This window comes from Manacus vitellinus, unplaced genomic scaffold (genome assembly GCF_001715985.3).
Source record: "Manacus vitellinus isolate BGI_N305 unplaced genomic scaffold, ASM171598v3 scaffold_13_pilon, whole genome shotgun sequence".
NCBI lineage: Eukaryota > Metazoa > Chordata > Aves > Passeriformes > Pipridae > Manacus > Manacus vitellinus.
This window is the reverse complement of record NW_021938999.1, coordinates 11,996,680-12,068,768: the sequence shown is the minus strand read 5'-3', so window position 1 is coordinate 12,068,768 and position 72,089 is coordinate 11,996,680. Positions and strand designations below refer to the sequence as shown.

Here is a 72,089-nt window from a genome sequence, read left to right as displayed (position 1 = left end):
TGTAACCACAGCCTTCAGATTTCATTTTAAAAAAATCATATAAAAAAATCAGAGATTTTGCAAGCAGTTGTAGAAAAAGGCTTTCACTTTTCATTGATGTACCAGAAGCCTTTGCTTCAAGGCCCAGACCCCCACCTCCAGCAAGACACACTTCAAAGCTTTACAGCACAGCTCTCCCTCCAGCTGCCACCTGCTCCATCACATTCAACATCTGTGTTTTACCCCAAACTCATATATTTTATTGGTAAAAGTTAGTAACTTGGAGCATAAGGACTGCGAAGCAAACTCAGTATTACAGGCAAATCAGTGCGATGGGTTGTGTGCCCTACACTCCGACTTCAGTCTTACCCATTCTCTCAATGTCCCATCAACTAAAGTGCAAATAAATCCTTCAACATTCTCCCTAAAGATACATACAGACAAAATACAGTGGATGGGAAAAAGCATGCAGTATGACTCAGGTCTCGTGTTCAATATACCAATTTTATAATTACTTCTGTGCAAAACCCATCTATAAAAAATTTAAAAGGTTCATAAGAATGTGCAATTAAATGTAATTTCTTCCAGAATAATAATAAAAGAAAGCTTTATAAAACAATTTGTACTTACATATATTTATACCAGCAAAATAAAATATTCATTTTCAGTTCTTTCCTGCATTTTGGCATTCAATAACCCAAGGCATTTAACCTTGCAGAAACACTAAGAATTTCTCCTACTGCATTTTTAGCTATTGCTGTGCTCTGATATAAATAATGTGAAAAACAAGACTGACTGTTTTTTTCTTAAAGAAAAAACACAAATGGGACTGTTTACAAATAAACCTATTAATCATCTTCCATTTTGCAGGACCTCCAGTAACTTTCAGTCACATCAAATTTTTTGTATGAAACTCTCCATTTCTAGAAGGTAACTGTTTACTATGCAAATTTTTTTTAAGTAAGTTTAATTCACTTATAGTTTCTGAATTTTTAGCAATATGCATTGCCAAGAAGCTTTTTTTTTTTTCAAAAACTGAGCTCTTCCACATAACAGACTGAGAGACATAGAGGCAATTAGATAGCTTTATTCTTCAGAGAATACATCTTCAAGTGCAAAAGGGTGACAAAAAACCTTTTCATTCTAGATTCATAACAAAAGCCATCAGCCTCTCTGAAAGTGCCTCATTTCCTTTAGCAGCCTCAGGAACTGCAAAAAAAAATACCCTCTTCAAGAACTGTCTGTCTCCAACACTGGCAAGTTTTATCACGGCTTTCAACAGAACGCCAACACAAGTTTAGGCAGATGAACAGCTTACACCCCTGAGCTTCCTCATACAAGTAACACTTCCACATTCAGCTTAAAGCACCAAAATCAGGCTTATGCACCAATTCTCCCTCAAAAGGCATCAGTCCCTCACTACTGACTTCTATAACTAGTCACTTTTCACCTTGGCCAGCTACTTTAGCTGTCTCAAGTCTCACAGACTGTTACCTCCAGCCCCTCAAAGAAAGTCAGTCACAAACAGATGGTCAGAGCAACATTTTACAACAAGATATAGATCTAATAACTAGGAAAAGGAAATAAAATGCCTTTAGGCACTGTAGTGCCAGTCTCTAGACATACACAAACAAAAAAAGAAAAACCAACCATAAAACCAAAACTGCAAAGCAAAGGGAAGCAGACTCATTCCAAAACTTTGTTCAAAGCCCACGCAGTGAATTCTGAGCTCAGAACAATAGGGCCTGGAGCCTTTGCTACACAGGAAGAAGACACCCTTAGATAGAGTTAATATTTGAGAAGGTCACAGAGACTGATACATACAAGAAGCTGCACCTCAAAGCACTTCTGCCTTTGCTGTCTCTTGCCCAGGATGTAAAACCAGATCAGCTAAACGACTCAGGAAATGTTATATGAATGTCACAGCACATACAAGCATGTCCAGTCAGATTTTGGAGGCCCACAGAAAACACTGACCTGCTGTTCTGAATGGGATACAAACCCAGTGGAGAGAATCTATCTGCTCTCCTGACACATCCCCTTCTTTTCCTGAAACAGGAGTCAATTTTGCAGGATACTGAAAAACCAAACATAGCCTCTAAAAACACTTCCTTCCAACACCTTAAAGAAAACCTAAAACACACTTGACTGGCAACAGGTCAAGTCAAATAGAGTAAGGCATCTAATGCACTTGTAGCAGCGTTCTCCATGAGAACAACCCATCCTGCTACTCGGCAGAGATGTTCTAACACAGTCCCTGGGCATATAAATTTTTACATTACTTTGAAAGTAAAGCACCATTTTTGGCTCAACAGCCCCACTAGGTATCATTTATTAGATCTGTGTAAGAAGACTTCCTGTCTTTGCAGCTTCCACCTGATCTGCTGAACGGCAACAGAAACAGGACCCAGTGTAAAAAAGGCTGTGACTCAAACAAAGCCTGAAGAACCTCACTGTTGAGAGAGTTAAGCTTTGCTCAGTATCTCCAGTATCTCAACCACCAACTTCCTTCCATGCTCAGCAAAGACAAGTCACACCTGTCCCTCTCACAGGAAGTCATCAGTTTACACTCCTGTGTTCAAGGCAATACCTTTAGATCTGATCAAAGCAGGTTTGAAGCTGTCATAGCTAATACAGTTAACTTGTGTGCAGAGTATCATATGTGATGCAGTAATTACCAGGTGCTGTGTCTCTGACATCATAGGAATATTTTGAAGATCAAGTTTTGATTTGAGGGTTTCAGTTTCTGGTTTCTAAATTAAATCCTACAGCAGACAAGGTAACAGAAAAACATATCAGGAATTTGTTCCTAACTTCAAAAGCAGAATCTGAAAATAACATATTAAAAAAAAAAATTGGTCAACTCAAATAAGCAACACCCTCACAAAAAATCTAATGTAGCATGACCTAAGTGAAGACTAAGGTAGTTCAAGAACTGGCTTCACTGGTGTGCTCAAAGGGTTGTGAGCAGCATTACATTTCCAGCAGCATTACATTTCCAGTTGGAAAACAGTCCCTACTGGATTAATCCAGACCTTGATATCTTGTGCCAGTACTGTTCAGCATCTTCATTAATTGTGTCATGGGACAGAGCACACCCTCAGCAAGTTGCAGGTGACACAAAACTGGAAGGAGGGTTTGACACACCACAGGGTTGTGCTGCCTGTGAGAAGGACCTTGAGACAGTGTAGAAATGAGCCAACCTGGGGCACTCATGAAGTCGACAGAGGGATGGGCAAAGCCCTACACCTGAGAGGAATAACCTCATGAACCAGCATAGGCTGATAACCTTCTTCATGAGGTGTTTATACACACTGAGGAGATCCCCCTGGAGCCTCTTCTCCAGCCTTCTAGTCCCAGCTGTCTCTCCTTATAGCAAAGATCATACAACAGACTCATAGAATAGTTTCTGTAGGAATAGACCACTGAAGGCCATCCAGTCCAACCCCCCTGCAATGAGCAGGGACATCTTCAATTAGATCCAGTTATTCAAAGCCCCATCCAATCTGACCTTGAATATTTCTAAGGATGGGACATCTACCACCCCTCTGGGCAACCTGTTCCAGTCTCTCACCACCATCATCATAAAAAAATCTTCCTTATATCTAGACTGAATCTAATTGTCCAGAGAGACTGTGTTGCCTCCACCCTCGGAGACAGTCTGATAGTCCTGGGCAACCTGCTCTAATTGACCCTACTTGGAGCAGTGTCAGACTAGGCCCCTTCCAGCCTCAACTACTGTACAATTCTAACAATCAGTGGACGCACAAGTCATGTGAAAACATTTTCTTAACGACATTCCTTTACAGAAAACAAAGTTGAAGAAATTAGCCAAAATTAAGGCTGCATGTTGCATGTAACATTTTAGTATTTGACAAAGTTTCTGAATTACAACTCCTTAGTTACTCAGTTTTGTAGACATAAAATGTAACACATTCATTTTTCTTCTCCACAATAAATAAAATGATAACCTGCATCTTCTCTGCAGTTATTGAACAAGGTATCACCAATATTATTCCTTGAAGTACTGGTCTTTCCTAATACTACTAATGTATATGCAACACCATGGTGACAGTTTTATCTTTCATCTCCAGCACCTAATACATTTGACAAAAAAAGTAACATCTACAGTTAGGTTTTAACTTGCAACCCTCATACCAACTAACTAGAGAAAATGGCATAAGCTAAATGAAAAACACAGTATTGAAACCCAGTATCTAAACACAAATATTTTAAAAACTTAGAATGAAAAAACACTACATTGTTTGAACATACCTTTCTGCAATAATTTGATCTCTCCGTTTTCTTTCTTGATTTCATTCATTATTTTATGCTTCTTCTTCTCTTTTTGCTTCTTTTCCCTTTCTTTAACTTTGTCTTTGATTTGAGCTGAAATGTAAATATTTCACAATTAAGTAGGAACAGTAAATTAATTGTCACATACATGTTTCACATTACTCTTATGTAAGCTCTATTAAGAGGATAAAAGGAGGAGTTACAAGAAAATCCCAGTACTTATAATATGAAAAGCTAATATTTATCTGTTGTATAATCCAACATAAGCTTCTTTAACTCAGACAAGTTTTGTTTCTGTTATGTTAGAACTGTACACAACAACCCAGCAAATTAACTGTAAACAAGTTAAAAATTTTTGCTTACTGCTATACCTTCTGCTCTCATTTTGCATCTGAAGTCAGCTCATTCCTTGAAATTCAAATTACATGCATTTCATAAGAATTGAGGGGAAAAAAATACTATAATTTGCATTTTCCTGGGTGCACATCTACACTGGAAACCTCGTAACTATCTACACATACTCTGAACTTAAAGGCTTTTGCAAGTATCTTGGAATGAGACATCATTTGTCAGCTAAAAATGTTTTACATTATGTTCACAGGCTGCACTAATGCAGTGACATGTAATTAATCAAAACACATGAAATGTACTGTATTTGCACAGTCAGTGTAATTCTCTTGTGCTTCCCCTGCTTACCTACAATCAGCAACAGCTCACCTGAGTAGTCTCATTATTCATTTACTTTCTTGTCAAGTCACTCCATGTTTTTAAATCCCTGACACACAAAAGCAGAGCCTTTAGGCATGCTCTCTGCATGTAATATACCAGACCCGTAGGAATTCATCATTTCGAAAGTAATCTTTTCAAGCCGAGTTTAGATTCACTTATGAGGCCAAGTATTTAGAGAAGTCAGATTTTACTAGGCTTATATGCACTGCAGCCAGCACTTCATGCCTCCTGTCTTGGCCTGAAGCCAGTACCTGCTCCAAGAGTATACTGAGCTTTTTAACCTCCGCAGGGAAAGAGGAAATCTGATTTCAAGCTTCTACATAATGTTATGCTTCAGAACGCTTTCTCAGTAATATAGCTGAGGCAATCCTGATGTTTTATTCATGGTACTTGCATTATAAACCCCAAGTGGAAGCAAAGAGAAATCCAATTACTCTTCCTTAAGCATCAATATAAAATAGAAGCAGCAGGTATCTTCACTACTAACATATCAGAAATATTCCTCAGTTCCAGAAGGCTGTACAGAGTGGCCCCCAACCAAACTACTCATGAAACATGTTAATAAAGGTGCAAGGAGTTGACAGTAATGCACATAAATGAATGCTTTAACAATGACTACACAGCATTCATACCTTTCCTTTTAGGAGTCTTGTAGTAAGGATACAGAAGTCAAACCCTCGCAGTTGTCAGGGTGAAGGGAAGAATGTATTTAAGGGAGAGTCTAAGAAAGTAAATAAAACCCATAAGAGATGGCAGTTGAGACATGCCTGTTGTCTACCCACAGATCAAGATAAGCAACGTGAAGAGAAGAGAAACTATGCTGGCACAAAAATAAGGAATCAGGTAGCTGTGCTTAAAGCTGTCTGAATATCTTTGTTCTAAGTGACTGAAACAGTCAAGGCCAAGAAAAACCTTCTAGCAGCTCAGTGAGAAGGGATGGATGACAAAGCAGATTTGTGTATAGCAGACCAAGGAAACTCAACAAGTTTTCCTAAGCAACACAAACCTTTCTAGGAATAGGTTAAGCAGGCATAGACCTTCCTCTCCAGCTTGTCTCTACCCAAAAAGGAATCCCTAAGTTGTAAATCCCCAGCAACTCAAGAGAATGAAGTCAGAGATAAATTGTACAACAGGAGTTTAAGTAACACTCTGAAAGCAGACACTCAGCAAGTAAGCAGTAACACCAGGCTTGACTTATAACCTGCGCTGAATGCATGACTCATCCAGGATTACAATTATCATGGGAAGACCTAGATTTTATCTCCACATTTTGGTATGGTTAAGAGGCACACTTGACTTTTGCTATCATTTACAAACGAAAGAAAGACTGAAGAGTATATACAAATGCTGAGCCTTGCTGAGAGAGGACAAAAGACTGAAAGAATCCTTTACTGCCAGCTCATGAATAGCATCACAGGCCAATGAATCTTCCAGCTTTGTCAGAAGCAAAACATAAGGACTGAGAACAAGCCAAAACCTTTTCAAGAGCCTCTAGTTTATTTTCACATCTAGAAAGCAATTAGCAGAGTCAATGGCGAAACCTTCCAGACAAGAGAAACAATGGAAGCATCCTGTGACCTCCTCTAGCAACAGCCACAATCATATCACACCTCAAGCCATTGCAAATGCAATGTAAATGAAGCTGAGGAAGGTTTGAAGTAGAGTTTACTTAACTGTTTCCCTTCTAGAAATTACAGTACTGTAACAAAACCAGTCAACAGTCTGAGGCAAGTAAAGAACAGTTGAGAATCCCAATTTAAATGTACAAATTTTCAGATTTCCTCTCTCAAAGCTCACAGAACAGATTAGCGATAGTAGTTCTTAAAAAAAAAAAACATAAATATTGAAATAAAGAAAAAATTTCATACACTAAAAAAAATCTCTGTCAAAATCAGTCATTCCATGGATTAACACTTGAGCTTAATTCTCAGGCCAAATGTCTTCAGTTTACAAGTATTAATATGTATTTTCTAATCTGCCTTGCAGAACTCAAACACGACTCTCAAAATTCTGCAGATTATTCTCCTCGGGGATAGATATTCCATTTCAGAGCATCCTTGGAATGCAGGGATAAAAAATCAACCAAATTATTTCATTATTTCATTATTAACACAAGATCTACTGCAGCTCTACAAGCTCTCTATGCCCACTCTACAAATCAATAAATTTAGAAGCATCCAACAGTCATTATAGTCAATAAACATGATGGTAACATGCCTACAGCACAGACACCTTACAAGGAAGGGCAAGTGCAATTCTCCAAGCACAGTCTCCAAAACTGCAGCCATCACACAATGCTGCCCAATAAAGCCAATGCAGCTCAATACAGGCCTAGAACTCTGAGACTTTCCAAAATGCCACAGACCAGTATCTCACTGAGTATCTTCACTAAGGCAAGGTAACAATTCCCTTCAGCCACACATAATTTCAGGCCAAATATCGCTTTTTCAACCAAGAAACATGAAAATTCTTCACAAAAATCCTGCTTTAAAATGAGTATTCCAACATTAAGCAATGTACAACCTACATGTCAGGGAATAAACAACTAACAAGTGAGGTTGGTAAGAGAAAACAAGAAAAACTTGTTCCATTGAAGTTATGAAAACCTGGAATGCTCTTGTACAGCTTTTTTGACGTTTACCAGTAGGAGCTACAACTGGTCTCCATTTCATTTGCAGGGCAACAGGATCACAAAGTAGTAAAAAGTGACAGATGTTTATGCTAAGCTTTCCATGTACACACAATATTCTGCAGTCAGCCTTCACCAATACTACTCCTAACAAATAAAAAATAAAAAAAGCTTCTTGAGCTGGTGAGGGAACAGGACGAAATGAGTCCTCAGGGAAATCATGTATCCCAAATACACAGACTTCCTATGCCTTTACATACCTCTAAAGACACTAAAACTAAAAGCCAACAGCTTGAAATAATCTGTACCCCAGGGAAAAAAGGAAAGAAATCTTCAGGAATTTTTGCCCCTATCAAAACAAACTTTTACTTTGCATAATTTTGACAGAGAGTTACACTGCTCAGGAAATAACTGGTAACAGACTAAACAGAGTTTGTAAATAGCCCTTACCAGGGTTAAAAAAAAAAAAAAAAGAGAGAAATTCCAAGTACAGTAGGAATCAGCTATGCAAGTCCAGTAAGAGCTGGGCTCAATCCTTAGTTTTCAAGTTCTACTGCCTGGCTGGAGGGAGAAGTCTTTATTACTACAGAAGTATTTATAATTCTTCTGGCAAATTGACCCTGGCTGGACACCAGGTGCCCACCAAAGCCACGCTATGACCTCCCTCCTCAGCTGGACGTAGGAGAGAAAATATAACAAAAGGCTCATGGGTCAAGTTAAGGGCAGAGAGATCATACATAATACCAGTTACCATCATGGGCAAAACAGACTCAACTTGGGAGAAAAAAATTAATTTATTAGCAATCAAAAGTAGAGTGGGGTAATGAGAAATAAAAATTAAATGTAAAAACCACCTTCCCCCCCACCCCTCTCTTCTTTCCAGGCTTAACTTCATTCCCAGTTTTCTCTAATTCTTCTCCCACAATGACACAAGGGGACAGGGGATGGGGGTTGTGGTCAGTTCTTCACACATTGCCTCTGTTGCTCATTTCTTCTCCTCTCACTCTACCTCTGCTCCACTGTGGGGTCCCTCCAACAAGAGACAGTACTACACAAACTTCTCCAATGTGAGTCCCTCCCAAGGGCTACAGTTCTTCACAAACTGCCTCACTGATTAAGAGATTTCCAGATGCCTCATTCAAGTTCACAATATGAGTGTCACCACAAAGTCCATGTTCTTTGTTTTTGATGTCACAGAAACAGTACACCCACCCATGAAAGAAATGCAGCAACAGTAGTATATTAAAATAAAAAGAGTGCTACATACAGATAGGAAGAGTTCTATTATGAAGAAGTGTTCTGCCTCATCTCCTAAAATGGCATCCGAAAAATGCTTTCGCTTTGCAATGACTCCACACAATTAACTGAATTAATTAAGAATTATATACATACTTCCTTCTCAAATCCAAAAGCTTTTATTTTTTCTGGATGTTGGGCTAAGTAAAAGAAATTGATGTATTCTGTATTTATACGTTAAACAGCCATTTACAGCTAAAGGCTATAGTCAAAGTCCTCTGTTTCCTAACTCCAGAGATGCCTTTTCATAATGACTGCAGTGATTTCCTGCAGTAGTAAATAAAGGAATCCAAATTCACAGAACACACCAATCTGACTTCAGATATTTAATCAGATCTTTGCCTCTATGGTAAGCTTTCTACAGACAAAAAGGTAAACCCAGTACATGCTCTGTAGTGGATGGATTACATGCAACGTGGTCACTGTCAGATTGGAAAATTCACACCTTGAAGCCGATGCAGGAGCTCAAGCAAGTCCATTTCAGCACTGAAAGAGGTGAGATGTTCAACCCTGTCAGATGCCAAAAGCTGCAGCTGCTTTGCATCAGTTTTCCAGATGGTAATCCACATTAGTAGTCAGTCATAGATTATGTTCAAAGTATTCTGCCTCTCTCCTCTGTTTGATTTAAGGGCTGTCACTGCATATGAGGCAAAATATTTACAGACTACTGCTAAGAGACATCATCAATATGGATAACACCAACAGCAGTGTAACTGAAAGGAAAGGGGGATAAGAAGGGGAGTACAAGAACATCAGTCACCATTCCTTCCATCAGCACTCTGTCCTCACTTTAAACAAACACCCATAGAAATAAAACCTCAAGAAGCCATGCTTAACTGGTTATGCAGATACATGAAGCACATTTAACACCACTATGTTAACAGCTTTGACACCTGCACTTTTATTAGGTCCTACAAGGTACACTGCAGAGCAGGTTTCCTGACTTAATGAACATGAAAAAACCCGTATTTCCAAGACCAAAAAAAAAAAACCACCCCCAAAAATGATAACTTTCATGTTCCAATAACCAGGAATATCTGGCTGACACCCCTTACAGTAATTTACGTTTAAAATCCAAGATAAGACTAAAGAAATATTCTTATCAGGTGAGAACATTTCCCCAAGCTCTTCAGTGCATGGAAAGGAAGTCAGACCCCTTTCTGAGTGAAAATACTTCCAAGAAACTGAATTCCAATCTTTACAGTTCCCAGTTCCTCCAAGCTTCACGCTTCTAAGGAGACTTTCGACATGCGGAACTGAACGAGCCAAGTTTAAGCTCCAGCACTGGGGAGTTGCATCAGAAATCAGTAACAGAGAACGTGACAGCTGCAAACAAGGCCTTCACAAGAGGTTTCAGATCAGATGGTTCAGCCTCCTGATCCTGTGTCAACTAAGAAAAATTATTTCATATTCTAAAATCAGAGCAAGCTTCTGCTGTGGAAATTACACATAAAGCTGGATTCTGGGGTAGAGGAGGGACTTTGTTCTCCAGCTTAGAAGGTGAAAGATTTTGTTCTGCCTAGCAAAGCTTCCGGTTATCTCACTGAAAAAGGGTCAGGGTCCCTCAGGAGAAAGATACACTGCTCCAAATTTATCTCAACAGCGGACACTTACAGTTAATGTCACTACCAGCTCTGAAAACTAAACTGCATATACATCTCAAACATCTAAAGAAATCTGAGAAGTCCCTCTTCCTGTTGAATACCACACTCAAAACCCTAAACACTTGCTAGATATTGCTGCTTACAGTGTGGTATCTAAATAGAAATATATCAAAGAATTCATAAGAGAGTGATCAAGAGGCCTCACAAGCATGAAAACAACTGGTGAATTTAAGGAGTTCAGCAGAGGGAAGAGGGAAGTGAATTAAGCCACATAGTACCAAAAAAAAAAAAAAGCAAAGGAAATGGAAGCTAACAGAAGGAGGAAACATTTAGCACAAGAAAAAAAGACAACAAAAGCAGCAAGCTTCATGGCCCCAGTTCTAAAGAAGGGAAAAAGAAGAAGATCCAAAGCTTTCTCCAACCTACTTTAGTAACACAGACTATGAAATGAGCATTCCACTGGATGCAAACCAAATTTAACCAGACCGAAAAGTGCAACTTCTTAAAAGCCAAAAACCCAGAAGTGTCATGCAAGAGTTATTAGAAGAATCAGTGGGAAATGCTCACCTGAAATGTAATCTAATTTATCCTTCAAAGACAGCAAGAGAAAGAACTGGGGGAGGGGGGCAAAGGGAAAAACAAACTAATAGGAAAAACAAGAGTTACAGCACCATATTCAGCTTTCCTGCTCATGGGGGAATCCCCATCTGCACGTTAAAGATACCAGCCTCGTTTTGCAACTGCTTGTACACTGAGGTAATCAGCAAATGGATCACTGAAGAAAAAAAGGAATTCTGTACACAGAAAGGGCAAGAAAAGCAGAACTGATGGGTCATGCAACTGGATTACTACATCTTACTGCAAGCCTGCAGACCAAAACAAAAACTCTGGGCAGGTGTCCTCTGATGAAGTGGGGAGCGGCTGAGCTGAGCTTTGCACTGTTATGAAAACAATTTCAACTATGAACTGCTAGAGCAGACTATCAGTTAAATGACTAACTGAATCAGCACAGTCATAACCTGAAACAGCAATCACTTTTGTCAGATTCACACCATGTTTTAAAACAAAAATATTGCACAACTTCTAGTTCCACTATCAGAATGTACTTGACAAGTGAAATTTAAGCTTATTTTAAACAGCCTAAGCCTTGTATACAGAGGATAAATCGTACATCTTGCAAAAGGTTCTTTCAGGTTCTGTGCATGCTAGATCATCATCTCAGAAGGGTTCACTGAACTCCATTCATTTGATGGAATCACAAGTTGTAAGGCTTGGTTATGACTCTGCAACTCAAAGGTCTTTGCAATAAATTAAAAGACCAGAGAATTCTTTAAATGAAGACTTGTTCAAGGAAGAAAATATAACCATTTTGAAGAGCTTTAAACACATCATCCATCTTGGCTATTAGCAGGTTTAACATCTTCCTATCACTTAGGAAAGAAAGGTGCCTCAAAACTAGGCTCTTTTATCTAGCAATCATTGTTGCCAGCAAAGGACTAACATCAGCTCCTCTCATCAGCACTTTTGAATGCTAGGTGAAAAATCTTCTCACAATGTCCTCCTCAATATCCCTTATCATCATCACAGTAGATAAACTAGAATTAGGAAAATGCAATTGTTACTACTCCAAGTCTTATGATGATGATTTTGCAAGGCCAGATCTCTCACTCCACAGCACTGCACACCCTGATTCCCTGCATTACCTTGTCTACACTACAGACTCAGCAACCTCATGAGACAAATGTTGCCATTCTTCCCCTGATCCCCCTAGCTCTGCTCCTCATTGTCTCTAATACTGAGATCTGTGCAGGCCTTCACCAAGGTAAAGCTTTTTCTCCTGGCATCTCAACTGCCCTATGGAGCAGAGCAGGCACACAGCACCCTCCTCCCCAGTCACAGGTACTGACACTCTTATCGGAGCAAAGCCAATTGTGAATTCCACTCCATCCCGTGTGCCCACCTGCAAGGCACCTCCCCTTTGGCTGCAAAGAGGAGGATGGATTTTTTCCACCTTCAAAGTCTCAAAACAACCACGGAACTCCTACTCGTTCCACCTGCTTATCTCTTGGTATTTCTGCCTCTACACCTCTAGTGTCTGCACTGGCACTGTCTCCTTTCTGACAGGTGCAACACTGATACTTGTATCAGTTCTGAAAGCTATGAGAGAAAAACAATCAATACTCTTAATTCCATGTTGCTGCTCATTTTCCACTGCACCAAGACAAAAAAGGTTATTCAACTGCAGACTCCAGGAAGAACAGACTGCACTTGCCTGCATTAGGTCAATTTTTAGAGTGCGTTTCAAGCTGCAGGGTGACAGCTTCTATGAACTCATCTCAGTACACCTTAAGGGGCATATTTTTTCCTACTCCCCACCCCTCACATTTTCTGTGTGTGCAAACCTCTCAGCTACTTTAATTACACAAAATCCTCTAAACTCATCCTGAAGTTGTAACTGTAGATTGACTAAAATTTTCCTTCTTCTTCCATCCTACCCTTTGCTAACCCTCCTTGCCTTTTCTACAGCACCAAAGTATAATATTTTTTGCCCCAAAACAAGATCAGAATCACTTTCCTCTTACACAGCTTTTGCTTTTCCTCCCTCTTTCACGTCAGTTTCTCAAATTCACTCATTATATGCTGCAACCACAGTCCCTATGGTATCTCCTTCCAGTCTATGCCACAGTTTCAGTACTCCTAAGCACAAGCCCTGCATATTTTACCCTCCCACCGTAATATGTCATTCCTAGTTTTCCTCTGTGCTTAGGATTCTACATGCCTGCCCCCCAGCCATTCTTTTCTCCCTGCATCACAACTGCATTTCTCCCTTCCTCTCCGAAAAGTAAATTATTCACAGGATTAACAGCACAAACCTGTTCTTTAATCTACAGTCAAATACTGAACCACCTTTAAAAGGCTGGCTGCTCTCAGCAGAAGACACAGTGGATCCTTCACTTCCTTACAGCCTTCTCTGCAAAAATATAGTCTAATGAACATAAAGTTCTTAATTTATATGAGAAATTATGCCACAAAATTTTAGGTATAGAAACTACTTCCTTTAAGCAGAAATCTGGAGACTCAGATGCCAAACACTTGCTGTGGAAAATTTATGTGTTGCATTAGGTAGGTTTTCACAAAATAAACGAGAGGTAAAAAGATCTGCTCTGAGCAATCAGCAAGTAAAAAGTCGAGAACCTGTGTCTGTCAGCATTTAAGTTCGAAGAAAATATCCTTTCCAGATACAAGGTGCAGAATCTCCTCTTTAAAGAAAAATCACAACAATTATTCAGTTGACACCATCAGTGTCAATTTCTTTTACCAATGTGAAAAAACACTTCATTATTATACATTGTTACATATTGTTATTGTAATATGGTTCCCAGAGATTTATTAACATGACTGTGTAACAGTGGTAGGACACTGTGGCAATCTTATTGAATATGGTTATTAATTACACAGCTTTACTAGAAGGATATTGGGTCAGCTTCTTAGCAGCTATCCTTGAAGACAAGAAGGCTTCACCAACATAATTTCTGAGCATCATTTCTTAAGACTTTTTCCAAGTCGCCTTTTAACAGGAACAAGGAAAAATGCACTAAAATGGAATACTTGAAAGCACTGAAATGAGATACTTAAAAACCACTTGTATACCACCAATCCAAATACTCTAAAAAAACCCAAAAACTAAAAGGTAAGTAAATCATACACCAAGATGCTCATGGAAATTAGTGGAAAATGCAGTAAGGTACCCAGACAATATAATCAATAGACAAAAAGGCATATTTGCTATTAATGAGATTTCTCTACATGCTTGTCTGATCCTACAAACACAGGCCACAATCAAAATAATCTAAGTCTACACAACAGCTACAATTTATCTTTCCTTTGAAAGAAAGGAAACTTGCTTAAACTAGGTAATGGAGCACACGTTTCAAATTCTTCATATTTCAATGTAAATGCAAAAGCATCAACATCTGGTTTAAGGTCACTGGAGACTGGGAAAGGACACACTGGAAATAAAAGCATGTATTCTTGCACTGTCTTCATATATTCATGCATTGTCTTTTACTTCCCAAGATTTATTGTTGATCACAGTCAGCAGGAATCCAAGCAAGAATCTGGCCCAACATCTTGTCCTACCTCATATGGCCATTTTTGTCCAGCACTACTAATGAACTAACCCAACACTCCTCCCCTTCTCCTGAAGGCCTCGAGCATTTCTTGGAAGATGTGATCTTCAGGAAATAAAGTAAACCCGAAACAGCAACTAAATGAGAATTCAAAAGTCCAAGTATCTGAATTTTAAGAGCATGTTCTCTAGTACTCAACGACTTACCCTGTAAAAATTAACAGACTAATAAACGAGATCATTCAGGGTTTAATTTTAAATGGGGGGGAGGGGGGTTTGAAACGTGTTCTCCGTTTTTCCCTCAATTCAGTTTTGTTCGCAGATCTCTAATAAATTACTCGGCACCCTTATTTCCCTAATAGGTAAGAAAACCTAAGGCCTCTGGCAGCTTCTGGCTGACGCCATCGCTAATTCCACACCCCCTTTTTTTGACAGGATTGACGGCACTATGAGCCGCCGCTGCCTTCCCACGAACTTACACAACGCCGGCGGTGTGTGACCGGGTCCTGCACTGCCCGCAGCCCCCAGCCCGGCACCACAGCCCCCTCCTGCTCCCGCCGGACACCTCCGCCGAGCCCCCCCCCCGCTCTTCCTGCCCCTTCCAGCGCTGCCTCCCCGCCCCGGGCCGCCCGCGCGGCCCCGCGCTCACCTTTCGGGAACAGCAGCTTCACATCCCCGTTCTCCTCCCGGCTCAGGCCCCCGCGCCATCTCCCGCCGCTGCCGCCACCACGGGCAGCGCCCCGTGCTTCCTCCTCTCCTTGTCCCGCTTTTCCTTGGGCCTCTTGGGCTTGGCGCTCCGCCGCTCCCGCCGCCCCCCGGCTCTGCCGCCAGCGCCAGGCGGTGCGGGGTGGCGGTGCTGGTGCTGCGGGTGGGACGAGGAGGGGGAGGCGGACGGCGGCAGCAGCACCGCGGGCGGCAGCAGCTTCCGGGGCAGCGGGGCAGGAAGGCGAAGCCCCCCGCGCCGCCGAGGGGCCCGAGGGCAGCGCGGCGAAGCCCCAGGGCGCGGGGCCGCCGTAGCTCGGCACGACCGCGGGCAGCGGCTGCTTGGCGCTCCGCCGCCACTGCCGCCCCCTTCGCCGTTGACGCGCTTCGCGCCCTTCAGGCTCCGCTCCTCGGCTCCCTTCACCTTCTTGGCGGCCGGCTGGGACCGCGGGAACCCTTCGGTCCGGGGCCGCCCTGGCGCCGAGCGGCTCCTGCTCGGGGGCGCCGCGCCACGACCGGGACTTGGCGGCTCCGCCATCTTGGGCTCCGGCGTCTATTTACTCTCGGCTCGCCCCAACCGACAGCGCCGGGGGGCGGGGCGGCTGCCCAGCCTCGACCAATGGGCAGGGAAGGCGCCGGAGTGACAGTGGGAATGACCAATCGCAGGGCGGAGAGGGGGCGGGTCCTGAGGGGATTGGGGGCGGCGGGCTCGGCTGAGTGCGCAGGGAGCGGCGAGGGGGGCTGACGGGGCGGGAGGGAGAGGGGTGAGGGGACGGGGACGCGGAGGGGACGGCAGGGCGGGGGAGGCGCCCCCGAGAAAGCCGTTTGTTTGGGAATAAGGAAGGTTTGAATTAATGCCCACCCCGGGCGTTTCGTTAATACCTCAGGTTTTGGGCTTCCCCTGCTGTGGGGACCGCTGACTGGGATGCCGGCAGCCCCCCGGGTTGCTCCTGAGAAAGGCACTTGTTTGGGATGTAAGGAAGGTTTGGACTAGCGGTGTTCCCGGCGGATGCATGGTAGCGTCCCGGGAGGCGGTGCAGCTGGTCCCCCGGGATGTCCCGGAGCCGGGAGGGTTGTTCCATCCAGCGCTGAGTCCCAGCGGCGTTCCTGGCTGAGCCCGAGCTGTCCGCGCTCTCCTGCATCCCCGGAGGAGGCAAATAAAGCCTGGAAGCCCTCGAGGGCCCGATGGGAGGAAGGCAGTTGCTGCCGAGGTCAGCGGCTGTGCGGGATGCCGTGGCCATCCCGCCGGGATAGGCGGGATGTATCACCGGCGGGGTCACCGGCCGCAGGGCCTCGGGAAAGGGATGGAGCTTATTGTCCCAAACTGGAGCCCCCGAGCCGTGCCTTTGGCACCCACAGCTGCCACAGCCGCGGTTCGGGTGCGGACCGAGATGCCCCCGAGTCCTCGTGTCAGTAGGAAGCGCCACGGAAATAAGCAGAAGGTTCCTGGAGCGCTGGCGTTGCCGGGCTCCTGCTCTGGTCAGTCACTCCCGAGGGGCTCCTCGCTGCGGTGGGAAGAACAGCGGCGCTGCCACATTGGGCTGTACCTGGCAGACTGCAGCCGGATCAAATTGCTCTGTGCAGTTGTGTACGTGATGTATCAGCAGACAAACAAGCTTTCAAGATTGGATTTTTTTTTCTTCACAATCCATTTTCATTTGAGCTGACACTGATCAGCCTCAGAATAAGCTCCTAGTGCTTGGTCTATCCCCTCCTGTGTTTCATTTTCTTTGGAAATTGTAAACCAGATTGAGTGCTGTTCAATGTTCATCTCAGCAGCAGTGAGGAATAAATTTTCTATATCCAAACAGCTCTGCTTTTTCCTCAGATGATTCAAGTTTCACTACTATGAGAGTGTTACTTGAAACTGTATTTCTGGGCATGATGGGGAAAATGGCATCTGTGTCAAAGCACAGGAAGAACATTTCACTGCACATATTCAAGCAGGAGTAAACTCACATCCAATCCCAGACTGAAATCCAGGTGCAAATCTGTCCCTACCTATGTAGACCGGTAAAATATGATAGGCCTATGAGTATGAAGGTCAGCTTCCTCAGAAATGTTTTATTTGTATCAGTAGGTGAGAAAAACCTGTGCATTTTTAATAGATGTGTCCCTTTTCCATGTTAAGTAAAGGTGACCCATCCACCTTAGTCAAAATCAGTGATTTTGTCTCAGTTGATGTTACAGCTGCCATGTCATGCATACAAGCCTGTGGTATCCCTATATACCAGTCCCTCATGGACACTGGATTGTGGTGACTCTAGAGTGAAAATTTGAGGCACCTCATGGCACTGTCTCAGCTTCACTTGAACAACCATGTTCGTCTTTCTTCTATGCTGGTATTGATCTCAAATCAACAGTATACTAAGTTCACTCAATAAACTTCAGATAAGCCAGAACTATATATTAACCTCTCACTTTCAGGGGCTTTGAAAAACAGAAGAGCAGCATTTCTTTTATTTTTAACTAGATTAAATCCATACGCTTGCTTTCAGTTCAAGGAACTTAATCATAACCTCTATGAAATGCCAAGAGAACAACCTAAGAGAACAACACCAGTTTTCTCCATGCAGCAGGCTCAGCAAGATTTAATAGGCTAATGAGGCTAGATAGCTGTATAAATAGTTGAATATCTTGATATGTGCACTTATATCAATGTTAATAATGAAGATAAATCTTCATATTTCTGAACTTCTTAGTCAGACTGCTGGATGTATAAAAATTGCATTGAATTATAAAGCAACACATAAATATGAAAATAAATACGAAGACAAAACTGGTGGGAGGAGAAGTCATAACCCTACACTAGATGTAAAAACTGACAAGTAACCTAATAAATGTGCAGCAAACTTTAACAGCTGACAATATGCTACTAAACTTAGGTCAAGCTGAAGTTTTCCTTTGCTTTTTGAAGTGGTATAGTGTGCTTGTAAGCATAAGCCAAGTTTTTATTAGCGAATTCTTTATAAAATTCAGCTGGAGCAAGATGACAGAGTACCTATTACATGTAATTGCTGCTTGTTGGAAAGCAGTGTGACTAATGTTTGGAGGTGTTGCTGCTGCTATCTCATACCCATTTGTCACCAGGAGAAGTTACAGGGTGTTTGAAATCCAGGAGCCCTCTCTGTGTGTGCAGCAGCAGGACTGCTGCACACAGGCAGCCTGGAGGGCATGCTGGAGGAGAGAGGAGTGGGTGTTGTCCCTGTCACTTGTTTTGTCACCAATCACTCAGATGCCTTAAAGTGCTCCACCACACCTGTGGTGTGCACACATTCCAAAATATTAAAATTAAATTTCAGGGCGTCTTCCGTACCACTTCTTTTTACTTTAATTAAACCTCTGCCCGCTGGCGCATATACTACAGGGAGACACTTCTGAATGACACCCAGACAAGATGAGAAACACCAATACTGTTTCAGAGTAGAGTGTCTTTGAAAAATAGGGGTAAATACAAGCAGTATACCTTGTGTAAAATACAGGTTAGAGTCACAGATTTGTTCTGTTAACTTAGTTTAACAGTGTTTGTTCACTCTGTGAAAAGAGTGGAACCTATATGCTTAAAATGAAATTATACAATTCTGAGAAACACTGTCAAAACATTGCTCCCTCAAAAGAAACTACTACAGAGAAATACAGTAGTGTCTCATGTCACAGCTCCAGTGCCTTTCAGTCACTGCAGGGAGATGTGTGAACTGGCAGAGCCTCCGTGGGGATCTGTCCTTGGTGGAGTGATGGCATCACAGTGCAGAGTCCCCAAACACAGAGACCAGGGAGCTTATCTATTTTTGCAGAAGCCTTAAAACTGACTATGGAAACGATATCATTGTGCTTTTGTCTATAATTTTACATGCACTTAGGGAAATCCATGAAGATTTTCTAGACATGAAAACCTAAACTAGGCAAAACTGTAAAAACACCAGGCACAAGGCAGTCCAATATCCAACATACATTAAAGATAAGCTTCCCAGATTATTAGCCTGCTTATTGCAAATGTGTTGTCATTTTTTAGAATAATTATGAAATACTGATATAAATGGTTATTAATCAAAACATTTATTTGAATACCTATCTTGTTTCAGTAACTAAGGAAGCTAAACAAGTTAGTGTGTATGCTCACCTAAACCCAGTCTCATTTCAGACATCTATAAAATAAAAAGCTGAGTGTAAGTGCTGTACAGAGGCTGAGTTACAGTGTTTTGTCTTTATGCTCAGCTGCCTACCAAAGTGATGCTCTGTAACCTTACTCAGGTCTTCAAATAGAAAAACCGTTTTCAGAAATGTTATTTAATCTCTTTGTAGTTCCAAGACTTTGCTCTCTATGTGCTTACTTCCTTGGTTTGGCATCTGCTCAGTTCCCAAGTAAAGCATGGAAATAATTGTGCCAAGTGTAAATTGAAAACATTTGATAACACTTAAGACATCCTTATGCTGGTTTTTGTCTGCAAAATTAGCTAAACGTAATTCTTAATGCTATTCATATTTTCTTGCAACTCATTAAAAGTCAGTTAGTTCACCTTTGGAAATGGAGGTGAAAACTAGTCTTATGTGCACAGAAATGTACCAACAAAGGCGGTTTCATCATACGAAAGTGTGATTTATTTTTTAAAAGAGCCTCATTTTCCATAGTCAAAGTTTTCATAACAAATAATGACATATCCAAATACTTCTGCAATTACCACTCAAACAATTGAACTAAATGAGGGAGTGGGGACTAACTTGGCTCATAACTGGGAGCTGCTGACAGTGTGACAAGCCTTGCTGCAGGGGGGTAGAATTGCTTCCTCCTGCTGTTGTCCTTCACAAGGGACAATATCCCCTCGCCTAAGGAATGGGAATGGGAACGTGCAGCCTGGCATCTTTTAATTAAAGAGGTGACAAAGGTGGCATTTATCCTAAAAAGCCTTTTTTTTTTTCCTCAGAAACAGTGGATGTCTCTGCACTGACTGCTGAGGGGTAGTGGGTTAGACATTTGGCAGAGGGGCAGAGCAGACAACTGGGGACAGTCATGTTTTTTATTATGCTGTTCATCTGCCAACACTTTATAGAATCCATAAAAACCACAAAAGGGAGTTTGCACTTCAGGGAGGATCTACAGTACTTATTTCTTGTTTAATGTTTTTTTTCAAACAGCTACATATTACTGCTCTAACAGCTCTTCAGATTTTACAACTATTTTTCTCACTTATGTTTAACATATGAAACACCCCAGCTTCTGTATTTCTTTTTTTTTTGAAGTGTGATATCAATCACAGCAATAGAGCAAACTTGGAAGGTCTTGATATATACACTTCAAGTGATATCTTCTTGCAGTTGAAAAGATAATTTGCTTTGCTGTTGTCTTCATAGCGTCCAAGAAAATTTAGACTATTTGAAAGGTCTTTTGGATTTTTCAATACAAAAGGAACATAATGACTAAAACAAGTACGGAAGCAAAACTATATTTCTTTGCACAAGGAGGGGAGAAGGAGAAGGATAAAAGTCTTAACCATTTCCTTATTTCAGTAACTATTAATTAAGGTATTAATTTTCTTCAAATGAAGCAGCTGGTTTGTGAGACTGGATTCTTTACAGATTAACAACCTCCTCACTGCAATTTGAGATACCTGAATTCCCTGCTGTGCTGCACAGCTCTACACAGATACTTATACAAGTAATAATTTTTTCATTTCCCTTAGAATCCACTACCGTTAGAGCCACCTTCACCTAAATTCCTTCAGAGTCTGTCCACTCTCATATTCATTCTGTATATCCTGGCTGAATTTTAAAAATACAATACAGAGCCTAAACCTTGCAATGTAAATACCACTAGAACAGGGCTGCTGCTGGCCCTGTCCTGGGTGAACAGGAGACTGTGGGAAAAGGGCTCTTTCTGTGGGTTGTGCCTGGAAATCACCATCTTTTCCACTTCTTGATGCTCCAGCTGCAGGCCACTCCAAACATCACAGATAGAAGGACCTGCAAGTCATCCCCTTGCTTCAGCAGGCACAGGGATCAATAGCTATTTGCTATAACAAGGAGTTACAGCAGCTGCATTTCCAGGAACAACTACATTTAGCTGTACCTTCCTGGGCAGAAAAAAGCCCCAAAGCTAATCCTTTTTTTTCATATTGGCTTGGAAATTCTATGGGAGCCTTCCAAAAGGAAACTCTGAGGACTTCTCAGGTGATTGTGGATCTGGTTTAGTTTTGATTAAGGGTTTTTTTTCATTTAAATTTTGGCATAGCCTCAGTTATATATATTTAAGATACCTTCCCACCTAAACCATTTTGTGGTTCTATGAAAGAAAAGCCACAGACTCTCCCAAAGTAAACTTCAAAATACTTATTCCTTAACAAGTACTTCTGGGAGGTATGCATACCCCTTATTGTTACCACAGTTCAAGTCAATGAACTGAAATCTTATGGATTTACAGGTGGTTTTTGTTCCCCTATCCCTAGAGGCTTATAGAATGACTAACAGATCATAGAATGGCCACAGAATGGTTTGGGTTGGACGGGACCTTTAAGATCATCTAGTTCCAAGCCCCCTATAATGGGCAGGGACATCTTCCACTAGACCAGGTACCACTAGACTCAGAGCTCCATCCAACCTGGCCTTCCTTTGGAGTACATTTAGTTCTAGGAAATTCAGGTCTTGTTTTTAGAGACTAGCATTCATTTGTAGAGTAGCAGTTTACATTTTTAAGTGCATATATAAAAAAAATAAGCAGTTACTTATAGGTAGCAGCTAATCTTTCACTGCTCACCTCACATAAATATCTTGTTCACATAAATATCATCTACATGGAAAAATCCACAATAAAGAGCTTTCAGTCTATTCACAAATTTTATTCTACAGCAGAGGCAGCAGCTTTTCAGATCAGTGGCCTTGCTGATTTCTGGAAACAGTTAGTTGAAGACAAACTGTTGCAAGTAAAAACGCATTTGCCATGTTGTCCTTGAATTTTCTCAGATGCATCAATGTACCTGGAAGATAATTGTACCTGAAGTTTCTAGACCATGGAATTAGGAAAGGATCTCACAGTGATCTCAACCCTAGATTCCCTACTGCAGGCAAGGTTGAAGTGGAAGATACTGTACTTCTCATTAAAACATATTTACATTAAATAAAGTCACCCAAAAAACTTCACATATATGTACTGGATGGCAGTTAGGGGCTTTAGGATCCACTCAGGATGGAACAAATAACAGCGTAAATCTAACACAACACCATCAGCCTCAGATCATGGTCTTGAAATGGGAGATAACCTGGCTCCTCCCAGCCTGTTTACATGAAAACCCAGTTGTACCCTACCTTGTTACTTGTACAGTCTTGCCCTGGCTTAGAGGCAGGAATGCTGAGCCTACATGATGGATAGCCCCATTTCCAGTAAATGTGCAGGACACATTTGTCATCTCATCACAGACTCTAGCCCAGAGGCTGCTCCCAGTGAGCTCCCTCATGCTGGTCCCCTCTGATGCTTGGAGTTAGTGAGGAGGGAGAGAGAAAAGCAGATGGAAAAAATGCTTCACATGTAAAATGGATCTTAATTACTGAAAAAAGAGACACTGAAAAATGCTTGTTTGATACGCCTACATAACACCATTGAGATAAAAGTTGCAATAAAAACTCCAGCCAGCCTTCTGAAACGTATAACTGAAGTGTGCAGCAAGTGTAAAAGAAGTGACTTACCCTGGTGCCCTCTCTCTGGATCTTCCTATTACATATACTTTGGTATCTAGCAAAATGAGGATTTGTTCCATGGTTTTAAATATGAATTTAGATAGGTGCTTGATGTAGCACTATAAGAGTACCTTTAATGAGTTATGAGGAAGTCCTTAGAGCACACCATATGTTCCAGAAGTGGTGAGGAGAGGAGCCCTGAACTCCAAAACACAAAGCATTCAGTTTAGTGGCAAACACTGCTCCCTTCCAAAATACTTACCCTGTGATCCGGGGACTGTGGACAGGCCCAAAAGAGGAGCTGCCTCTCTAGGAGCCAAACCCCTCCTTGAGGCAGGATTGAGCTCAGTCTTGTAGACTTATGTGGAAGATCTACGAGAGACTTTTGGCTCACGTAGCCATTCTGAATTATCACTCAGAGAAGGTTGGCAGGTACCCGAGGTCTAAAAGAGGCCTGATATCTTTTCTTATTTTAATTACAAGACTAGACATCCCCTTTCTTATGAATCAAGGAGTCTGAGACCATCCTCCCTATCGTGGAGTAGCTGCCTGAGTGAGGATTCAGTTTTTCTAAATAGAACATGTGACAGGCAGAAGTGGCAGATAAGTAAATTCACAGCAGCTTTGACCACCATACTGTGTCCAAGCTATAAAGAACTAATTTATCTGTAGAAATATTTTTGCAGGGTCTGAAAACTTATTTCCAAAAAGAGTGAATTTAGGTGAAAAAAGGCCACTTGAGTAGTGTTCTTCCCAGCATCACTGAATTTGTATTGATTTGCTGTCTGAGGACATAAAAGGGGAAAGAGCTGCTCAGCAACACTTTTCAGAGCTGTTAGGTGTCTAGTTAGGAGCTGTTAGGTGTCTTGCTAGTCATAAAGTATAATAAAGGTTGATTTACATTATAAAAAGAATTACTTGCATTGTGTCCTTCTTATCAGTGATTTACATGTCAGCAGGCAGATAAAGATGCATTCATTATATGGCAATGGTATCATAAAGCTCCCCCATTCAGGTGTCACTTTGAGGTCTCAAAATCTATGTGACAACAGATGGCTTTCTGAACTTACAATTCTTCATCTCTCCCACCCAGTGCAGGACATTTCAAGAGTCAGTTTATCCTTATTAAATCCCACCACCAATTTTTCTCCTACCCTAAGGAGAAATCTTTCCCTGGGCCTGATCAGGCAAACCCAAGAGGCTGGTATTCAATTGCACATTTTGCAGAAACTCAAACCCATCAATTTGTTTAAAGAAGAGTTTCCTTGTGCTGCATTCCTGTTACCCAACCACACCTTTCTGCCCTTCTGAGGAGCTCACAAAACTGGGAACCTGCTCAACAAGTTCACTTCAACCTTTTATTACCCACAGGCAAAGGCAGTTTCCTCCCTGTACTTGCTACAGTTCAGCTCTTCCTGCTTCTCTCCTCCAGGGCTACTGTGCTCCTTATTCTTCCCAACCCTGCCACACTCACTTCTTACTGCACACCAAGCAGAGACCATGACATTTTATGAGCATGTTTTGGATCACTTTGTCTATCCAGGCAACTTGCTTCAGTTTTGAAGTTCTCACAAATTACTTCCCACAGATCTCATAACCTGAGCTATGAGTCATTTTTTAATTAACTGTTATAAAAATCAACATACAAGTGCTTTTTCAGAAAAGCTTGACGGTATGGGCTGTTCACATTAATGGGAAATGCAACCCTAGATTCCCTACTGCAGTTTACAAGGATGGTTATTTTAGCTTTTAATTATCTCAAGTGAAACAGATCAGAAGCTACATTACTGTTTTTTCAAAAAATTGCCAGCCTTTCACTGGTGGGTTCAACTGTGTCCAGATACCAGAGTAACACATGGAATTAAGACTGTATCAGACCCAATCCTTCACTTGCAGCAGAATAATGGTGTTCAGTGCATTCAGGAGTGAAATCCTAAAATGAGAAGTGAATTGGGCAGTGCTGATAAATTGTGTAAGCAATATTGCAAAGTTAAATATTCACCATAAAGCATATCCATATTGGAGATACAGCAAATAAAAGAACAGCTAAAGCAAATGGACACCTGGCATGTTTCCTCAAAAGATTTGTGTCTTCATCCTGCCAGCTTCTCTAGGCTCATTTCAACAATGAATATACTGTTTAATGTGAAAACAGCAAGAAAGAAAATACAAATTTGAACAAACATAGCAAATATTTGGAAAAACTCAGATTATTAACCTGACTTTTTTTTGTCCTTTTAAGATTAGGCCAGAGATGTAGCAAGTAGATTATATACTGGGATGGAACCACACACCAGGCATCTTCTGGTGAGGAGTGAGCAGAGTCAAGTACACAGAAAAGCTCCTCACAGTCTTTGATACTCCATGTTTGAACAATGGGATCCTCTTTGATCCAAGTCCAGCTCTTCCTTCGACTTGACAGTCAAGCTCTCCATGGGATTTTGGCACTACCTGCCCAAAATATCAATTTCCTTACCTGCCTGTGATCTTTTACATGAAGGACAGTAACTCTGCAGATCAAAGTGGGAACTGTAGATGTGAAAGACAACTTCCAGCTCACTAGCTGAAATCCATGGAGCTCAGCCATGCTGCCAAAGACAGAGCTAACCACTCTCCTTATGAGTGTCCCAGAACTGCAAACACTGACACACACACTAAACCCTGCAGATGAATGGCTGCATTGAGTTCCCTATGGCTGTTTACACACACAAGGTAAGTAACTTTATGGGATTTAAGCTGAAATGCAAAACTAATTTCTTACCTTGGCCTCACTACAGTAAGTTTTTCATGCAGATACAGTGTAATTTCAGAGGCAACAGTCAAGTTGTTAAAGAAATCGACTGTTACAGCAACAGTGACCAAATAGGTCAAACCAGAAAATGTTTTCAGCTAAGTCTCTTCAAGGAAAGACCATTTACCCTAGCAGTTCAGATTGTGAGATTTGAGCACACAGGCAAACAACATTTTGTTTACTCACTGTTTTAAGACTGCAAATACTAACCTTTTGCCGCGTAGTCTTAGAAGTGATGAAATGAAGCATTTGATACAGATCTCAAGGACACCACAGCATTGAAGCCAAGAAAACAGTATTTTCTACCTCTGTTCAGCCCAACATTTGACAAACCTGTGTTTTAATAAGTGCATGCACTGAAACGGTTAGAAAAAGTCACATCAGAGAGAGACTGCCTATTACTGGATGCTACTAAGCCTATTATAACCACTTTGCAGACTTTCTGTCTCAACAGGCTCAAAATACACTGAGGGTTCCAGGGGGGCAGTCAGTGCGTTGCACTGGCTTGTCCCAGCTATGCCCTGTCCTAGTTTCATGTGTTCCATGCATTCAGCTTTGCATTTTAGCCCACACAGGATAACCTTTCCTAGAAGCTGTTTCAACTCCTCAGAGTTGAAGAGCATTTTGAGATTATGAGAAAGACCCTTCTTTGGCGAAGGGCTGCAGTAACTGCAACTTGTTCGTTCATACTGTGGAGATGCTACTCCTCCCTCAAGCGTTGAAAAAATTCACAAAGTAGTTGGGTGCAATTGTATCTGCTTGAGTATTTGCTCAGTTACATTGTCCAAAATCCTTAACTCCTTGTTCCTCCTCAAACTCCCCTTGTGATATTCATTACTAGTCTTTCCCTAGTCCAATCCTGGCTTGCTGGGTTCTGTGCCAGGGTTATGCTGCAGGCAAGAGCTTCATAAGTGGGTGCTTCCCAACAGTGTGATCTACAGCTACAACAACTACTCTGGGAGCAGCGTGGGGTGATGGCACTGCCCAGTCACTGTGTCACACTTAATCTCGTTCTTTCTTTTAGAGATCTGTCTCCAAAGAAACCCAACCCAGTAATTTCAATGCACAAACCCCCAGAGATAATTCTTTGAGTTTTTAATTTTTCTGCCCAGCTCCCAAGTTAGAAACTTCTTTAAGGCAATTTATATCTAAACACAGCAGGCTCTCCTAACAGAAAAGAAATAAAAATGCTGACATAATGCTCTAATTACTTACCAAAATAGAACTCCACCTGCCAAATCAATGCAAAACCTAAAATATGCTGTGTAATAGAGATAAGCGATGATATTAGTAGAGGTCAGCTTTATTCTGAGACTTGAGAATCCACATTTCTAAAACACGGAGAACTCATCCTTCTTTTGATGTGATAACTTACGGCATTATTTGTTCAATATTAATACATTTAGAAAAAACAAGAAATGGAATATTAGAAAAATACTGAAGGAACAAACAAGCTAATGCAGTGGTTATGAATAAGAACAGCTGGGTTGAGTAGCATTACTTTGCTACAGTGATCAAGTCAATTGTATGCCTGAAAAGCTGCACTTCAGAGATTAAAGCTGAAGACTGCTTTCAGAAAAATTAACATGGAAAACTGGAGCTAAACAGGTTTGATTTCAATACATGTACGAAATTACTTGATCTAGATCTGTATTCAGTGATAATTTGCAAAGGATACTCTAAACTCCTTTTGATTCCATTTCAAATAAACCACAAGGAAGGGTCTTGGTTTTGTTTTTGGGTTTTTTTTGATGGAGTTGTTAAGATTGGATAATATTTCCAAGTTATGATGTGAAATTCCCCAGCATACAGCACCCAGCCCTGCAGTTATCTCCGTACCACCCACAAGAGTGAATACAGAAAGTAATGACATTGAGCAGGTTTCACCTTGCACTTAAAATTGTCAGCTTATCTGAAATACAATAGGCGAAAATATAAAACTCAGATGAATGTAAGCAGGCAACAGTGAGTTGTAAAACAGCTCTGTCAAAGGGCACAGAAATTCATACAGGACAATTGCTGCTAAAGCAAAGAAAGGCTGCAAAATTTCTGTGACAAACTCAGTCTGGAATATGATCCAAATCCATGCAAATCTAAGGGAAAAAAAGATGAACCCGCATGTTCTTTAATTAAACATTGCCAGATGGCCTGTATATAGTGCAAGGATTTGGGTCAGCCTTTGCTCTAAGTGAAATTCATATGTGAAAAGCAGAAAATCTACTACCTGCACAGTTCTGTATTTGCATGGTAGAAAAATATGGAAATGATCCTTGAAAAGCACAGCCAAAACATATTTGGAAATTTTCTTATTTAAGTTCTTTTTTCCCCAAAAGTTACAACAATTTTGCCTGTCCAGGGGTGATGACAGCCCGCTTTGCATTACAAAACTGCAGCTCTGTAAGAGTGAAAGTCTAAGCTAATCATCTGCAACACGAGGGAAGGGAAACAAAGTTCAGGCCAACTTTATTCTGCCAACTGCTGGATAGTCCAGATTTCTGAACTGTTTACAAATCAGGAATACATAGGTTGATATAGGTTATCCCAGATGGCATATATTATTGAAATATTTATTTTTAAACGAATAATTGCAAAACTCCATCCATGGGAAGCATTTATAGCGCACACAGTTCTTTGAAAGTGCTCCCCAGCTTGACAGTCTGTCACGTGTACCAAGCACATGGTGATTAATCCACAGTCAGAGACAGTAATTGCAAGTTATGCACCTTTTGGAAGTTACTACAGGGCTGCTATCTGGGCAGCTAATGCTGTCTTTTATCAGAGAGGCCCTAAAGGTACAAGTAGTAAATTAGACATAATGTTTCCATGGCTGAAGTCCAGATTAATAGTTTCACTACCTAAAATGAACATTTTTCCTCAAAACACCCTTGTCTGCTTCTCTGGCATTATTGCTGGCCAGAACTTTGAAAGCAGTTACTAAAACTAAGGTCCTGAGTGTCAGTATTTTGTTCAAGTACAAGATCTACAAGCAAAGCCAGACTGCCACACTTCACTCTGTTTCACTTCGCTTCCGAACACAGTTTTCTTTCCTAAGAGTAAAAACACCCATAATGAGATTTTTACTTTCTTTAATTTAAAGATTGTATTACAGAAAAGTTTAATAAAGGAATCCTTATAAGGATTAACTCTTGACGTAATATATTGCCAAGATACAGTGTAGCTGCAAGGGCTCCAGGTGAACCTTCATATAAGTTGCTTTCTTACATACACAGTCGTTGAACAACAAAAATGGTATTCCCCATCTGTAAGAGAAGACAGTGGTATTGAAACAGTCCTTTTACCAGTATGTTCTGGTTTTCCCAAATCAGAAACACGCCATATTAAACCTGTAAAATCCTACTATACAGAAAGGTGATAGAGATGAATTTTCTAAAGATTGCAACTGATGAAACACTAAAATGAAAACTAAGGAGTGTTGATTATGCAAAATGGTTTCTCTTTTACTCTCAGCTCAAATATACTAAGAAACGTACAAATATTTTTGATAATCTAGTTCCAGATGAACTCAAAACACTGAAGTAACATATACAGGCTAAGAGAATTCAATACTGTTCCAAGGCACTTACTGAATCTCCATGACTAGATGAAAACCAGAACAAATTAGGTCTGACAATTAAACAGTATATAATATAAAAATAACCTTTTGCTTACAATTTACAAAATGTATTACAATCTTTATCTCTGCTAACCTGCAATTCTGGCTGTGTGTGTCCAGCAATTTTTGTAAAAAACCCCAGAAACTATTTTCTAAAACTTCAGGGCAAATAATTTACAAATAAGGTACACAAAAATTTAGATCATGCAGAGATTTCTTACATCTTCTGTTAATATTTTATGATTGCAACTTTATCAAATTATATACTTACTTGCCCTGTACATATACAAAATAATGCATACATGGTACTCAAACGTTAGCAAAAAGTAGTCCATAAACACAATCTGTCAAAAGTATTACTATATTAACATATGTCTACAAGCAGCGTGTAACAGGGTTAAAAGACATTAAGGCAATAATACTTGAAGTTACAAAATAAATCGTATTAATACTTTCTCCTAAGTGTAGTAAGGCAGGTAGATGGCCCCAGCAAAAAGTTAAGTTGTAATACTGGAATCCACTGTTGTGAACCATGTGTCAGGTTTTGCGTGGGATGTACTGCAAAGAGTGTACCATGGATAGTTAGATCTACACTGCTCTGTGTTAGTTGCCCCCCAGAAAAGTGGAATACTATTTTTCTAGTTCTCAGTGGCACTTGAGTTTTCCAGTAGAACTTAATGATAGTATGTCCATTCGTTCTTGGATCATGTCCATTCTGAGGGTGGCTCTCTTGGTCCTCTGGGCTTTGCACAGCGGTTACCAAAACCTAAGGAAAGAAATGTGTTTAATATTCTGTCCACTCAGACAACACAGGCTCACAAATGCTGGCAGCAGTCAGAAGGACCACTAAGACTTGCTCCTGCTCTTACAGAACAGGTTTATTCTCAGGGCTAGAAAACAACTTTGTAGTATGAGGCGTTCTAAAGGCACTATGGTCACAGGAAATAGAAATACAAGGAATTTGTATATCATTATAGTTCACTATTTAAACCTCACTGGAAAGTATTTATCAGTAAATACAGTATTATAGCCCTTGTTATCTCTCTTTTCTCCTTCTATGCACACCAAAGCAGTTATCAGGTATTATTTCCAAAAGTTTTCAGTGCTCTAGAGACATTACACCCCATTTGACATATTCTATATTTTACACACTCTGAAAAAAATGAAGTGAGGAATTACTCAGTCGTTGATTCTGGGAAAAATTCCTTCAGCAATGCTGAAGAGACAAGGCAGGCTTATTTGTCTGCATCTCACTGAGCTGGAGGGAGACGGTAGTAGCATTAATCCAAATTAGTACCGTTAATGAATCCTCTGTTTAATTCATCTAGTGATTATGTTTTGAATGAATTGTAATTACCAATATCTGTTACTTCTGCAGGAAATTCTGAAATTTGACCTCTTGTATCAGTGGAACCGGAAAAAGAAATCTGAGGTAAAATGTCAGTTGGTGTTTTGTTGCTTCTTTCAGGATGATCTGGAAAACACACAGACCACAATCACTTGGTCACCACTGTGGCAATGCCACTTGTAATTGAAGTCCAGAAAACAACTGGTATCAAATATAATTTACAAAAATAAAGCTTTAAAAGCCGATTTCCCATTTCTTAAAAATGATACTTCAAAACTGTTTATGAAGCAAATGTTCAATGACGGTGACACATTCCTGCTTGCCAAATCTGGATTACTGTTTTGTCTTACAGTTTGCATGGATATTTGAAATCCCACATAGCATCTATTTATAGCAAAAACCCACAAGATGCCATTTAATGCATCAACAAAAATGCATCTGTTCATGTTCTTTCTAAGCTAAAGGTGCTTAGACATGATAGGTAAGTATGTGTTGCATTACTTGTATAACCACTCTAGTAGCAAATCTGTAATATTTCCTAAACTAATTTATTTTAAAATAAACTGCCAGGTATTTATCAGGCAGCTCCAAGTGGACAGTACAAGCCCATTCAAGCAGATACAGAAGAAACATGCAGACAATCAGGTTACAGCTGAAGCAGGTTGCTGCAAAGTTAAACATCAGCTGGTAGACCACACTTCCTATCGAAGCCTTTTCAGAAGAACAAAACTAAAGACTTGGATAAATATGCAACATACATATAGATACAGTTTAAAAATAGAAGGCCTTTTCAGAAAAGCCAGTGTTTTGACAATCTACTTAGATATCTTCAGAGCAAAAGCAAATTTTTGTTCAGTAGGAAAAACATATTTTGGAAAAAAAAAATTAGAAAAGCTTTTCCACTACTTACCAGGTAGTAGAGGTGAAGTTGTTTTCAAACTCTGTTAATGAGAGATATATAAAATAATTATATAAACCACTTGCAAAACACTAAAAGAAAATAAAAGATTTAAGATTATGAAAACACCTCCAAAAACGTACATTTGTGGAAATACCTATTTTCCTTCACATTTTTGGCTTGCTTCAATGCTGACAAAAATGCTACAGTAGTTAATAAGAAAATTTACTATTAGAACCTTACTTAGCATTTAATAAAAATTTGAAAATATGACACTACAAATCACTTGCACAATTAGGTAGGTTAGTTCTCATACTATGTTTATAGCCCCTGAAAACTCACATCTATGTTTTTTGTTATTTTGAAGTGAGGTATTGGAGTTGCATTAAAAAAAGGCACAAATGTAAAAAAGATTCACATGCTTTTGAAGTTTTGCCAGCTGTTCATGCTGGATGACTTCAAGCTAGATGACTGAAAAGTGAAATCTGATGGGCAAAAAATGGTTTGTTTAAAATAAATACAGACATTAGGGAAAACCTTTATCAGGCTGTGAAATGGGTGATATCAAGTGTCTGTCTCTGGAGGTTTTTAAGACCTAACTGGATAAAGCCCTGGTCAGCCTGGGCTTAGGCCCTGCTTCATGCAGCAGGTTAGACAAGAGACTGCAGATCTCTTTCAGTTTAAATTGACTTAAGATTGATTAAGGGCAGACAGAAAGCTCTATAAAAGCAGCACATTTACACTCTGAAGGCCATAATTTAAGGTATATTAAGGATGACTTCTCTTAAAAGTATTGCTGAACTTAGAAAACCGGATAATTTCCTTGGAAAGAAAACACACTTAATACATCAGTTCAGCAGCTCAAGCGGAGGAAAAACCGGCCAGTTGGAGACGACCAACAGCTGCACCTTCTCACAAGTGTGTATTTTGCTTTTTGTTGTGTCTCCCCATCGAACTAGAAATGACTGATTAGTATAGACTTGTCTCCTACACTTACTGTGGAGGCTGCTTGCTCAGGGAGATGTTGATCATGCAATATGCTCCACTCGGACTGCGCAATCACAACTGGCTTCAGCAAGGGTGTGCCTAGGAAAAATTAAATCAAACTCAGCATACTCGAGCTCTCCCCATGATCAGGCATTAGTACACAGCATTAGAAATGTGCTCCAAAGCAACTTTTTTTAGATTAAATGCTTGTAAAAGCATGAAAATCTCTTTATGTGAAAAGTGTTCAAGATAAGGCAAAATGCCACAATGTAATTCAAAATACACAACTGCAGTGCTTGCAGCGTGGATGTTCATTGCCTTCCTTTGAGGGTTCCTAACCAACAGGGGAATTGGCTTCCTTTTTAAGGATGTTTCAGAAATTTTGTTACATCAGCTGTGCAGTAACAGTATGTGTTTTTCAGATCTCCTAAGTTCACACACAAGTCAGGACAGCCATACCTGTCCTTTACAGACATCATGTAAAAACACAAACAAAATGCAAGTGTTTTTAGTTATTCCAGTCCCAGAAAGATTTTTTTTTTAAAGGAAATAGCTTTGTTTCTTGTGTTGTCACAGAAAAGGAGCAAGTCCATAATATTCAGAGGATGACTTTGACTCTGAACTACCTATGCTTATGATGCTCAAGGGACACATTTACAAAACTTCAATGTTTTTATGCTGAAAGCATCTAGATTAACTACTTGGGCCAAAAATTTTTGAGTTTCACAATGACACTAAGCAAAAGCCTCAGTAAATAACTGCATCATATTAGGTTTTCTGGAAGATACCAAGCATCAGCCTAATTTATCACTTAATTTCAATTAATCTGTCTCGTATTCTGCCATTATTAGCTTGATGAATGAACTATGACAATAGAAGCACATCACTTGTGTCAGCTTTTTCTTTCAGTTACCCTTTTGATACAGGCAAAGAGTGAACTGCATTCAACTTGGAACAAACTGGGCTTGTTCACTACAAGCAGTGCAGTATGATGCATCATCATCTTTCCTTTCCCCAAGAAAGGGGAATCAGATAAGCACTGTTCATGTGCATTCCCATTCCCTACCTGGGAGCAGCAGGAAACCAAAATAGCTGGGAAATTCCCTAACTGTACTGCATTTCCCCAGTGTATCTCATTTCCATACCCTTCAGAATGAAAACCAGGTCCATTAATATCAAAGTCTCCAATTACTTAAATATCATATAACAGCATGTTTAGTCAGAAGATGAAAAACAATTTCACTGTGTTCAAGAGCTTGTGAAAATTAAACCTCAAAATAAGCTAGTATACATGCTAGATTTCATTCCATTTTATAATTTGCTCCAACAGATTAACCAAAAGCAGAGAGTATTTGTATTGTACTCAAATACAATGCTGAAATGCTTTTCACATTTTATCTCCAGTTATCACAAAACATCAAAAACTCACTCTGTTCACTTGCTAATACAAATGATTCTGGTGTTCTTTCTGGGAGCGGGGGAGAGGATTCTTCACTAGCATCAGCATCTAAATCAAATATGATATTTAAATAAGTTAAAAAACACACTTAGATTTTCCTCCTAAACTTCTAGAAGTTGATCTTTTGATACATGAGATAATCCTAAACTTGGTATAAAAACTTATAGCAAAAGAACAGTTTGCTCTAAATATTATAAAACATTTTGGTTTACCAAACTAATGCCCTGGAGCAACTTCATACTAACAACACTAAGTTGACATTAAGAGAGTAGGATCAGTTTGTGGGTTATGCAACAAAGAAAAGGAAAACACATTTCCAGACTAAATATTTTGGAGGAAAAAGACCTCAACAACTCTGATGAATACTTTTTCTTCATTATTTCAGGTCCCAGTTTTGCTTCTCAAGTCCATCAGCTTCCACACCACTGATATAACCTAGTTAAACAGTCTAGTGCAAGGTTTATTAACCAGAAGGGTAAATAGGAGCCAGAGGAGATGGCTACTGTTGGTGCCAGTACCACATCCTGTCCCCAGTCTGTTCCCTCTCACCTCTCAGGAGTGTACTAACACAAGCTCTTCTGGCAGCAAAAGCCCCACTCTGACCTGCTAGAAAATCTGAAGTAGTAATTAAAGGTTTAAAACAATTTTAAGTAGCTGCTGCCATAAGAAATCTCATCTGACAACTGTACTCTGCACAGGATTCAAAAATATGAAGACACATTTCAGCTAATGAAGCCATGGAGCTTGACCTGCCAGCATGCCCTGCTGCTGCAGGGACAGAACTCCAACAAGTTGCACAAGCCACTGTGTTCCAAGTGACTTCTGAGACCTGCTCCAACTCAAGTTTACTATACAGCCTAAGAAAACCTTCATTAATGGAAATGACCTCTATAAAACCAGAAAATAAAGCCATATACACAGATATGCACTAACAGAAAGTGAGTTTTTAGGGTTTTGTTTAGGGTGTTGTTGCTGCTCTGGAGTTGTTGCTGTTTTATTGTTCTGTCTGTTTGTTTTTTTTCTTTTTAGCTCAGGGTACAACTACTTTTCACTTCATTTGAATTAAAAAGAGGATTTAACCATGCGGTAAGATCATGCACACCAGCAGTTATGGTTAAGCAATTAGGCTGCTGGTAAGTTCACAGGCAAGTTTCCCCAATGATTGCACCCATATTCCCAGCTTCAGACAGAAGACTCCTATGCAAGTATAAAATTGAGAAAGTCACTGTAAAACAAGGCTTAGAATCACTGGTGTAAAGCCATATAAACCTATATTCTTGAGTTCCAGAGGGATTACAAGACCTCCAACCAGAATATAAAATGGGAAGTGTTCACTATCATACAAAAAGGGATCAGATACACCCTAAATAAAAAGAGATAAATGATATAAAATTAATGTCAAAATTTTAATCCATTCCTGTGAAATCATCAACATACCAGCAGCACAAGGGCTGTACTGTTATTTCAGGACATTTCTGACACACCGTTACATGAAACAAACTCTAGAGTGACATTCCTCCCATTCTTTATCATTTATGGCATATCACTTATTTTATTTGCACATTCTTACAGCATCTACATAATGAGATGCATGGAGAGGTAATGATTTCCAAACAGTGATAAACAATTATTGCCCTGGGAAAGACGAAAAAAATCCTGGCTAAAAGGAGTATTGGAAAAATACTATAGCCTGTAAATCTAAAAACAAATCCAAGCAAGACTACTTAATAAAGTTGAAATAACAATGACAAAGGGCTTCGTAAGCTCTGCAGAGCATTTTTGATGTGTCACAATCTAAAAAACATACATGTATGTGCAAGTATTGTTCTGTCTGTATACATAATGTAACAAAAATCTATAGAAATAGATTGTTTTTAAGGCTGCAAAACAGTTCACATTACTGAATACATGACTTTTGGTGAAAGCTTAGTTCACCAAAGCTTAGTTTTGGTGAAAGCTTTAATTCAGCTGGTTCTGCACCTCACATCATACACTGAGCCCCATTTCACCTCACAGTCATGAAGTCTGCACAGACTCCTGAGGCGAGGCCATCACTGTAAGCAGCTCCAAGCACAAGAACTGAGTTGAATCCAGAAGCTCATGTTCTCCTTTCAGCTCCACAGCCTTTGCACAAGCAGTTATCGAGGCCTAATCTGTTCTTCCCAGCTCTGTCCTCCATCTGATCTAAGTGTGCCAGCCTGACTGAAATCTGCATCTGCATGTTTTGGGACCCTTTTGCCTTTGACAAACAGTGTTGTAGCTTGCAAACTTCCCTTTCACAAAAAAAAATTTAAAAAAGTTGTAAAAGATTAAAAGCCACTAAATAATTTTCAAAACACTAAGAAAGCATAACTTGGATTTTTAGATGAACGGCAATATTAGCTTGTCTACCCCGGCCACGTACAGAAAAAGAGGAAAGCACAGTTAAATATTTACAATGCTATTAAAATGCAAGATCCAAATCATGAGCAAGTTCAAAGACCAGCACGGTGAATGAGGTTACATCTACATTTTTAGGAACAGCACATCAACCAGTAAGCATGAATTTGTTCTGTATTTGGACAAGTCCGTTGAAAATACTTTGACTAGTCAAACCTCCATTATTATAGACACTTTCATGAAACTAGGAGTTGAGAAAAAAAATGTGCCAACCAATAACACAGAAACCTACAAATAAGAACACATTATAAATAAAGCATCAAATAAGTGCTCACAATAAAGCTTTTGAAGCAGCTAATCAAGGTCTGTAGTACTTTATAACAAAAATAGTTCACATGCAAACTGAAAGCTGGTAGGAAAAGTGTTGTGCCCTCTCTGAAGCTGCCACACTGCACTGATTCAATTCACATTTAGAAAATTGCACTGAAAAGCAATTTATTTTGTCCATCTCTACAGATGCAGGTAGGTTAAAACGTAGCAATTCTGAACCTCAATGAAACCTACCTTTGCCATCTTCAGAAAACGTTACAGCTGTTAAGTCTTGCCTAGCAATAGACATTGGCAATACTTTCCTGGCAGAAATGTTTTCAGTACTAGTGGCAGCAGAGACTGTGGCACTTGCGGTTGACACGTTAGATGCGCTTTTGCTCACGGCTCCATCAAAGTTCACCTCCGTGTCAGAATCATCTGAATGGAGAGGATTAGTAAAACAGAGGGGTGCTCGGACAGAAATAGGGGTATGATCAACATTATCACTGGAAGGATGTTCAACTGTGGTGTTTGATGCTAGAGAGAGAGTTTTAACACCGTGACACAAGGTGTCTGAAGATGTGTCTCCAGATGCTGACGTACACAGTGCACTTTCAGGCCCATGTAGTGACCACGTGGCATGTCCCTTTTCTGTCAGAGGCAGACGGTCTGGTCTTGGTGGTGTATCAGACACCTGCTGACTTTCTGGTGAAGGTATTAAGGCTGTATTAGACTGTGGCACATTGTATTCCACACGTGAGTTTTGAGAAGCATCTACAAATGAATCCCCTGAAATCTGTTCCTGTGGCTTAAAGCTCTTATCAATTACAGAGGATGACACAGGCTTAATTTTAACTGCATGTCCCCTGTTCAACAGGGAGTTCCCATCAAAGCTTCGTGGTCCCTCCTGAAGAGGTACCTTCTTGATCTCAAAACTTAAGTTGCGCTCCAGCCTTTTCTCTGCATGTTCGCTGGGTTCGTTCTTCCCTGAATGTTCTGTTGACTTATTATAATTCTCGTTGAGGTCTGTTGAATGCTCTGATGAAACCATGTGCAAAACTGGCTTTGGATGGTATCTATCATTGTCCTGCCACACCGTAGTGACTGTTGGATAAGCTGATGGGGGAGATGGTGTTAAGATTGGTGGTACTGGCAGAGGCTCTGGAGGCTGCAAGATTTCTTCTTTAGCATCTCCTTCTACAAGGCAACTGCAAAACAAACAAAACACAATTGTCTAAGTTTTCTGTATTTTGACAAGACTTTAGGTAGCTATCTCCCTCTGCAGCAGTAATGCTTTCATACCAATATCAAACTCCACACAGAGCTTCCAGTGCATACAGACAATGGTTATAGAATATGACTAATGGGGTAGGCAAGAACTAAGTCAACACACTCAAAACATCTTTCAGAACATCACAAAGACATGCATTCAGGCCACAGCTAATCCTCACTGATAGTTCAAAGATTGCTCACATCCTTTCCCAGAAGCATTTTTTCAAAGATGCTGTAAGACAGGCCCTCTTGTGGCAGCATTTCACTACTTTTTTCCTTCTGAAGTAGCTCAGAGAAACTTGACATATGGAATTTAAATTTCAGTAAAGCCAAGAAAAATTTCTTTCAAAAAAAAAAAAAAGATCCTTACAGCCCACTTGATACTGAATATCTTCCTTCATTTTTATTTTTCTGTATATACCCAGGAGGATTTTATTTTTATATTGCTGTATTCGATAGTCTGTGAATAGTTGTAAGGCTAATGATGCAGACCAAGGTTAGTTGACATGAGGTGCATACAGTATAAAGACCACTCACAGTAGAATATATATGATCTAAATATATACAGTGCATATCAGTGAGACCACAGCACTTACAATTGCAGTTCATCTCAAGCTACTTAAAAGGAGAAGCTCTTCAAGCATATGGTCATTCTACTTTCAGATTAGATGCAGGGTAATTGACTATAAGCATTTAGCATAACTGACAAAAGTTTTGTCTACACACAGGAAATTAGGCATTTTTATAATTTTCATTCAGAGCTTTTAAAAAAACAAAAGGACCTGGACACACTCAAGAAGTGGGGCCAGGGGAACCTCACAAGGTTCAACAAGGCCAAGTGCAAGGTGCTGCACCTGGGCCAGAGCAAACCCCTGGTATCAACACAGGCTGGGGGCTGAAGGGATTGAGAGCATCCTGTGGAGAAGGACTTGGGGGTGCTGGTGGGTGAGAGGCTGGACATGAGCTGGAAATGTGCCCAGAGAGCCGATTGTATCCTGGGCTGCATCCCCAGCAGCGTGGGCAGCAGGTTGAGGGAGGTGATTCTACCCCTCGACCATGAGACCCCACTTGGAGTATCCCATCTAGCTTTGGGCACTCCAGCATATGAAGGACCACACAATGGCACAAGAATTTCTGCCTGTCTACAAGAGAAAGGCATCAGACAGGCTCTCATTACTTGTCTGCATGTCACATTACAAAGTCAAAGTGATACAAACTGATTTGCTCCCCTACTTCCAAACCAGGCCTAAAATGGATTCACCAAGTGCAAATTCTTGAGACCACCATGACCTTCAGAAAAACAAAACAAAATAACCCCAGGGGACTGCCTCACACTTGAGTCTTGTACAGAACTAAAAGCATATCTGACCTGGGACAGGTGACAGGTGACCTGGGACAGGTTTCATCCCTGTGACTTCACTAGCACCAAGCTACAGCAGTATGGGTTGAAGAACTAAAATCCTTAGAAAGGATTCCATACTAAAGAGAACTGTTTAGATTCTCAGCTTACGAAAATCCCAAGCCCTAGAAGTACTGCAAGCTTCACAGCTTCCAAATTATCTTCTAAAAGTTACTGTATCTTTGCATCTGAAAAATCCCAAATCCCTTTGCAGTTCTCCCGAGTGACCTCTTTCATTGTCTGCTTGATTCCTGTCACAAAGAGTTGGGCCTCAAATTTCTTCTCCTTCTCTCCTCCCTGTGCTTGTATATCACTATTTTTCTTTACATTAAAACAGGAGGAATACAAAGCACATCAAAGCAATTTAACAGAAGTAACTGGGAACTTTTGCCTCTAGATGTTGTTGAAAAATGAATAAGCTTGAGACTAAGTTGTTTGCTTGAATTAGTAAAGAAAAGACAAGGAAAGGGGGGATGCAAATTGTGCTCCAATTTAGTACACTCTAAGGACAGGAGAATTCTCTCCTCTTGGATTTCTCTCCTCAGTTCTGAATGGGGGAGGGGGACATGGAGAGGGGGAGAGAGAGAGTGCACTTGCACAAATGTTTACATGCCCCCTTTAGCAGCAGTGATGCTCATCAGTAATCTCTACTAAATCCTCCTACTGAAAATAATGGTTTTCCCTTATTGACCTCATTTTCCTGACCCAGAGTTATACATGCAATCACCAAAACTAATTTCTTATCTGCTACAGACATAACATTAAGCATTACAATTAGCTAAAGGAGCAAATTAGCATTAAAGTAGATATGACAAGGCTACAGGTCCACAATACCAGTCAAAATTCATTAAGTTCTTCACCAATTACTGTTCAATGAAATCACTCTACTCCCTTTGATTCATTAGTAAACAGAGACCCACATGCATACAAACTGTTCCCTCACATGTATCCATAGAGCTGATGACACGGGAAATGCTGCATAAATCAGCAACCTAAAAGTTGATTAAACAGCTTCCCTGTACACAGCTCAACAGAACTACTACAATGTTCTCCATTATATTTAAAGTTAGATGTCATTCCTTCACTCTTAAATAGGAGCTTACAGCAATCAAATGAGAAATTATTTGCCAAAATCATTCTTTCCCTTATTAATATTGAAGGATATCTGTCCTCAGAAATCAAGATGCCCAAATAGCATCCTAATGTAGTTTTTCTCTTTAAATAAGGAAACAGATGCCAACAGGTAAAAATTTTTCCATTTTACTGACATTTTAATATTATTATTTCACATGTTCTGCATTGCAAATAATGCTTTTGTTTGTTTCCACACAGCAGAAGTATTAGAATATGTACACATTCAGAAGGTCTCTTTGGCAGTAGCTTTTTCTAAAACTCTTGCCAGACAATCTTGGGCATTTTGTGCTGCTGCATAATGCATTCTTTGGGCATGTCCTTCAACAGCTGTGCTCCACAGACACTTCTCCCCCTGAGGCAGAAAATTATCTGAAGATGAACTACTAATACTGTTACAAACAACAGGAGACAGTAAAACCAGCTTGACTTAAAATACCACGAAACTAATAGAAAGTTCATGAAAGAGGATACTGAGATAGAAAAGAGCCAGTGAATCAAAGAAAGCCTGGTCAGTCAAGAAAGAGAATTAAGCTCTCCTGTATTAGACCTTTAAATAAATCCTGTATTGCTTTTATATATTGCAAAAGCAAGCATTTCACACGTACATTTGTAAAACCCCACTGTGAACTAAAGAGATAGAAAGCTTTGTCATGACACAGCCTTGAAGTGTCTCTTCACTGCTACTAACCATCTTGGAATGAGACTACCTTCACACTTCCTCATACACAACTGGATATGGAATTTCCTGAGGTGATCAAGGCAGCTTTTTTGTACCCTTTTATTGCCACACAACCTGAGCAGCTGATGCAGTGCCCTGGTGCCAAAGGCTTCTGAGGTGTCAGGTAAACCATGATTTACGTGATAATGACTTTTTAAAATTATTTGTCATAATAACAGTTTGTCAAAAGTACAGCAATTTGTTTAAAATAAAAAAAAAGAAAAGCCCTCCCACAGCTTTCCACCAAAAACATACACATGAAAAAAGGCAAAACTAAAATGAAGTGATAGCAACATTATTTTTGCTTTTTTAGAATGTTTTAAAATTCCATTAGGAAAAGAGCTATATTATTAAAACTGGGCACCATGGATTCAGATTTAAATGAAACTTGGCTAGTGTTCAAAAGAAAAAAAAGCCTTAAGTAATCCACAGTTATTCTATGCAGCATACCATGGGGTGTTTCAAATAAAAGAGAGTGATGCCAAGGTCATGGAATGCAGCTGCTATGATCAACCAAAAATAGATACCAAGCTCTACACCCTCCCTCATAATTAAAATAGGAAAATTAATCTAAACATAAGCAGGTTGAAGCTAGACAACCACATTATTCTACTTTAGCATTAAATCACTGCCATCCATGCGAAAGAAAAGCTGCAGCTCAGTGAGCGAAGCTGTCGCAAACTGTACTACAAATAATTTGTATGTTAAAAAAATTATATGAAAGTATAACAAATGAATAAAAATAACCAACTGGTGAATTTATCTAGTAAAATTTACTTACCAAGGCTTTTTGGTTTTTTAATTGTGGCACACAAATTACAGACAGCTAACTAAGATGGAACACCAATCAATCTTAGCTTTGCAGAAGATGCAGAGACAGTTTGCAGGGCTTGATATGAAACAGAATCACACTTAACCCTGGAAATATGTTTACTGTCATTAGACTGAAGTCCAGCTAATCTGATGAGAAGTTAAACTGCTACATATTTCACCTTTTCTCCTTCAGACAGTAGCATGTAGCTCTTCATTACACTGCATACAAAAAAAGCTGTTACCTCATCTTTGCTTTCTGTGAGTTTATGTCTGAGTTTCTGCTTTTATTTCAAACTGCATTTGAACTTGAAAATAAACTTTGAAAATAAAGAACTTTTTGTAACCAAGCCTGATTAAAATAAACCACCTCTTTTTCCAAATACTTCAGAATTAACTACTAAATACACAAATATTTCAAGGACTAATATTTAAAGATATTAAGATACTCTTCCTGCCTTCATCTGAAAATAGTTAAATATGTCTAACAAAGAACACTTTGCATCCCCTCAAGTCCTCCAAAGAAATTGGAGTCACCAGTTCAAGGTGACTTTCACTAGAAGTGATCATCAACTGCAAAGCCAAGCAATTTCTAGAATAAGGTGCTGATGTGTGCACTCATGAGTTGCTCTTGTTTACCTCTGTAATAATCAAGGGATAATATTAGAATTTTTTTATGTTGACATCAAATGGAGAGAGACATTAGGCTAAACGACTAAGCTTATATATTGTACAGCAAATATTAATTACATGGAACTATTACAAGGTGATAATAGATTGGAAGGCAATACAATTCCAAAACCCCTGCAAAACAAATATAGCTAGATGCTTCATGGTGAGCTAAGTAAATAAAATATCAATTTAATATGGATTTACTATCAGTAGCCTAAAGATACTCATAACTTCCAAGAAGAGGCAGACATAAAAGCAGCCTAGAAGTTATACTTTGTAGCACTCCTTCCCCAACACACGGCCAGGCCAACAGAAGTACTAAAAGGATTAATTATCCCTCTCTGAGTAAGCTTCCTATCTTACATGGTAAAAGTCTTTAGTGACATCTCATCCTTGCTTAGCACAAACACTTTAAGAGGAAGAGATCTACAAGTTTAAAGTGGATACAGAGACAACGTCACAATAATGTCACAATAATGTCACAAATCAGAGAAGAGACAGGTGAGAAAGTCACCTTCACAGAAAAATTCTACCCCCTACTGAGAGGTTGGCCAGAGAAAAGGGCTGTAGAGATGTCACCCTCTCATCCAGCAAAGAGTCTTCGGGCTGTCAGAAAACAACTGATAGGCATCATAAGCTTTACTGTGTAAGCAAACATGGCTTGGTCTGGTAGCACTATGGCAGACAAGCACCCTGAGGTCAGGAGACATAAACCAACTCTCCTCCTGCTCAGTCAGGATCATCTCGGGCAGGTTCACCTGGAACCAAGCCGGCCCACAGTACTCTGCACTACTAGTCACTGCAGCCCTTTTTGCTTTAGAAAACAAAGCAACTGCTAAGCCTTCCCTTAAAAAAATGCAAGTTGCTTTACTAATTACACACTCTAGAGCCAATTACAACACAGAATATAAAGAATTTAAAAGCCTTATTTCTTTTCAAAAGTAGTAGCTTTAGCAACTTGCTTGTAACCTCTTTAGAGACAGCACACACACAGCTCGAGCACGCATTTGGCTGGCAACCTAAAAATGTTCCCTTCTCCATACGGGGATTACATTAGAATCTTTCATGGATTCTTCTCTCCCATCCTCCCCAGGAAAAGGAGGTCAACCTATGCCAGAACATCCACAATACACAAAACCTGGCTCTATGTCCTGACTGAATCAGGCTGCAGATTTGTAAAGTTACCTCCCTCATCAAGAAAAAAACCATTCTATTAGTGGGTATTCTGAGCAGATGTGACTAATAGTAAATGAAGTCTTTCCTCAGAAGCATCTTCCATGAGGGGTATAATTAATTGTTTTTCAAAAATAATCTCCATTTTAGAAAGACAACAGCTTTGCTAAAAGCTTCCATTTATTCACCTCTAAGGAACCAATCTGCCTGCCAGTGCTGGCAGATGGAAAAGTATGAATTTATGGAAACAGGTCCAAAAAAGACCAGGATTTTAAGGAGAGATTAAAAGATTTTAACTTAATGCAGCAAGTAAAGAACAATGCAATACAGATAAGACAGATGTGTGCTAAAACATGAATTATGCATATATTATTATTACATGAATATATAAAATTATAAAAAGCAATGTGCACCTAAGATTATTTCAAGAAACATTAATAAGGAAATTACCTATTGAACAGGAATCATAATTCTAATTTCAGTGACTAAGTTTCAAAAAGAGCTTGGAACTCATCATGAACACAGCTCATCTGTCACCATCTTAATCTACATAACTGAATACAATCACATTACCATCAATCTAAATAACGTAAAAAATATATTACCTACACAGCACAAACTGTGTCATTTGGTTGTAAAAAGCCCCAACTCATTTCCATGTCTCTTTCTTTTTTTATTTTATAGCAATAAAACTTTCCTTATGACTAATTATTAAGTAAGAATATTAACTGGTTGGTGATTCCTTATGTCATTCTACAACTTTAGGAAACCCAAGTGCTTATTTATGTCTATGTAATGACAGGCCATGTAGCACAGGCAAGACCACCTGCCAAGGTCCTATATAGCCTTCCACAAGCTAGCTAGGGGACTTGGACACTTAGTTCAGGAGAGTTGCTTATTTAGTTCTCTTAACACTCAGGTTGGGTACCCATTTTAGGCTGATGAATCTGTTGATTCAGACTTACTTTTGGCTTTTTTAAAGTTAAGTCTATGCATTTTAAGAGCTAGAAAGGATTTTCTTTTTCCTCTGTTGTATGAAAAGACTGGTAAGATCAATTTTTCTTCTCAAGAAGAACAGCATTCTGCTGGCATACTCTAGTCAAAAGCAGTAGTTATCTACTCATAGATAGTCATTGCAAGATTGAGATATTCAAACACAGACTTCTCAAAGTAATTAAAGGTTCTATTTAGAGTTAATTACAAGATTTCTATCTGCATTATGTACATTTCTATTCATAAATAGAAAAAAATGTATTTTCTTAAATCTTTTTAGTATCAGTAGCTTTATTCTATTTTATATTAATGAAACGTCAATCTTTCAGTCTTTCAGCTTAAAACAGTCTATTAACATAGTTAACTACCTGCGGGTCCGTGGAGGCTTTGGTGGAGGAGAATCCTGTTTCTCAGCATCTGAAGAACTGACAGCATTCTCTGTATTGTTTTCATCCTGATTAAGAGAAAAAGGGGTTTTTTTTTACTCATGGCTGTAAAGCTGATACACACAATATTTGAACTGTGAAGTTCAGAGATTCATAATAATACTTGACAATAATATATAACAACACAACCTATTTTTGTCTATCATATAGAGATCACTTTCAAAACTCTACTAAGTGTAAAATATTATTCTGTATCTTGTGTATCCAACTTCAGATTTTTCTGACTAAAGATTTTGTTCTGCTTGTAATTGAATAATCCACTGCAGAAAATTCTCAAAAGCTGATCTTTCAGGTTAGTAGTGAGCAAGCTTTGTTACACTCTCCCAATTATTCATACTGAAAGCATTTATTTTCCAGTCTAATTAGTTTTGCTTTTACAATCACTCCATTGGAGATAAGGCTCATCTACACTGTACTACGAAAATGAGAATTTCAGCTACTGTAAAGTGACAAGTGGGTAAGATCTAATGCATTGATCTAAAACACTTTGAAATCATCTCTCGTTTGTGTACAATGAAGTTTAATTTACTCAGCAAAGCATGAAGATTTTAATTTTGCTTTAGGAGGACCATAAATATAAGATATATTTTATATACGTATTTATTTATAAATATATGTATCCATACACACTTCTATGTATATACACATAAAATATTGTTGTGGGTTAGCTCTGGTAGGCAGCTAAGCCCCACAAAGCCACTCACACACTCATTTCTCCACCCCACCCTGGACATACATGTGCCACAGCCAAAGACCCAACAAAACCAAAGAAGACCTTAGTGTTATCTTAATTTAATGCCTATTTTACCTAAAGGCTTTTCTTGCAGGAATTCTCTTTCAAAAAGTAATTTTAAAAAAGAACAACAAACATCCCAAATCAGTGCAATACATTGCAAAGCAGAATACCAGGTTCATGCAATAGGGTCTGCCATCTGCCAGGCTACCTGCTCAGACTGGTGACAGACTGACCTTCTTCAATCTTACAAAACAAGAGGGAATTCCCTGTTAATTTCTGCTTCAAATGTGATAGTTGCATTTCAATTCAGTGAGCAATTTCTGCTTTGGAAGACAAACTACAAGTAAGTTATCTCAACAGCTAACTAATCTCACTTAAATTTAGATTAATTATTTTTAAGTTTTTAATTTCTATTGCTAGTCTTAAAAGTTACCATACCACTGTTGGCTACTGTGAAGAGTCTATTATCAAATTCTATTCCTCAATGTACTAAGTGGAGCTTTACCTGCAAAGAAAAAAATTAAATCTTTTGATCTTTCTTACTGTTTTTCACCAACCTCCCCCCTTAACTTGCTGTCAAATACAATATTGCACAAGTACTCCAGCAGAAATACCCTATTGTTCCTTAATAAATGGATTGTGTTAGCCCTTTCAGAGAAATTGCACAGGGAGTTCATTGTCCTGCTGACCAATAGCTGTAACTATCGAGGTTTTTTTGGAGTAAGATTCAATTAGCAGATAAAAGCCACTCACTCACATTTAAATGAACACAACTGGAGCTCCCACTACTGTCAATCAAGGTTGGTTGGTTTTCACAGAATCATAGGAGTTTGGTTTGTGTTGGGAGGGACCTTTAAAGGCCATGTAATCCAACCCCCCCTGCAATGAGTAGGGACGTCTTCAATGAGATCAAGTTGCTCAGAGCCCTCTACAACCTGACCCTGATTGTTGCCAGGGCTGAGGCATCTACAGCCTCCCTGGGCAACCTGTTCCAGTGTTTCATCACACTCATCACAAAACATTTCTTCCTTCCATATAGCCTTGCTTCAGCTCCACAGCAATCAAAGTTTCATAAGGCAGAAAGATAATAGAAAGAGTGAGACTTCACAAGAGTTCCTCCCCTTGACCATCAACTTCTCCATCCTACATCCGATCAGAAAAGTCTCCCACTTCAGTTCCACCAGCACAGATTTCTTATTTATGCACTCAGTTTTCTAAAGGGTATTGGCAAGGGAAAGGGTGTGCCTGTTGGCTGTGGTGCAGACTAACTTGTCCAGAAAACAAACCAGCAGCTGCATCCCTGTCCTCCTGTGTTTGTAAAGTGAAGTGTTTGTGAACAGAATGTTTCCTGAGATATGCTTTTCTCACAGGCGGAAGAAAAAGCTTATTAAGGAAGCTAACATATGTCAAAGCTTTTTAAAACTCCATGTATACAGTAAGAAGCTGTTTCTAGTTGAGATAGCAAGAAGCAGCTGAAGAGGCATTGCCATTTTTGCCTCTGGTAATAAAAGGTATAGATACACCTTACAGAAATGTGTATGAACTCAAATATCCAAGGCACATACACAACCACGGAGTTTACAAAAACAATTACTTGGAAAAAAAACAATTTAAACCCCCAAACAAACCAAAAACAACAGAAAATCCACACACAAAATGGTACTTTAAAATTTAACCCCAGAAAAGTCAGTGGTTACTGCAACTTTGTACACTGGGAAAGCTTCAGGCAGATAGGTGTTCAGAAGTTAAACTCCATACCCATTCACTGTTTTAGTCACATTAAATGAGGAGCAAGAATGTTATAGGAATTACTGTCACCAAAAAAAGAGGTACTTCACTACTCTTGTCTTAATTAGCTCAACGGATTGATGACTTTGTTTACTTTTAGATAAGCAGATGAAAGATTTTTACTTCAAAGGTTGAAGATGATAAAACTTTAAAGCAGTAGCCAAATGCACTAACACACACAGGAAAGAAGAGAGTACTCATATATCAGTGCTGCTGTTACTACTGGCTCTCTTCTTGTTTTTGTCCAAAGAAACGCTGCTGGCTGAACTCTTAATGCAAGGCTCTTACTTGTTTCCAGTTCCATGCCACAAGAAATAGGGAATAACTGGTATTTTGGGCACCCTTGAGTGATACCAACTCACAGATTTCTCTGTTGTATATCAAAAGAAGTGAAAAGGCAAACAGGCAGAAAAACTAGCACAGAGCAGAAAAGAGGAAGATCAACCCTAAAAGTGAATATAGGGTATCTCATTGGAATGACCACATCTGTTGAGAAGAGCAGATGGCAGTATTAAGAAAAAGCCTTCCACAGCCTTCCTAATCACAGCTTATCGACATCAGTCAACACCCTCCTGCTTCTCTAGACAGATGTTGCACTCTCGGGCAGAATACAGTTTTTAGAAGTATCAGCTTAGACAAACCAGGACAACATACGTAGTTCACATATAATTTTTTTAAAAATGGATTAACAAATGTGCAATTCAGTGAAATAAGTGCTCAGTGCAGCACTCTGCTTTCTTACAGAAGATACTTATCCTACCCTGGCAGACTTCTCACTACAACAGAAGCATCAACAATAGCTGGGTAAACAAAAGAAAAAGACCTTTCCCCAACCTCTGTGCATATATGCATCAAATACTCAACAGTGCAAGAGTTTGAATGTCCTCGCTGAGGGAGCAGCTACTCAGATCAATGTTCAGAGTTAAGAATTTATAGGTATTCTATTAAATCACACATATATAGAAATGTGTGCATAACTACATATGAAAGACTACATTAACAGAGCAACTCATGTTCCTGTAGTAATGCAGAGAAACAAGGAATTCTCATGGCAGATGCAGTGTCTGAATTCAATTTGCTGAAGTGACCTAAACTGTTATCATCTCCCAAGGGTGGGTCTTTCTCACTATGGCTGAATCACCAAAGACAGTTGTCACTAACTTCAAGCAAATAGAGGATCACAGTCTTAGACTGAGATTTCACACACACTGCCTACAATGCAAAACCTTTTGCCCAGGAATTCTAACGTATAATTTTTTTTTTGGAACTCACAGTGGAAATATTTAATGTCATTCAGAAGCTTTCTGTACTGATAAAATACTGGCAAATTTACTGCAAAGACTCCTCCAGAAGTAATCCCTTAAAAGGAATTGAGGCATTCCTTTTGCTCTTATAATAAAGCATCATGGGAATCACTTAGAATCAGTAGATAAAATGAGAAATATTTCAGACTGAAACGATACACTCCAGTGACTCAGATTAAATAAAACATTCTAAGCACAAGCAACAAGATAAATGTCACTGAAGACATATATGATTTTTTAGAATGCCATGATGGAAAAAGTATCTTTGCAAGCTGCAAAACAGCAAAGAGAATATGATCAGCAAGGTCTTTTGACTTACAGTTTCAAAACCACTAATGTTTCAAATCTCAACATTGTTCTTATAGCAGCTGATTCCTCCATGACTTCTAAAAGTGCAATCAACCACAGCAACAGAACTCTGTCTCTTTTACAGCAAGAAATGCAAGAGACACTGGAGAGTATCAGCAATGCCAGATTTTGGAGAAAGTGTTTATTAACACAAGCTTCTACTTGTGGATAAGGGTAAAACAAGGACTTGCAGTACTGTAACATGCTTGTTACTGTCAAGAGACAAAATTTAATAATAAGTATTTTTGAAGTGATAGTGAACTTGGTTGTTTGTTTTTTAATCAATTTTCCTTTTCCTACATCCAATCAGAACATCCAACTTGATGGAATTCCGTCTGATTCAGATTTTCCAAGACAGCTATGGCTCGCTTCAGATCATGAAGAAGCTTCTCAAAAAACTTGTAAGATATTTTACTGACACAAATCTGACTGATATCTTATCAGATGATCAAGACTAATCAACTCACATATGTTTCAAAGCTTCCAAACACAACACCAAGTGTTATATTTTCACAGCAGTACTAACAAAACCAATGATGGCAAAAAGCACAGTTATTGACTTCAAATACATGACAATATGATCAAAAATTCCAGTGTGAAAGGGGCTGAGTCCAAGACTGTTCCAGTTTAATTTTTTGCAAATTTAAGAGTACTACTAAGGGGGTGTGTGTTTAGTTCTAATTATCAAATTTAGCATCTGAATTATTTTCTTATCAGAGAAAAATTGCTCCTGAGTAGCAATTTTTCACTCTGAAATTTGACTACTGGGGGGACTGTTGAAAGTACTGGTATCTGAGCAGAGCTTTTCTCATTTCATTTAATTTCCATACTTAGTATTATTTTAAGTACATCTGTAGTTCTATACATTACAATATGTATAACTCTATGGTAAGAGTATACAATTACTATAGTATATCATATATGCATTCTCTACATGGTTTCGAATCTTTCTATCAAATCCTAACAGAAATTCTAACCCTGTAAGTCTCTTTTCAAACACTGCATGTCTTGTTGTTGACTTTTTACGTTATTGTTTCCAGCAGGGCAAAGCTGGCAAGTTCACAGGAACACACATTCAGGATTGTGTCTGAGCTACTTCCCTATGAATACTGTGCTTGCTGCCAATCAGATTAACTTTTTACTGTGATGTTACTGGCAAGCCCTGCTTACAAAGGCCTCGGTAACTCAATTCATTCCAAACACTGCTTGAAATGAGAACAGCAATTGGACAACAAAACCATGAAACCAAACCCTACAGAGCACTCCAGCTCTTCAGAGTATTATCAAAATAGAATAAATGAAACACTTCCCATTCAGCCCCGTAGTATCTCCTATTTAACTAACAGTAATATATCCAAAGTAAGCACATTATTTTATTTGGAATTGTTTCCACTGGACATAATTAAAATCCTTCACATGTTCAAGATTCCACAGTTACTGTAGCATCTGCAGGCAGAGTAAGATCTGTGAAGGAACCTTAGAATATTACATTGTATTTAATAAAGTTATTTGAAAAATTCCTGCATCGGAATCAGCTTTTAAACTAAGATACATTCCAGAACGCTTGTTTCGTTTTTAAGAGAAAGCAAACTAAAAACTTTCCAGGGAAAATCAGACCTTATATACAACAGATACTACATAACACCCTTGGAGAGAAGAAAAGGGAGCTTTTTCAGAATAGCAAAAACACTGTCTCAAGTAAGTCTCAGAGTTTTAAGAATCAGGTTAAAGCTACCAAGAAAACATTAAACGGCATATGTGAGGTAAAAGACTTTCCTAAACCAGTTAATTCCCTGAAGGCAAATTTCCTAACAAATGGACAATAGCAAATTAAAGTACCAAATTTTTAGATACAAAAAATTTTTACCTATGAGACCTTTTTCCCATCAAGCTTTCTGCAGAAATACTCAAAGCATCAAAGAACAACCTTTGATGTTTGTCCAGGTTTTTAATGTTTGAATTCTGTAATATACTTTTGAGATAAGCAGACTTGACCCGCAGACAGTATTCCAGTTGCAAGGTACCCACACAATGACATTACGTTCCATGCTCTTATTAGTTTCCAAATAGCTGCTAAAACTCTACTTCCTTTTCAACTTACTGATTACAAACCAAGATTATATCCAAGAAAACTCAGAACTCGAACTCCATCACTGCCATTCAGAGTTGGTATTTCTCCCTGTCTCACCTCCATGCACATTACCTATCCATCATCTATTTGCTCTTGTTTTATTACTCAGCCAGCAAATCTCTCAAGCTCTGCTACAGAAAGCACTTGCCTTTGTTACAGAAACAGTATCAGTTTGTTGTGCCACTGCCTTACTCATGTTCTGGAATACATAAATAAGTAATAGAGTATATATAGTAATAGGCAAATAAAAGACCTTTTGTGATTCTATATAAGAGCACAGACACAGGTCAAATGAAAGTCAAATAATCAGAAGATACAGTAGACTGATCTACCTATTATTTTATGACCAAAACTCAAGTAACTAGAAATCCCTTATGTACAAAGCTAATAAATCTGCACATTCCAAACCCTGTCATACTCATTCCTCAGGAAAAAAAAAAATTCACATATCAGCTTAATCAAACTTGTAACTAATAAAAGCAGCATGCACTATTGATATTTCATTTAGTCCACAGGCTTCTCATCATGACTTAAGATTCCAGAAGTGTTGCATTAACTGATATAAATTCTTAGGAGTTAAGAGAAGGATGTATGCCTTTTTTCCAAGAATGAAAAACATTACAGACTTCCTAGAAAGCACAGTATAGAGCAGCTAAACCCCTAAAATTAAAGCAATGCTTGTTAATAAAAGCAGATTTAAAATTGCTTCCAGACATTTCACAGGGTCCTGAAGTTACTACTCATACTCCCTTCAGAGACCTGAGGAATCTACAACAATTAGGTACTGAAGGGACAGATAGAATCACTGAAGACACAAAACACAGTCAGGGATGAAGGATGATACAGAGTTCTGGACTGTGGGAGAGAAAGAACATATCGATTCAAAAAAGCCACTTTTCATATAGTGCCCAGTAGCAGACAAGAAGACATACCTAAACATAAAATAGGGAAAAAAACTAAAGGGGACGTGAAATTTAAAGCTGAAGTACAGAAAGACAGAAAAAATCCTCAAATACTGTGATTACCAATGAAAAACACTATTTTTTCCACTTCTTTTCTCCTTTCTTAAAAGGATAGAGCACGAAGTTTCCTGAAAAAGGCATTTTAAACTTATTTTTCTTTCCCCCAGTATATTCCAGTGCAAACAGTACTTCAACACGACATCAGAACTCAGTAAGATCATTCACTGCTATTCCTGCTCAACTATGTCAAGACTGTTGGGCCAAGTCAAGGCAGAAGCAATGTCATTCAATACCCAAGTCTCAGGTGAAGAATCCGATTAACACCTATTTCCTGCTTTAAAATTGGGCCCAACACCACACTGGGGGGAAGGAAGAAAAAACTTCAGTAAAGGTTTTCCCCTTTAGGGAGTTTAACCTAAACATAGATCAGACAGAATTCACCGATATACACACTGTATGTGTTAATTTATTTTTATTTGTATGCATACATGGATACACATATTCGTATACAAATATATGTATATGTAGGTTGGAGTTTTACTTTTCACTTGCTCTTCATCACACTGCTTAAAAACCAATTTGCAGAAGGTCAGCCTTTCCACAAAATTTCATTTGCTGTCAATATATCAGAATTGGGCTAAATACTGACAATTCAAGCAACAGATCACCTGACAACTACTGTCACCTCACCAAGGTAAGGGCACATTTCACAATTCAATATTAAGAGTCCTCCATTTCATCCAGACTATAATTCTTTCCATTTCTTCCCCCACTGCAAATGCATTTGGTGTGTATTGTAAGTGTTCCTATAATAACCTGACTCAACTTTTACAACCAAGTCCTCAGTGTAAATTGAGTATAGACCAGCTGTCCCTGCTCAGCAAAAACCATTTGCAGTTCAAACAAGTTCTCTATGTGCCTTAACACCACTGAACACTTATCTTTAAGAACTAGACTTCACAGAAAAATCTTGATCAGAAGGTAACAGCTACAGTTGATTGAAATTCATATGGGAAAGACACATACCACTCCATCTGCAATCTTCCAGTCTGCACAACTTTCATATTTTTGCAGTTGCTTTTCAAATAGTTGTGCTATGGCTCGATGGACAAGTTCATACTGCTCCTACAATAGATTACCAGAAAAAAATTAGTGCACAAGACCTTAACAAAGAATAATGATGTATTATCACATTCATTTTAAAACAAACTATACCTTTGTCTGCACTGCAGAATGCCTTTGCGTCCTCATTTCCTGTATTAAATTAAATACATTGAATTCTTCAGGTATTTTCTGAAATACAGAAGCAAGTCAATTAGATTAACATAGCTGATTGCCAGAAAAACAATACAAAAGCTGTTAGACATCCAAAACCAAGTCTAATTTCGTAGTTAAAGCTGATCTATTCTCTCCACACTGCAACTATTAATTTTTTTTTAAAAGCAACTCCAAATTGACATTTGATTTAGACCAGAGGAGAGCATTTCAAGTATTTTCAAAATGAGACTTTCAAAGTCATTAATATGATGCTTCATTATCTAAAAATCCCAGAATGAAGTTATCCCTTCATATTTGAAATATCAGTCTTTAGGAGCTGCAACATTAATCAGAGAGACTAAGAAAGTTGAATTTGAAAAATCACTTTATATTGAAATATAGTTTTTAAAAATTGGAATTTTATAGTGACCTTTTTAGATAAAAACTCATTGTTAAAGGAAAGTAAGTTCATACTAAAGCATGAATGCAATGAAACTAAACATCCAACCTGTCAAGGGAGTTCCAGAATGTCATAAACATTTCACTATTTTAGAACACTTGGAAACTCAATCAATCACAGTTATGCAATTACAGAATGCCACAAAACTTTTAAGATTCCTTACCCCAGCTTTAAGTAAATTCCATGTATAATCTATGGCACAGATGGCTCCCGTTCTTCCACACCCTGCACTATGAACATAAACAGTTATGTGTTAGAAATTATTTTAGTTTGTTAAAAACACACTCTAAGCTTTATATTTCCAGAGTCCACATTAAAAAAAAATTATCCAAATCCCTCAACTATCATTTTAAGCTCACTCAACCTGACACTATGGTGTGTCTCAAAAACAAACAAACAAAAAAATCAGCAGCGCAAAATGGAGCATTGAAGTTTTTAATGCAAGTTTTTCATAACCATTTGGAACAGTGCTCACAAAAGATGCTTCAGTGCTGACGATTTTATTGCTCTCTCTTTCATCACACTATTACCAGTTACCACAGTAATACCATGGTAGTTAGCTTCAACGGTAGGGATCTTGTCCAAGTTTAATGACAGACACGTTAAATGGCAGAACAGAATATATTTAAAGACTTCTTGCATTTTTCTGATTTAGTATTACATCTATATTTTCTGCTTTTTAACTAAAAAACATAAATATCAAAGTTATAAAAATGGCAATCAACTATCACGTTTATTTTTCCTAATAGCATGAATTCCCCCATTTTACACATGAAGTTATAATTCATGCATATCTACTACATTATAATTACACTGTTGTAAAGCGCCAACATTTACAACTATATTGACATTCAAGAGAAACAGGACAAAGTGAAATAGATTTCAGTGCTAAGTAAGTTTTTTATGGGTTTAGTTCTCAATTACTTAAGAGTGACAAGTTTAAAAAGAATGCAGCTAAAGTCAGTACACTTCTATGCATTTTAGGAGAATAACTAAACTCTAAAGAGTTTATAAGCCCCAACAACTGACATTTCCTGGCTTATAAATCTGAATTCATTATTTTCCTGACATAATACATGAACTTTTGTTGCTTTAAAAAGCATCAAGTATCATAGGCAAAAATTTTCCAGATAAATTATCAGAAACTGTGAATTCACCAAAATATCTTCACAGCAGTTCAGTTTCAAGTCCTTCTGTCAGGCAAATTTCAGGTCAAGGATGAAATAGTTGCTTAGAAGCAAAGACTTCCCAGCTGGAAACTACAGTCTGCCCATTAAAGATGCTTTTTGTCATATTAAAAGACAGAGTTCTTAGTGATGCACCTGCTCTGTAGTCTCTCCTATCGCGAATGGAGCTTTCACTTCCATAACTGATTTGCAATCATCTTCAAGGTCTATTTTGTCCTCATGAGGATTTACATGTCTTAAGAACCACAAAATGGTTTCCCTTTCAAAGGTTCATTCTTTCTGATTGATATTCTGTCTTAAACTGAAATAGAAGCAAAATCTCACTGTGGCATCAGCTTTAAGAAAATGAAGGCTGTATGATTCTGAATTAAGTTTTGACTCAAGGAATTTTTTTAAACTGAAGTAAACAAATAAATTCTGATTTAGAACCAAACAAAGACATACATAAATTTGAAAAAATAAATATATTTGATACCTGCAGTGTATGCAAATTGGTACATCTTCATGTTCCTGGTATTCTCTCATCAAGCTGATCATGTCCAGAATAGAATCAAAAGATGAAGGGACATCATGGTCAGGCCAGTTAACATAATGAAATTGGTAGACACTACGAGTCTCCTAAGGGAGAGGCAGGGAGAAAGGCATTAATGACAGCACACATTTGAGTGTGTATGAAAGAAGTAGTTCTATGAACCTTCACTTTTTGTGTGGACAAGCAAAGTCATTTACTGTATTAAAAATACTTACAGTTTATATTACTTTGAAAAACAAAAGAGGAATTCTGAAGTAGTATTTTGAGGGCTGCTAATGCATAAGAAGATGAACTATGGGACAGTACAGAGAAGCCCATGGGATAAAGGACCCACAAAACTGGACCACGTTAAAAGATTCTATGTCTTTGCAGTCATAAACTTGGAAAGGGAGAAAGAAAGGGAAAGACCACATGAAAATTTCTTTTTCTAATTGTAATTTAGTAACTTACATTGGGAAAGAAAAGGCAGGGGGGAGGGAGGTGTTGTTTTGTCATATTACAAAATACAGTATGTGTGCATGTGCTCACGCTCAGAGGGAAATTAAGAAAATGAGAGAAATAATTAAGACTGTATTTAAGTATGGATCACAACAATAGGTACACTTTTGTTCTAGTAATATGAGCTACAATAGTACTAAAGACAGGGTAGGAAGCAGGCTTTAGAACAGCCTAGTTACTCAGCTACCTGAATCCCTGAAAATCCTCTTCCTCATCATTATCCAATGATAATGATATCCCCAGCTACCAGTAGAACTGGTAGGTTATACTGCACCTTTCCATGCTGTGATCACACCTCTGGATTGCAGTATACCCTTCAAAGTAATGTACTGGAGGGCATGAATTTTCTGATCAGTGTTACAGGCTACAAGTTTCAAGACCTAAGCTACCTTCTATTTAGTTATTTAAGAAGCAACATAGCAGCCTCTTGAGCATGGAAAGTTATCTATTTTTGATGCTTGACTTTTCCCAGACCTGTGGAAATGCCATAGGTAGTAAAAACTAGAGACAATGCAGCCTAAGAAAACCCACATTTTAAAATCCAGATGATTATGTAAAACCAAGGTCATCAGAAAAAAGGAAGAATTACAGCTGCCTATTAAGGTCCATCAAGAAATTTCACTTAATTACTTTTAAAAAGACCAGTGATTTTTCACATTAGCAGAACTATCAAAAAAACATATCTGAATTTGTTTTTTATATGAAAATTGAAAATTAAAAAGAATCTTCTTAGTCCTTTTTTTACTGCCACTTTTAAGCTAAAACACTAAAGTTCTTTCTTGAATATAATCAAGCTTCAGTCAAACTGATTTCCTCTTGATAATAAATCAAAGTGTAAGGCAAATTCCAACAAGCACACAGACTTTACCCAAAAAGATGCTAACTAGAAGAAACAGGATTTTTTTTACAAGTTTGACTGAGTTTGTCATCATATTTTCAATTGGATTAAACAGTGAAATTCTCCTAGGGTGGCAGAAACTTTTTAGTTGTTACCATATGGTCTTCAATAGCATAACACACCTTAGGATAAACAAGAACATACATAAAAGACAAAGAGTTTCACTACTCTTCCCTTATATACTAAGCTTATAACATCACTTCTAAACTTCATGATTTATACACATGCAGAGTCAGCATCTAAAGAAGTGAAGATATTTTTATGAGTTTCCACCATTGTATCTTTTTAGAGACCTTTGAGCAATCATTGAAGGTCAGACCAGAAGTGACCATATACTTACATTTTGAAATTCAAGTAATAATGTTCTAATGAAGTAATCTGTTCTTGCTTGCTCAGCTTCCTAAACACAAGAAAACAGTAATGAACTGGGGGAGGGGAATCAATATGCAGCATACAGGATATAACTAAAAACTCCAACTTTTAACTCAGATGCCCTTTTTCAATTTACTGGTTTTGTATCTATGATTTCCTCAAGAGGGCCAATAAAAACATAAACATACCAGCAACTAAGTTTGCTACATAACATGTGTGAAAGAAGTTCCTTTTACTTAAAAATGTGAATTTTGAAATGAATGTCTAGTCTGCTCCTGAAACCATCAATAAATCTTGTAAGAATATTTCTAAGTATCTCTTTTGGTTTATTTCTCTATACTTTTAATTTAGAGATTGCCTTCCACAGCCATCTCTCTATAACACTTTTGCTGTGTAAACTTCAGCTTCTTATCACTATCCTGTGATATCTCCTTTAATTTTTTCCCCTTTTCACTATTTTCAGTTAAGGGTGCATCTGAATGAATCATTAATTATCTTGGTTGTGGCCTAAAAAGCCTGGCTTCTAGGTTCACAGAATTTTCAAATCTGCCTTTGGAATACCAAGGAAAGTTTATACTGCAGACATCAAACAATATTATTGTACTTAAAATATCAGTAACATCAGAATTTGAAGTTGCCTTGAAAAGCTTAGCCTTACAGCTACCCACAGAGAATTTAGGAGATTGCATATATGCTTTAATGTATTTCTGTCTCCTACTGGGAATTTACCATTTCCCATGAACAATTGCAACACCTTGTGGGTTTAAAGGAGATGGTGCATAGCAACAGAGCCCATGGACACTTGTGAACCTACAGGTAATACATTCTCAGCTGTGGCCAAGAAATCAATTAGACCATACACACAAACCCTTTTCTCCAATACCACTAGGTACAGGGAAAAAAACAGCCAAATTTAAATCAATTTAAGGTAGGAAAAGGCTACTCAGACTTTTTACAGACTAAAATTTGCAAGTATATATATTTCCTGACAAGATGAACTTGAAGTGTACTTAATTCTTGGTAGACTATTTCAAAGTAGTATTAGTAGCTCAATAAACTGGCATGTTAGCTCTCTCTGAACACCTTAAAACACTTCAACTGGAAAACAGCAGCAATTTCTGTCCAAACCCACGTAATTTATTTAAGAAGTAAAAAACAGTTTTGAGATCAATCTGGAAGGGATCAATTCCACTCTTTTAGACTATGAACAGCTAAGGCCAATGATGAACTCCAGTGTAAAAAGTTTCCAGTAAGATCCTTCACACTAAGGAGAGCCATGCTCATCACTACAGTGCCATGTTTCATTCCCACCCTAACAGTAACTAACAGCACAAGGTAGACATTGATTAAACTACTCTGTGGCAAGATTAAAAATAAAGACACGGGGAAGTGTTTTCTTCCAACAACATGATGCCAACGTCAGAAAGAGCAGGTGACAAAAAGCAAAACTCAAACAAAAAATTTATCAAATTAATCATGCACTGCCTGATTTATAAAAGTATGGACAATCCAGGGACACACTCAACTAAGGAAGTCTGTTTGTCTGTTGCTAGAAGCTAACAAGTACAAGGAGAAGGATCGTCCTATACATGGTTTCTCTGTTCTCTTCCCTTAGGTCATTAGGCTGTCATTGAACACAAGAGATGGGCTGGATGGACCTTGGTTTCACCTGGAATGTGATCACAGCCCTAAGAGCTACAAGTTGGACAAACAGGCTAGAAACACATTTAAAGCAGGAAGGAATAAAGATACATAAACAGGTGTGGACAAAGGTAAATTGGATACTATCCCACACCTAAGGAATGCTGATCATTTTGATTTTGGTGGCTATGGTCCCACATGCCATATTCTCACCCATACCCTGAGAACCTTACAATTAATGGAGTCAGTTTCTGCTATTTCCTTTTGTAAATGGCAATTGCATCATGACTTCTCTTACAGTTATCCCTTAGGAGTCCTTCAGGAAAAGACTGAGACCTCATGGTGACCCACTACTCATTTTTGGTTTGATTTTAAAAGCAACAATAGAAGACATTTTCATTTCTCATGCACCTTCAGAACACGCAAGTCACAACAGACAAAACAACTGCATGAGTATTTGATTTCTTGAGTATGGTACAGACATTCAAGACTACACATGTAAAGCTGAAGAAGTAATAACTACAAAGATATAAGACCAAGCCACACAGGTTCCCTACTTTAAAAAAGAAAACAAAACAATCGTGGGGGGTTCAAAAAAACCCACACAGCTTAAATGCGCACATTCCTTTGAGAATCCTTGTGTAAAATTTAGTACTGAATGATCAGAAAAGCACTTCTTTTATAATATAAACCATTTGTTGAACATTTATTTTAAGGTACAAAAGCACTAAATCCTCACAAAATTAATTTATAAAGCTTTATACTTACACAAGAAACACGAAATGGTCCAAAAGTTACAGCTGCTTCTCCATACAGAGGCCAGTAACGCTCACATTTTTTCTGTTAAAGCAAAGAATTCTGATTTAATTCATGCATAGCACTGAAGGATGATGATTAACAGAAGCAGAGCAGACAAAGTGATAACCCCGAATGCCTTATTCTGGACTTCTTTTAAGATAGTAAAATAACGTTTCTTTTGGATAACAAAAGGAAAACAAAACCAAGACCCCAGCTGACCAGTAAGTACAGCCAAAAGACACAATGTAAATTAGGACGTGAACTTCACGTCTGCCTACACACATGCACAAGCTTGCAGCAAACAGAGGGGAGCAATGAAAGCTTAGTTTTTTTCTGAAAGCTGGGAATTCACAATTCTGGACCATTTTTTTTTTTCCTTCTAAGGTCATAAGAATAAAGCAGAGAGATTTAAAAAAAATTGTTTTTGCAGCTGTATCAATTGACAGGAAATTCAGAAGGACTCAGGATTTTGATAGTTGGCCCACATCCCACAAAGAGCAAGACACGTTTTTTCCACAGTGACATGACCAGAAACAAACCATTGGTAAAATTCTGTGTACAAACACATATTCCACTGAGATGACACCTAAATAATAAAGTAACACTACAAATGGAGCAAAGAAATGCAGACTCATTAACTGTTTCCTATGGATAGAAATGTAAGGATAGGCAATCTCATTCCATCTAACATATTAATATTATTACAGTTATGGATTTGGCATATGAAGCTTCACCAGTATTGCCCCACATGAGCACAATTCATTCAGTTTTGCAGTCAGGATACATACCCTTCCCATTTCAAACTCTCGACAGGCCATTACAATTATCTGAAAAGAAAAAAAGATGTTCCAAGTCAGCTGGTTTTAGATCAAGTAACTTCAACCAACACTTCCCTACTTGCTTCTATCAGGAAGATACTGAAACTCCTTAATTAGCTACTATGGAAGAGACTAATTAATACTATTTTCCTACCTGCATAGGTATGCTCTGTTACTTCTAAAAAAGTAACAAAGTTTCATCCTTCGCAAAATCTACATCACTAATACAACATATTAAGGTTACTTAATTCAAATTCACTGTAATCCTGTACAAATCTTATTTATTCAGCCTGAATGTAAACTCTAAACTTAATCATAAAAATATAGAATCATTTGCCAACTGGAAGAAACATAGCTATATTTGCTTAAAGTGACACAGATGGCAAAAAATAGGAGCAAACCCCCCAAAAAAGCACCCAAAAAAGGACCAAGAATTAAAATTCTTAAGTGAAGCTATTTTTGATACATTACTGTGAATAGCACAATAAAAATGCACCAACAGGTAAGCTATTTCTTACAGTAAGCCATGATTTATGTGCTTGATAAAACAAAAAAATATTTTCAGAAATAATTTGTTGAACATACGCAATTTTAACAGTATTCCTGAAAATAGCTGTTTGTAAATAAATAGTTGTAGAATATACAAATCAGTAAGTAATCCCAAACTAGCATAAATAGAAAAGTAAGTGGGGTTTTTTTGCTTCACATGCTGCTTCTGTATTTGATTTTGTCAGTCCACATAAAGTCAGAGTTGTAAGGTCTCCCATGGGACAGATGTAACCAAGCAAGAACCTATTCATAAACACGAAGAATTTAACATTCATTCAATAAAATTATTACTTTGAATTTACATCGTTAAATTGAATAAATAATATTAATTACATATAGAATGCTATTTAAAATACAAAAACCAAGATTTGGGAAGTAAATGAACAAGATCACTGTCAATATTTTTTGGTAATGAAAGTCAACTTGGGCAAAAAATAGACAACTGTTATGTTATAAGGTAACACCCAGTTTTTCAGTAGGTACTTACAGCAACATTGTATTCCCATATCATCCTCCAGAAGTCTATGACTGTGTTGGCTAAGGGTCCCTGCGTAGCAACATATGCTTTTGGCCCATGGACTCCCTGGGATTGCACAAAGGAACCATTAATGTTTATAAAGAAAATTTATCTGCACTGAATGAAAGAGGCTTTCTGTTATAATAATGTAAAATTAGAATATCCTTTTTTTGATATACAACAGGAAGGGTGAATATCAAACATGAGTCCCAATTACATTAGTGGGAATTTTGCTGGTCATCTCAAGGGGGCCCAAGATTACAACAGCTACAGCACTGCCAAAGTCTGTCACAGAAAACAAGTTTCTGTATGTTCTGTTCAGATTCTGAAGATTCACTATAAGTCCTCTTTTTTTTTCTTCAAACATTCAGTAGTGAAAATTTGAAAATCTTTCTGCTAAAAAGCATCCTGTTGAACAAACTTAAGTTCCCTGCTCCCACTAATACATTTAAAAAATACAAAGTTTTGAAATTTGTTTTATATAAATCTTGACGAAATTAATATTCAGCCTTTCAAGCTAAATATTCAAGCAGGGAGAATTACAGGAATACCTGTTTCTGAATAATAAATGCTGGGTAAAAACATCAGAATAAAGTACAGAGACAGCTCAAGACATTAATACTTCGAAAACAAAACTGGTTTTTAGTCAAATTCTGGCTTCTCTTTTAGAATGTTAGTCATAATTCCACTGGCACATTTTTGCCATGAACAGCAAGAAGTGTGTATTAATATACACATTTTGTCAAACACCTCATTTATAGTCCCTAAAAACAGTGTTAAAATGGGGTATTTTTATCACTAACAACTGCATCTGAACACAACAACTGCATCTCAATTTTCCTATGGTATAAATTTCCAATTTGCTTGCCTGCCACTTTAAAATAAAGTATTTTATATTTTCACTTAAGAGTTATATCAAAGCTTTAAAAATTGTGTTAGAAATGGCATCATGCTTGCAAATTTATTCAAGTCATAATAAAAGAATATCTTCCCTCACAGCTTTAAATTCTCATTTTATACTCTAATATTAAAACTGCACTGACAAAAAATAAAAGCCAAAAAAGAATTCAAGAACTGTTAAATTAGTAATACATACCTTAATGAAGTTTGCATTGATGTAGTCTGAATCTTGTGGGGGAGTTTTTAAGGTCAGTTTAACTCGGCTATGATCAACTAAAAGGAAAATAATGGTTTTTTTAAACAAGAATTACAACACAGGTAAATGAGTATGTAACAGTAAATCCAATATATATACAGTACATTAAAGAATATTTCCCAAAGGTTAGTCACATAAGCAAGTCAGTTAATTTAATTTATGAATAAATCAACTCTGGTAGAGATAAGCAGAGCAGCTCCTACTGCTATGTGATGCTTCTGATGCTCAAGTTCACAGTGTACCATCTCCTGGAATTCTAAGAATGCATCATTACAAAGAGTCAAAAATCAATTAATGAGAAGCCATGAAAATTGTAGTTAATTGTTGCTACACAACATTAACACAGATCATGACGGTCAGAATTAAAGGCACACTTATGGAAAGCAGAAAGAATAAAATGCCAGTGCAGAGTTAATGCAGCTGGCAGGTCTTAAAGTCTCTGCCAAGGAGTACTTTGTCAGGTATTACAACATGAAACTTGACTGGGGTTTATTGCTCAGGCAGACTGACCTCTATCCCCCAAACACTGGGTTGGGCACTTTGCTGGGGCACTTCTGAACTAGAAAGCAGCAGATTCCTTCATTTAAGGGGTTTTGACATGTCAAGTTTCTGCCTCAAACATTATTGACTGACTCAGAGAAAGCTGCTTATAAAAACAGCAGCTCTTTGGAGACCAAAATCCCCAGCAGTCTTAAAAATAGCCTTATTACTTGTTGACAGAATAAACTAAACATTTTGGTATTCTTTTTGGCATTGAAAAAAACCCCCTGCATCTTTAATACTTGATTGTTACTAAAAAGGGGTAGGTGGTTGGCAGGTTCACCAGTCCTTCCAGCTCTTGTTGACAACAATACTTCCTAGCTATGACACAAAAATCATTCACTCTATCTCTACAATAGGGGCTCCTTTAGTCATAAATCCAGATAAGAAAAAAATTATCTTCAAATGGGGGAATAGAAGTATCTGCAGAAACAGCATCTGCTCAAGCAATTTAGGCTACTTGCTGCTCCCAGGGTCAACTCCTCAACCACAGAACAGCTGCTAAGCATTTGATTAGACCTAAATTCAAGAAAAAGAAACAACGAACAAATATATTTCAAAAGAGCAAGTATGGTTAAGTTGGGGGGTTTGTTTTGTCAAAACACCACTGATAATAAAACAATGAATCATGCCTACAAGAACTACATGCTAAGAGTAACTTCTATACAAAAAGGTCTTTCAAAAAGCTTGCAAGATGGTAAAATTTTTCTGCCAGGCTTCTCATAACATGCAAAAAAATATCTGCGTTACAATGAAAGGCTTCCTAAAAAAGCACAAGACTTTTAGATCACAGATTCTAAAGACAACACACTCACATAAAGGCCTAGAGAAATCTAAAACCCATTAACTGTATTACTCTCTGATACATAGAAGGTTAAAGCAAGAACACTCTCTAAGCATGCAGTACTGTCACAAGCTTTATACTAAAAGCTGCTTTTAAGTGGCAGAACAGACTAATTAAAGTAGCAGGCTACTGAGGGATCCTATCTTCCAAGTCCAGTAGATCCAGAACTCTACAGCAGTTTTCAAATGTCAACATTTCCAGCCTCTCTTTATGTGCCACAGCTCAGTTGCTACAGAGTTTTAGGTCTGGAACAGAATTCTCCAAGAAAAAATAATTGCAGGTTTCAGCTTCAGAAGATTAAGTGCTTGGATACTGTTATGTAACTTAAAGGTTCAGTTCCCGATGACTAATTGGTTCTTCAGGTGACCAGTGAACACCATGTTTCATTTAACTATCATTTAAGATGGCTTAGTAAACTGTAACAGAAACATGCATCTTTTACTCTGAAGCCAGTGTTGAGTTAGAACCGATCTCTCTGGTAACAGTAGCAATTTCTGACAAACATAGCCCTGATCTCTGATTAAGTTACAAATGTACATTCTTTCCTGGATTTACGAGAGATAGGCAAAGTATCATCACCTTTCTCCTGGTTCTTCTCATTTCTGTCAAGCTGGTCTCCCATCAATTTATTGCTGAAAACCTTGGATGTTTGAAGACATTCTCACTGTATGAGTGAGAACTGAAAATATGCCTTCAATTTTCCTCTATGTCAGCTTTGAGGTTCATTCATTTCCCCACTGTGAGCTGTGATCCCACTGACTCAGGTTTTATTTTCATGCAGATGAAAGACATGCAGATCTGCTGCTCTAGTTGCAGCCATTCACTGCTGTAGTGCTACTGTCTCCCCAACAGCCTGGGTGCTACCATGATTTTGCTGTTTTGTTCATGATCTACCAAAATGCCAGGACAGAAGAAAGAGTATAACCACTGCTAAGAAGATGACAATAACCACTTCCTCTCTCTTTTCACTCCATCTATTAAACACTTCCTCCCAACTAAATAAAACCCGAAACAAAGACAAAAACATCAATGATATTTAATTATTTTGCTGCAGTTCAGCTCAGTGACACACTACTCTTCAAGATGTGATCTATGTTATATGTACATCCCCCAGTGAAATCTAAACACATCCGTATTTCCTTCTCAGCACAGCAGCAAGCACCATGCCCACCTTGCTAAACAGTCTAGGGCCTTGGCTTTAGGCTAAAGTTTACTGCTTGAATTGTTGCTCCAAGCACTAATAAACAGTAAGAATTTCAGCACTAGAAAAACCCAGCACACAGGTATACAACAACCTTAAACACAATAATTCACTGGAGTTTATTATTAGAACACATTTTGAAAGTGAAAGCTAATGATGCTTAAAACCATTTTCTACTGCAAACTAGTTGTAAACCTCCTAACAATTCAGAGAAAGCTGAGCAGAGCAAAATATACCTGTTGCTGACCTGGGAAGCACAGAAGCCTTTAATCTCACTGTCAGCTGTTCATATCAAAGGGCATGGTAAGAGCTTCAGAAATGCACGGCCTCATGAGCTACACAAAGTGAGCTTGCAACAGACAATCTTATATCCACACATTGGTGGTCTTAAAATTTAAATTCTGTTCTGACTCCTTTCTACGACTTTTCTATGTCCACACATTAACAGAATTTTATTTAGGCTCTAGCAAAATAGAAACGAAAGTTAATCCAGCATTGAAAGTTCTTCAACACCATTTGTAGGATACGACCAACCGAAAAAAGATCTATTTTACTTCAAACTTACAGAGCTTTAAGGCTCTGTAAAATTTCATCTGGAGTTTATGTTGGCATTTGTTTGTTTTGTACCATGAATAACGTGTTTCTAAGGAAAAAATACATTTAAGCACCTTGCAAAGTTCTCAACTATTCTGAGCTGAAATCAAAGCGCTGGCTTGATATGGCTTCAGAACCAGCACTTTTATCTTCAGGTGATACCTCTCTCTCAAAATATAAGAACGTTCATTCCCCTTGCCTTCCGAGTTAAAAATACAAATTTTAAGAAGGTTATCTTTCAGTAAATTATCTCCAATTTTGCCTTTCAGTAGTAATAAATAGTAAAATTCAAAATACATGAAGAATAACAAGCACTTTCCTTTGTCTTTTAGTAACATGTAAATCAGACTTACATGGCAATATATCCTTGTATCTATTCTTTTTAACATTTTCTTCTTTTTCTCCAGTGGCTGTTGGGTAGATCTTCTCTGTTCTGTATTTTGTTGATAATCTTCTTAACCTCTGAAATAAAAGATTCATGTTAAAGTCTCAACAAACATCAGAAGGTATTAGTTTCATTGATGAAGAAGGACACTCAGAAAAAAAACCCTCTTCTCTTCTTTTACAATATTCACTGTGATGAAGTTTAAAAATCTAATTATCCAGTACTTTTAGCACATCAGCAGTTTATAACCAAGCTGAAACTAGCTCTATACATCATGACACATGGAACTTCGGAAAAGTCACTATACTTGTCTCTCAGGTACAAGCTACTTGCAATTAAGATGAGTGACAGGAGGTCTGCTGTACTCACAACAGTATATAATTTTTTTCTCCCCTCCATCTATTTCAAATCCTAGAAATTTGAGAGAGTCAAAACCTCCAATAATAAAGACCAGCCCCTGCCTTTCAGAAACCTGGGAAATAACAAGAGCAATACAGCTTTTATCATCCCAAACAAATTAGGCCTGTGCAACCTGAAAACTGAGGAGGAAGAGAAGACTAAGTTCTCTTTGGAAAATAAAAAATACAAGAATAGTCAGCAGTGCTTGTTACTTCAGATTGTGCAGACATCCAGATTTAAAAAGGTACACTAAAGAACTCAGAAACTTAACTCTAGTGGTTGCAAAACCAGCCATTCTATTGACAATGACCTGGTGGTGGTGTGTAAGACTATCAAGAGGAAGACTGAACACAGTTTCAAACAAGTTTAGCATCTCCAGTGAATGGTATTCTGCACAAGTAGAAAAATAAAGGCTGTTCATGATTCCCTCCCTCTATATTCAAGGCATTGTTATCATCTTGAAGACTCAAAACATCCATGACTTGTATTCTTTTGGGGAAGGGGGAAGTTTTTTGCTAGTTAAAAATGTAAATCTTGTTTGTCACTGACTATGCAAAACCATACAGGCAGAAGGGCATTGTAAATAAGATCATCTGCTTGGAAAGCCAGTTTTCATCTTGAATTGTTCTAAAACTATTAAAACACTTGGGACACTCACAGCACACTTCAATTTAAAAAAAAACAATTTGGCAACTCAAGTCCCCCAATAATCCATCAAGCAAAAGAGAAAAAGAAAAAACAACATAAAATTTAGCATTTCTCTTGCATACAGAAAAACATTTTCATGAAATTTATCTGGATATAGTAAAAAAAAAATCAAATTATCTATGCAAATGTGGATAAAACTTGGTACTAATTTAGTTGAAAAATACGTGTCTAATAAACCAGAAAAGTGGTATTTACAAGGCCAAGACAATTGGCAAGGTAAATTAAGATAAAAAAAAAAGGTACATAAATTAGTAACAGTTTTCAAATTTTTTCTCAGATTATATCCCTGAACACTAAAAAGAGTAACAGAATTAGCATTAAAAAACTTGCAATATTAGTCAGTGAAGTAAAACCAGTAAATATTTGGAGATAGGGTAATAGGTCTCTGACCACACAGTGACCAAAGTGCTAAATATATTATCTGAAAACGTTGGTACAGTGAGGAACAGGAAGACGCAATTCTTAACAAGGCACGTAAACAGTTACTGGAAGGCTCCATGCAAACTACACTCATCTTTGCAACACTAAAAACAAATTCACAGCATAACCTGTGAACACAACGGGCAGAGAAACCTGGTTTGTAACTCGGCATGAAGAATACCACTGCACACAGAAGACACTGTCCAATGTAACGCTGACCTTTCCTGTGTCAAAATGAAAAATACCACTTGTGCTTAGACTGAAAGCAACCAGGAGTCTATAAATAGCGAAATTAATACACATAATTCAGCTATATCTGCTGTGAACTGTGAGGCTGAGATATGCTATAAGCCTCCAATTAAGGGGGGGGGAAGCAAAGAGCAACAATGATACTTTCCACACACAGTCACCGATATGATTTTGTGTATTGTTCCACATCTCAACGTGGTTGTGAGTTTTAGAGAGTTTTTTTTCTCCATCTTACTTATTTTTATGGGACAAATGTTATGACTCTGCTTAGAAAAAAGTAAGAAAGAAGTTTAAAGAAAAACTACCTCAACAAACCACGACTAGAAGCAAAAGTTATTTTGCATGAGAAAGAACAAGCTTGAGGAAGTCAGGTTATGTATCAAAAAGCACATGAGTAAGATGATCCTTTTTGCTTTAGCCCATTTTAAAGGCATGCAAAAAAAAATACTTTCACAGGTACAACTTGAACCTGCTGTAAGCCAAAAAGGTTTGAGTGACTAGTATTGACTCTAATTTTCTAGAAAGAGATGCTATGAGAGTTCAGCACTGCCTTCTCCCCTGCATGATCTACCCTCCCCTACTCTACAACCTGTTAAACAGACCAGAAAGGGAGATTAGCATAGTACAGCTCCAAGGCAAAGTCTCAAAATGAAATAGAGATTGATTTTAACACACATCTGTTCCTAAAATACTTCAGGACCCATGTTTTTAATGCATGTTTGCCAGCTGTTTTGTGACATGGGTAATAGAAGATATGTAAGTACAGTCCTGAGAGCAATCAAAAAGAGTAAGGAGCACTCTTTACAGTTTATAATAGTACCCCCTACATAGAATAATATCTACTTTGTGCTTTGGAAGAAGAAGAATTGACTAAGGAGTAAAGGAAGAAGTTTTAAAATTGAACTTTGAACAAACTATCACAGGAATGGAAAAGTGCCAGACTCAGCAGAGGATTCCTCCCTACACACAATAGAAAACTCCTGTAGAAAGCTATTGCAGTGTGCTCACACCCTGCTGGGGGATGCACAAGATCCAGTGCTTCCTAGGTTACAGCCCAGAGTGACCAGAAGGAGAATGTACTCAATAGCAGAAAGGGGGTAATGATAGGGCAGAAGAGGAAAGAATTTTGTTCAGACTGTTGTAAGCTGATGGCAATACAGCCAGCAAGATCCGTCACAGTCCAGTTTCACGCTAATTTTTAATAAACAACTGTCTACAGTACAAAGCAGCACTCATTTGGGTTAAGTCAGTAAAGTGCCAAAATGCTTCCAAGAAGATACTCAGACACTAACAGCAGGGACAGAGGTCCCGCCTGGTGCCTCTGCAGATAATACTGGGCGCTTCCGTGACACGTCTATTCATTGGAATTGCTATTCTGGTACCATAAAAAACGTCACTGGTATATTCTTTAAGGAACAAAATGGTCAAAAAGTTAAGTATGATGAACCATAGGCATGCACTTAAAGAACTACATTCACGAGGCCTTTGGTTCCATCCTCATTAGAATAGCTCGATTTTAATTCTGCTTATTCATTGCGTGACAGAAGTGGTTTGTGGGGTGGTGACAAACACTTACCACATGTGACAGTGGGGAGATGAGTCTTTGAAACAACTTAAGTTTCAGAAGCATGCTTCCAACTTCCACAGTGGTTTTATAGTCTCTACTACAAATCTACTTCAGTATTTTTTAAATAAAAAGACAAACCAGCTTTTCAAACCCAACTTGTGGAATCCTACCATATTCATAAGAACTCTGTCCAATCAGTTCAGGAAATACAGATCTCTGACTTTAATTGTCAATTTATTTATCTATTTAACACTTCAGAAAGCCTGTAAAGGCACACTGCCTAATACCATAGAAGTGCTGTTTGTGAATTAAAGGAAGCATTTATATAGCCTACTGAGATTTAAAGAACTCACTTCAAAAGCATAAACCTTATTTAAGATACTAAAGTTCTTGTGACTCCTTTCCAGGCTTTTTTTCAAGGAAAACGCAACAAATATTTCACTAGAGTTTCACTTATCTCAAGTCCTCAATCTGACTCCTAAGCCTTGTCTGACATTTCTAATTGGCAAAACATCAGATAGTAAATGTTCTTTTGAATCTCCTTTCTGACCATACTGAGGGGTAGTAAATACTAGAGTGTCAAATGCCACTCCTACAATACTCCAGGACACCCACAGTTCATTTGCCATACTCTTCAGGGACAGTTCTGGCAGTGATCTGCACCAATCACACGGGAACATATTTTGTTTTGCAAAATTTGTCTAAGGGCATTAAGAAATACTCAAAGAAACAAAAAAATTCAATAAAATCTTTCACAAAAGTTACCTTAAAAATCAAAGCATAAAAGAAAATAGTAGGACACTCTTAAAAAATGTTGTATTAATGCACTCATTTCATGAAATAAGATAGCTATTTCTATCATAAGGTAGGCATTTCATTTTTCTTACTAACAAGAGGAGAATAAAAACCACAAGAATTATGTTCAACTGTGGTCTCATTTAAATAATTTAGATAAACACTACTAGGGCAGAATAAATCCCCTAGTACTTTTATACAGTGAGAAAAATGTACCTGTATGGAGCAATGTGAACCAAATTACCACAGAAATGTCCAAATTACTTACTATCTTCTGATTATCTATGGTCAACTTACAAAGGTCTTTGATTCCATACCTATGAACACAGAAAAGCCAGAGAAGCCTTTGGCAGCAGACAGTTCAATGCAGACTTAGAAACAGCACTGCTCAAATGGGGCTCTGACTTCCTAAAACTGCTTCGGTTCCACAAGTATTTTAGCTTCAAGTCCCTGCAAATCCAACTGGAGATTTGCTACACCACTTTCTTATCACTGAGGGCTCTGGGAAACACGGAGAGTAGCTGATGGTAATAAACCCAGCTGGAGAATGGACTGTTCAGGAGTGCCTCTGCAGCTCTGGGTTGCAAGTGAGGAATAAATGACCACAGTGAGCTGGATTTCCTTTAGTCACTCTGCCAGAAGAGCTGTGTGGGATTCAGTTGGGCTGAATCAACCTCCAACTGGGATATCACTGGTTAACTTATTCCCCTGCTAAGTAGCACAAATAATGGAGAGTTTAGTATGATTTCAGGTATCACACTTTGCAGTTTATGTTGGTATATTAAATGCTCTGCATCTGTTGTTGCAAATAAACACAGCATGAAAACAGGAAAGACCTACATGCAAAAAAGTGTCCAAAAAGTCCAAGCTGGCAACGAAAATAGTTATCATACTTAGCACATACATATGATACTACAGATAAAATTACTTGAAAACCAGCATCCACTTGTGACCCATGTCAATATTTCCCCATTGATTCCTGTCAGCTTTCAAACAGCAACTGTT

At 38.4% G+C, this 72,089-nt stretch overlaps 2 protein-coding genes across 4 annotated transcripts in view; both read right to left on the bottom strand.

Moving 5' to 3' along the window:
* RSBN1L (round spermatid basic protein 1 like) overlaps nucleotides 1-15,902 on the bottom strand; it is a 48,973-nt gene extending 33,071 nt beyond the window's left edge. The window contains 7 exon segments of the mRNA XM_029958079.1: nucleotides 4,255-4,368; nucleotides 15,312-15,365; nucleotides 15,368-15,457; nucleotides 15,460-15,509; nucleotides 15,511-15,621; nucleotides 15,623-15,713; nucleotides 15,716-15,902. Of these exon segments, the coding sequence (XP_029813939.1) occupies nucleotides 4,255-4,368; nucleotides 15,312-15,365; nucleotides 15,368-15,457; nucleotides 15,460-15,509; nucleotides 15,511-15,621; nucleotides 15,623-15,713; nucleotides 15,716-15,902 (697 nt within the window).
* Nucleotides 15,903-28,255: 12,353 nt separating this feature from the next.
* Nucleotides 28,256-67,022, bottom strand: PTPN12 (protein tyrosine phosphatase non-receptor type 12). Of its 3 annotated transcripts, XM_018068088.2 has the most exons (17): nucleotides 66,915-67,022; nucleotides 63,323-63,399; nucleotides 62,197-62,292; nucleotides 61,131-61,169; nucleotides 60,313-60,384; nucleotides 57,872-57,931; nucleotides 56,079-56,221; nucleotides 54,580-54,646; nucleotides 53,915-53,992; nucleotides 53,726-53,824; nucleotides 45,353-45,438; nucleotides 37,069-38,021; nucleotides 34,096-34,173; nucleotides 32,677-32,765; nucleotides 31,692-31,722; nucleotides 30,791-30,907; nucleotides 28,256-30,199 (listed from the first exon to the last, which is right to left on the bottom strand). In XM_018068088.2, exons 3-17 carry the CDS (start codon nucleotides 62,218-62,220, stop codon nucleotides 30,138-30,140), a joined length of 1,998 nt encoding a protein of 665 aa, XP_017923577.1. In that variant the 5' UTR covers nucleotides 62,221-62,292; nucleotides 63,323-63,399; nucleotides 66,915-67,022; the 3' UTR covers nucleotides 28,256-30,137. The 3 variants fall into 3 exon arrangements, with proteins under 3 accessions (XP_017923577.1, XP_025750411.1, XP_025750410.1); XM_025894626.2 differs by lacking the exons at nucleotides 30,791-30,907; nucleotides 66,915-67,022 and having other exon boundaries at nucleotides 63,323-63,393; XM_025894625.2 differs by lacking the exons at nucleotides 34,096-34,173; nucleotides 66,915-67,022 and having other exon boundaries at nucleotides 63,323-63,393.
* Between the last annotated feature and the right edge of the window lie 5,067 nt (nucleotides 67,023-72,089).

Coding starts and splice junctions, on each gene's coding strand:
- PTPN12 (XM_018068088.2), bottom strand. CDS start 62,220: ATGATATGGGAATACAATGTTGCT. Junction 34,174..37,068: donor GTTTTCTGAAGATGGCAAAG/GTAGGTTTCATT, acceptor TATTTGATTTAG/ATGCTGATGCTAGTGAAGAA. Junction 32,766..34,095: donor TGTATTAGCAAGTGAACAGA/GTGAGTTTTTGA, acceptor AATTTTTCCTAG/GCACACCCTTGCTGAAGCCA.